At 47.3% G+C, this 60,948-nt stretch overlaps 1 protein-coding gene and 1 pseudogene across 1 annotated transcript; both read right to left on the bottom strand.

Annotated features, from left to right (window-relative positions):
- Nucleotides 1-293: 293 nt before the first annotated feature.
- Nucleotides 294-38,290, bottom strand: LOC137385102 (voltage-gated monoatomic cation channel TMEM109-like). The gene is made up of 3 exons (XM_068059867.1): nucleotides 38,082-38,290; nucleotides 29,856-29,958; nucleotides 294-2,658 (listed from the first exon to the last, which is right to left on the bottom strand). The coding sequence occupies exons 1-3, from the start codon at nucleotides 38,226-38,228 to the stop codon at nucleotides 2,267-2,269; spliced, it is 642 nt and encodes a 213-aa protein (XP_067915968.1). The 5' UTR covers nucleotides 38,229-38,290; the 3' UTR covers nucleotides 294-2,266.
- A 16,549-nt stretch (nucleotides 38,291-54,839) lies between these two features.
- The window catches only part of LOC137385223 (beta-1,3-galactosyltransferase 5-like), an 8,874-nt pseudogene continuing 2,765 nt past the window's right edge, over nucleotides 54,840-60,948 (bottom strand).

The raw sequence follows: 60,948 nt of genomic DNA, 5'->3' as shown, positions 1-60,948 counted from the left end.
GGAAAAAAAAAAAGTTCCTTCTGTTTCCCTTATGCTCAAACTGCTCCTGCAGTTTCTCACAAGTAAATAATGAAAAAAACAAACTGTTCAATTTTCTGGATGTTTTCCATAAACATTTATTTAACAACACAAATTCATTGGTCAGTTTTGAGTTTAAACTTAGTAATAACTCTGCTAAATAGGCAGTTCCACCCCAGGCAGGGAGAGGGCGAGATACACAAACTGGGTGTGAGAGGGTGAGAGAGAGATACGCCCCCTCTGTGCGAGCGAGAGAGACAGCGAGTGTGAGAGAGGGAGAGAGTGAGACACACAGCTGTGTAAGAGAGGTTGAAAAAACAGCGAGAGACAGTGAGTGAGAGAGAGAGGGAGTGAGACAAATGCTCAAGGTGTGAGTGTGAGTGAGAGAGAGAGAGAGAGACACAGACAGAGACAGAGGGAGACAGCCAGCCACTTCAAGAGAGAGTATAGACAGAAAACAGATATAAGGGAAAAAGGAACAAAATACAAGACAAACAGAGGGTGGGAGAGCGATAAACATAAGAGACAATACTGAAAGTGTTCCTCCATCTGTCCCACTATCCCTGTGAGTTACCACATTAAAGCAAAGTCAATGGTTGATGAGTGTTGTTGATGTTGGTCTGGCTGGCATCTGCTGGATGGGTAGGAAGGAGACTGGAGTCACCCTGTCGAACATGCGAATTCGGAGGAGGAGTAGGCAACTCGGCCCTTCGAGTCTGCTCCGCCATTCAGTAAGTTCATGGCTGAACTGATTACTCCACATTTCCACCTACCCCCGATAACCTTGCTCATCAAGAATCTATCTTCAGAACTATTGTTGGTATGTCTGAAGCACCGTGTTCTGCATCCAGCACGGCTGAATCTGTAATAAAGTGCCACCCAAGAGCCTTGTGAAGATTGGAGCCAACTGTGCTCGGTAAAGTGACGCCACAGACAGACGGATGAAGACGACGACGACGAAAGGAGAAATGCAAGGCAAAAGATTGCAGAGACCGGATTCTCAGAATGATGCGTGAGGACACGCTGAATAAATAGGAATCATACTGAAATCAACTAATGGTACAGATGTGGAAGGCTGGCAAAATGTGAGGGGAAAAGCCAGGTAGACGCAGGTAAGATAGTGGGAGCTGGGCAGATCGGTGGCAAAGGCAGTTCAGAGATGCATGTATAGTAGGTTTCGGGAATAAAGTACAGAATGGAGGCAGATTCTGAATGGTAACATTCCCTGAATGGAGTGGAGATAGAGAGTGACTGAGGGGGTGGGGGGGGGGTTGAAGAAATAGATAGAGGGAGAGGGGTAGAGAAAGATTGTGTGGGGAGAGAGAGAGAGAGAGAGCAATAGAGAGAAGACTCGGGCCCTTGTGACCAGTGCACCCAGGAGTCGGCTAATTGCTTTGCCTCTTGCTGACGAATGGCCCTTGTTGCCTTGGTGTGGTGCACTCAGCCTCCGGGCATTGAAGAACACAACAGCTGTTTGTTTGCCTTCCGCCACTTGCCGAAACTGGGCACGAGCAGCGAGTAGGCCGCAATGTTAGATGGTTCTTCTTTTCACCAGGGAGTGTGGTGGACTTCTGGAATAGGTTGTCGACTGGCGCTGTCTCCCTGTATGTCTTAGGAAGCTGGACTGGTTTCCCATTGCGGCGAAAATCGCATCATATAGAACGCAAGTGTCTTTGGTCTGTGCGGATCGTAGAGAACACCATATAGGTCAGTTTCTTTGGCCCGTGTGGATTGTAGATAGCTCTGTATAGATTGTCGGTAGCACCATATAGAAGGCTAGTGTCTTTATAGATAACATTCAGTCTGTGCAGATCACAGAAAGCACCATATAGGTCAGTTTCTTTGGCCCGTGTAGGTTGTAGATAGCACTGTGTCGGTCTGTGCTTCGACAGATAACCGTCCTTGTGGATTGTAGATAGCATCTTATAGAAGATCCATACCTATGGTTTTTGTGGATCACAGATAGTAGATCAGTTCATACAGAAAGTTAAGTGTTGTCTCAGATAATACACGATCCGTGTGAACTCCTGGATTGCAGGATGACGGCCTGAGAGCTGTTGCAGAGGGATTTTCCCAGAGTTTATTTGTCCCTTGTTGGCCCTGGGTTTTCCCTCCCAGAAGACTGCCGGGAGCGGCATGATGCTTAGGCCACCATGAGAGTGTGCTCGTGGAAGGGGGCGGGGGAGGGGAGCAGACTTCGATCGACCAGGGGGGCCTTTTCCGAGACACGCACATTTTCTTCCTCTTCCTAGTCGTAGTCGTACAGCTTCCTGTGATTAATCTTGTGCTCCACCTCAGCCAGCTGCTGCTCCAGGGCCTTGATCTTGCTCTCCAGGCGGTGTTGGTGCTGGTCAGCTCTGCCCCACCCGCCCAGGAGTGGGAGCTCCAGTCTGCCCAGGAGCAGGTAGAGGGCTGCCAGGCCCAGCAGCAGGGCGTTCCTCCTCTTCTCGTCCTCGCAGGTGGCCAGAACGTAGGCGCAGGCCAAGAAGAAGAGGCCCAGCTTGACCAGCCAGAGGAGGCGGCCAGCCAGAGTGGCCAGCAGGCGCAGGGCAGTGGAGAGAATCAGGTAGATCAGCAGGGCCGTCAGTGCCCAACTCATGGCCGTCCCCAGGGCCTCGCGGTCCATCCCCAGCTCTCCACCTGGTGGGGGGGGGGGGGGGGGGGGGGGGAGAAAGAGAAAGCAGCTCTGACACTCCAATCGGAACAAAACACATGAACTTGCATCATTCCACCGCGCCTATCATAACTTCAGGGCAACCCCAAATTGCTTCACAGCCACTGAAGCACTCTTCTATTGTAATGTGGGAAAATGCAGCACAGCAAGATCCCACCGATAGCGACATGACCGAGCGTACGGCACAGAAACAGACCATTTGGCCCATCTAGCCTGTGCCAGTGTTACCGTCCCACACGAGTCTCCGCCCATTCCATCTACCTCACCTCAGCCGCTCTGCATCTCTTTCTATCCACTTTTCTCTCACGTACTAATCTAGTTCGCTTCTGAAAGCACCTACACTATTCACCTTTACCACTCCCTCTGGCAACAAGTTCCACATTCTCACCACTGAGTAAATAGATTTCTCCTGATTTTCCTGTCGGCTTTATTCGTAACTATCTTGTTTTTCCGACCTCTAGTTTTGGATTCATCCACAAGTGGAAACATTCCCTCCACTTCAATCCTGTCCAACCCAGTCATAGTTATAAAGACCTCTATCAGGCCACCTCTCAGTCTTCTCTCACCAAAAGAAGATAAAAAGCCCCAAACTGTTCAATTTTTCCTGACAGGTCTAATTTCTCAGTTCTGCCACCAAACTTGTCAATCTTATTTGCACTTTCCCCACAGCTTCTATGTCCTTTTATAGCAATGGATTATGAATAGCAGCAGTCCCAGCACCAGACACGATAGAAGGTTTGTGTCTTTGGATTGTGTGGTTGGAGATCAGTATTTCCAAGAGGAGCACTGGTCCGAAAGCCAAAATTTAATCCCTCAATTGACATCATTAAAACAAATGAACTGGTCATTACCCACTTTAGGGCATGTGGAGGCAGGGAGCAAATAGCTAAAGGGATAGTAAGCTGGCAAACATTAGGCAGCAGAGTTTAGGAATACAGGGTCGTTATTCAGATTGAAGGAACGTAGAAAGTAGTGTTCCGCAAGGTTCAGAGCTGAGTCCGTTGCTATACATAACCCATTACTACACAAAAAAAAGACACAGAATCACTGGAGAAAGTACAAACAAGATTTATTAAAATCTTAGCACAACTGAGAGATTATCGCAATATTGCTGAAACAATGTTGAGCAGGTTGGGGTCTTCTATCTTGGAAAGGGGAAGACTGAGAGGAGAGACCTGATAGAGGTCTTTAAACTTAGCAATGATCTGGACAGGGCAGAGGTGGAAAGAATGCTTAGGAAGGGGTGTAGGGGCTGGAGGAGGTTAGAGAGATAGGGAGGGTTGTAGGGGCTGGAGGTGGTTACAGAGATAGGGAGGGTTGTAGGGGCTGGAGGAGGTTATAGAGATAAGGAGGTGTGTCGGGGCTGGAGGTGGTTACAGAGATAGGGAGGGTTGTAGGGGCTGGAGGAGGTTATAGAGATAAGGAGGTGTGTAGGGGCTGGAGGTGGTTACAGAGATAAGGAGGTGTGTAGGGGCTGGAGGTGGTTACAGAGATAGGGAGGGTTGTAGGGGCTGGAGGAGGTTATAGAGATAAGGAGGTGTGTAGGGGCTGGAGGTGGTTACAGAGATAGGGAGGGTTGTAGGGGCTGGAGGAGGTTAGAGAGATAAGGAGGAGTGTAGGGGCTGGAGGTGGTTACAGAGATAAGGAGGTGTGTAGGGGCTGGAGGTGGTTACAGAGATAGGGAGGGTTGTAGGGGCTGGAGGAGGTTACAGAAATAAGGAGGGGTGTGGGGGCTGGAGGTGGTTACAGAGATAAGGAGGGGTGTAGGGGCTAGAGGAGGTTACAGAGATAGGGAGGGTTGCAGGGGCTGGAGGAGGTTACAGAGATAAGGAGCGATGTAGGAGCTGGAGATGGTTAGAGATAGGGAGGGTTGTCAGAGTTTACCCAGATAGGGAGAGTTGTCAGAGTTTACCCAGATCGGGAGAGTTGTCAGAGTTTACCCAGATCGGGAGAGTTGTCAAGAGTTTACCCAGATAGGGAGAGTTGTCAAGAGTTTACCCAGATAGGGAGAGTTGTCAAGAGTTTACCCAGATAGGGAGAGTTGTCAAGAGTTTACCCAGATAGGGAGAGTTGTCAAGAGTTTACCCAGATAGGGAGAGTTGTCAAGAGTTTACCCAGATAGGGAGAGTTGTCAAGAGTTTACCCAGATAGGGAGAGTTGTCAGAGTTTACCCAGATCGGGAGAGTTGTCAAGAGTTTACCCAGATAGGGAGAGTTGTCAAGAGTTTACCCAGATAGGGAGAGTTGTCAGAGTTTACCCAGATAGGGAGAGTTGTAAGAGTTTACCCAGATAGGTAGAGTTGTAAGAGTTTACCCAGATAGGGAGAGTTGTAAGAGTTTACCCAGATAGGGAGAGTTGTAAGAGTTTACCCAGATAGGGAGAGTTGTAAGAGTTTACCCAGATAGGGAGAGCTGTCAGAGTTTACCCAGATAGGGAGAGTTGTAAGAGTTTACCCAGATAGGGAGAGTTGTAAGAGTTTACCCAGATAGGGAGAGTTGTAAGGGTTTACCCAGATAGGGAGAGTTGTAAGAGTTTACCCAGATAGGGAGAGTTGTAAGGGTTTACCCAGATAGGGAGAGTTGTAAGAGTTTACCCAGATGGGGAGAGTTGTAAGAGTTTACCCAGATAGGGAGAGTTGTAAGAGTTTACCCAGATAGGGAGAGTTGTAAGAGTTTACCCAGATAGGGAGAGTTGTAAGGGTTTACCCAGATAGGGAGAGTTGTAAGGGTTTACCCAGATAGGGAGAGTTGTAAGAGTTTACCCAGATGGGGAGAGTTGTAAGAGTTTACCCAGATAGGGAGAGTTGTAAGAGTTTACCCAGATAGGGAGAGTTGTAAGAGTTTACCCAGATAGGGAGGGTTTTAAAGAGTTCACTCAGATAGGGAGTTGTAAGGCTGTGAGGTGGTGCTGTAACAGAAGGATTTGAATATCAGGATGATAATTTTAATATGGAGGTGTTCCTTGACTGGGAGCCATTGCAGGTCAGTGAGCACAGCGGGTGATGGGTGAACAGGACTTGATGAAAGTTCAACTGCGAGGCAACAGAGTTTGAGATGAGCTGGAGTTTATGGAGGATGGGAAAAGGCGAGGTGGGTCAGGGGAAGTTTGCAATAAAAGAAAAGATATGGGGAATAGCTCAAAGGGAGAAATCGAGTAGTGTATTTGTAGGGGTCTGATTGGGAATGATCTATTCTGGTATATTTACCTGCGTCTATACTTTTATAATTGCTAGGTTTTTCTTAAGTCTAAAAAAAGAAAAGGTAAAATAATATTTGGGTTTTCAACAGACTAAACAGACCATCCTTTCCACAGCATTACCTCAGAAATCCTTCTCCACTTGCAGTCTGACTCAGTTTGCAGGTCCCAGGCTTCCCATCCCCAACTCACACCAAGTCCCATTCACCGATCACCCCTGTGTTCACTGACCTACACTCACACCCGGTTAAACAGCACCTCAATTTTAAAATTCTCATCTTCGCTTTCAAATCCCTCCGTGGACTCAACTCTTCCACTCTCCCTCACCTACTCCAGCCCCTATAACCTTCCCTATCTCTGTAACCTGCTCCAGCCCCTACTACCCTCCCTATCTCTGTAACCTCCTCCAGCCCCTACAACCCTCCCTATCTCTGTAACCTCCTCCAGCCCCTACTACACTCCCTATCTCTGTAACCTACTCCAGCCCCTATAACCTTCCCTATCTCTGTAACCTCCTCCAGCCCCTACTACACTCCCTATCTCTGTAACCTCTTCCAGCCCCTACAACCCTCCCTATCTCTGTAACCTCCTCCAGCCCCTGCAATCCTCCCTATCTCTGTAACCTCCTCCAGTCCCTACTACCCTCCCTATCTCTGTAACCTCCTCCAGTCCCTACTACCCTCCCTATCTCTGTAACCTCCTCCAAACCTCCCCATCTCTGTAACCTCCTCCAGACCCTACAACCCTCCCCATCTCTGTAACCTCCTCCAGCCCCTACAACCTTATGAAATCTCTGCACTTCTGTAATTCTGGCCTCTTGAGCATCCCTGATTTTTATCTCTCCACCATTTGCAGACATACCTTCTGCTGCTTGGTCCTAAAGCTCTGGAATGCGTTCCCTAAGCCTCCCTGCCCCTCTCTCCCCCTCCAAGATGCCCCTTAAAATCTACCACTTCCCCTGTGCCTTTGGTCATCTGAGATAATATCTCCTTTTGGAACTCGGTGTCTAACTTTGTCCGATTGACTCTCCTATGAAGCTGCTTCGGACCCTTAATTCATTAATGTTGCCTTCGAAAGTGTTGTTTGTGCGGAGTGTGTGTTGGCAGTGAGTTGGTGAACATCAGTTGTGGATGGTCTGTGTTGATCAGCACCCTTGCAGCATCACACGAGCGCAGCAGACGATACATGTTTCTGAGGATGGAGCTGGTATGTGTTAGACAGAGTAGAGTGAGCTTTATTTTGTGTCCAGCCTGTGGCTACAGCTGACCTGGCAATGCTTGATACAAATCCAGAGTTGCCTGAGGTTAACAGCCAAAGAAAGACTGATATTTACTTCTCAAAACCTCAAGGGTATCCCACAGATACTGTACAAGCAGTGACGGTACTTCTGAGATGTAGTCACTGTTCTAATTTAAATAATCGTGACAGCCCAATTTGCACACATCAAGCTCCCAAGAACAGCAGTAACCAGATAGATGCTGGCGAAGGGATAAATACTGGGCCCTGCACACCAGGGATAACCCCTCTACTCTTCTTCCAGGAGTGACCATGGGGTCCTTTACGCCAACACGAGAAGGCCTCTGTTTTATGTCTCATCAGGAAAGACAGTACCTCCAATGGTGTGGCGCTCCCACAACACTGGCCCTCCCACAGTGCGGCGCCCCCTCAACGCTGGCCCTCCCACAGTGCGGCGCCCCCTCAACGCTGGCCCTCCCACAGTGCGGCGCCCCCTCAACGCTGGCCCTCCCACAGTGCGGCGTCCCCTCAACGCTGGCCCTCCCACAGTGCGGCGTCCCCTCAACGCTGGCCCTCCCACAGTGCGGCGTCCCCTCAACGCTGGCCCTCCCACAGTGCGGCGCCCCCTCAACGCTGGCCCTCCCACAGTGCGGCGTCCCCTCAACGCTGGCCCTCCCACAGTGCGGCGTCCCCTCAACGCTGGCCCTCCCACAGTGCGGCGTCCCCTCAACGCTGGCCCTCCCACAGTGCGGCGTCCCCTCAACGCTGGCCCTCCCACAGTGCGGCGTCCCCTCAACGCTGGCCCTCCCACAGTGCGGCGTCCCCTCAACGCTGGCCCTCCCATAGAGCGGTATTCCCTCAACACTGGCCCTCCCACAGTGCGGCACTCCCTCAACACTGGCCCTCCCACAGTGCGGCACTCCCTCAACACTGGCCCTCCCACAGTGCGGCACTCCCTCAACACTGGCCCTCCCACAGTGCGGCACTCCCTCAACACTGGCCCTCCCACAGTGCGGCACTCCCTCAACACTGGCCCTCCCATAGAGCGGCACTCCCTCAACACTGGCCCTCCCACAGTGCGGCACTCCCTCAACACTGGCCCTCCCACAGTGCGGCACTCCCTCAACACTGGCCCTCCCACAGTGCGGCACTCCCTCAACACTGGCCCTCCCACAGTGCGGCACTCCCTCAACACTGGCCCTCCCACAGTGCGGCACTCCCTCAACACTGGCCCTCCCACATTGCGGCACTCCCTCAACACTGGCCCTCCCACAGTGCGGCACTCCCTCAACACTGGCCCTCCCACAGTGCGGCACTCCAAAAGTACTGAGGTTAATTTTAAAGAGCATCTTAAAAGGAGAAAGAGGCGGAGAGGTTTAGGGAGGAATTCTGGAGCTTTGGACCCAGGCAGCTGAAGGCTTGGCCGCCAATGGTGCAGCGAATAAAATAAGGGTTGCACAAGAGGCCAGAACTGGAGGAGCGCAGAGATCTCAGAGGGTTGTCGGGGTTGGAGGAGGTTACAGAGATAGGGAGGGTTGTAGAGGCTGGAGGAGGTTACAGAGATAGGGAGGGTAGTAGGGGCTGGAGGAGGTTACAGAGATAGGGAGGGTTGTAGAGGCTGGAGGAGGTTACAGAGATAGGGAGGGTTGTAGAGGCTGGAGGATGTTGCAGAGTTAGGGAGGGTTGTAGAGGCTGGAGGAGGTTACAGAGATAGGGAGGGTTGTAGAGGCTGGAGGATGTTGCAGAGTTAGGGAGGGTTGTAGAGGCTGGAGGAGGTTACAGAGATAGGGAGGGTTGTAGAGGCTGGAGGATGTTGCAGAGTTAGGGAGGGTTGTAGAGGCTGGAGGAGGTTACAGAGATAGGGAGGGTTGTAGAGGCTGGAGGATGTTGCAGAGTTAGGGAGGGTTGTAGAGGCTGGAGGAGGTTACAGAGATAGGGAGGGTTGTAGAGGCTGGAGGATGTTGCAGAGTTAGGGAGGGTTGTAGAGGCTGGAGGAGGTTACAGAGATAGGGAGGGTTGTAAGGGCTGGAGGAGGTTACAGAGATAGGGAGGGTTGTAGAGGCTGGAGGATGTTGCAGAGTTAGGGAGGGTTGTAGGGGCTGGAGGAGGTTACAGAAATAGGGAGGGTTGTAGAGGCTGGAGGATGTTAGAGATAGTGAGGGTTGTAGGGGCTGGAGCAGGTTACAGAGATAGTGAGGGTTGTAGGGGCTGGAGGAGGTTCCAGATATAGGGAGGGTTGTTGAGGCTGGAGGAGGTTACAGAAATAGGGAGGGTTGTAGAGGCTGGAGGATGTTACAGAGATAAGGGAGGGTTGTAGGGGCTGGAAGAGGTTACAGAGATAAGGGAGAGTTGTAGAGGCTGGAGGATGTTGCAAAGATAGGGAGGGTTGTAGGGGCTGGAGCAGGTTACAGAGATAGGGAGGGTAGTAGGGGCTGGAGGAGGTTACAGAGATAGGGAGGGTAGTAGGGGCTGGAGCAGGTTACAGAGATAGGGAAGGTTATAGGGGCTGGAGTAGGTGAGGGAGAGTGGAAGAGTTGAGTCCACGGAGGGATTTGAAAGCGAAGATGAGAATTTTAAAATTGAGGTGCTGTTTAACCGGGTGTGAGTGTAGGTCAGTGAACACAGGGGTGATCGGTGAATGGGACTTGGTGTGAGTTGGGGATGGGAAGCCTGGGACCTGCAAACTGAGTCAGACTGCAAGTGGAGAAGGATTTCTGAGGTAATGCTGTGGAAAGGATGGTCTGTTTAGTCTGTTGAAAACCCAAATATTATTTTACCTTTCCTTTTTTTAGACTTAAGAAAAACCTAGCAATTATAAAAGTATAGACGCAGGTAAATATACCAGAATAGATCATTCCCAATCAGACCCCTACAAATACACTACTCGATTTCTCCCTTTGAGCTATTCCCCATATCTTTTCTTTTAGTGCAAACTTCCCCTGACCCACCTCGCCTTTTCCCATCCTCCATAAACTCCAGCTCATCCCAAACTCTGTTGCCTCGCAGTTGAACTTTCATCAAGTCCTGTTCACCCATCACCCGCTGTGCTCACTGACCTGCAATGGCTCCCAGTCAAGGAACACCTCCATATTAAAATTATCATCCTGATATTCAAATCCTTCTGTTACAGCACCACCTCCCTATCTGGGTAAACTCTTACAACTCTCCCTATCTCGGTAAACTCTTAAAACCCTCCCTATTTCGGTCAACTCTTAAAACCCTCCCTATTTCGGTCAACTCTTAAAACCCTCCCTATTTCGGTCAACTCTTAAAACCCTCCCTATTTCGGTAACCATCTTCAGTCCCTACAACCTCTCCTTACCTTTGTAGCCTCCTCCAGCCCCTACAGCCATCCCTATCTCTGTAAACTCCTCCAGCCACTACATCCCTCCCCATAGAGACATAGAAAGAAACATAGCAAAATAGGAGGTGTAGGCCATTCGGCCCTTTGAGCCTGCTCCGCCATTCAATACGATCGTGGCTGATCACCCAAACTCACTAACCTGTTCCCGCTTTCTCCCCGTATCCCTTGATCCCATTAGCCCGAAGAACTTGGGCGGCGCAGTGGTTAGCACCGCAGCCTCACAGCTCCAGGGACCCGGGTTCAATTCTGGGTACTGCCTGTGTGGAGTTTGCAAGTTCTCCCTGTGTCTGCGTGGGTTTTCGCCGGGTGCTCCGGTTTCCTCCCACCATCAAAGACTTGCAGGTTGATAGCTAAATTGGCCATTATAAATTGCCCCTAGTATAGGTATGTGGTAGGGGAATTGAGGGACAGGTGGGGATGTGGTAGGAATATGGGATTAGTGTAGGATTAGCATAAATGGGTGGTTGATGGTCGGCACAAACCCGGTGGGCCGAAGGGCCTGTTTCAGTGCTGTATCGCTAAATAAAATAAACTATATCCACAGATCTATATCTATGTCTGTAAACTACTCCAGCCTCTACAACCCTTCCCATCTCTGTAACCTCTTACAGCCCCTACAACCCTCCCTATCTCTGTAACCTCCTCCAGCCCCTGCAACCCTCCCTATCTCTGTAACCTCCTCCAGCCCCTGCAACCCTCCCGATCTCTGTAACCTCCTCCAGCCCCTGCAACCCTCCCTATCTCTGTAACCTCCTCCAGCCCCTACAACCCTCACTATCTCTGTAACCTCCTCCAGCCCCTGCAAACCTCCCAATCTCTGTAACCTCCTCCAGCCCCTACAACCCTCCCTGTCTCTGTAACCTCCTCCAGCCCCTACAACCCTCCCCATCTCTGTAACCTCCTCCAGCCCCTACAACCCTCCCTGTCTCTGTAACCTCCTCCAGCCCCTACAACCCTCCCTATCTCTGTAACCTCCTCCAGCCCCTACAACCCTCCCTATCTCTGTAACCTCCTCCAGCCCCTACAACCCTCCCTATCTCTGTAACCTCCTCCAGCTGCTGCAGCCCTCGGAGATCTCTACGTTCCTCTAATTCAGGCCTCTCGCGCGTCTCCCGACTTTATTCGCTGCACCTTTGACGGCCGTGCCTTCAGCTGCCTGGGCCCTCAGCTCTGGAATTCCCTCCCAAAACCTCTCTAGCTCTGGCTCTGTCTCACTCTCTCTCTCTCCCCTCTCGTTTCAGATGCTTCTTAAAACCTGTCTGTTTGATCGAGCTTTTGGTCACCGGTCACAATATTTCCTAATGTGGCTTAGTGTCAGATTGTGTTTGATAATTGCTGCTCTGTCGCACCTTGGGATGTTTTACTAAATTAAATGCACTCTTTAAATGCAATCATGTAATGCCTGTCTTCTGGACTGAGAGCTGCTCCCGGTCATTCTTTAAGACTGGCCTGCATTTCCAGCAGGACAGGCAGGATTGGATTGAAGCCGAAAGGCACAACATACAGCAACGAAGCAAGACCTCCCAAAGGGCTTAACATTTTTACTGTGTTGGATGGCCTACATGAACGAAAGATGTTGCTTTGCCAATACAAGTGATGGAATGTCCCCTTACAGTAGACAGCCCACTGTCACTATAGGCAGACATCAGAGGCAACACAATCAGGGGCTGTTCTCTCCTGCACTTCCCTGTGGTGCTGTCGGATGGTGGAGCAACACTGTCACATGGTGGCGAGAAGTTGGACTGCAGCAGCTGGGATGAGTCAGGCAGGGCAGAAGAGGTATTAGAAAACCCCCTTAACTCCATACTGTCCTGAAGGCGTGGACGCTGGCTGGCGTGCACGAGGCAGTGAGGCCTCACAGGGATAAGCGACTGCAGAGGGCACTGCCATAACGTCCTCGGTGTTGACGTTTATACGGAGCGGCTGGAACAGAGTGACCCAGAACTGGACGGTCGACAGTCAGATCCATGCAGCGGGAGGACAGAGATACGGGGAGATCACCACAAGTGCTGGGGCAACATAGAAACAGAAGACCATTCAGCCCCTCGAGCCTGTTCCGTCATTCAGTGAGACCATGGCTGATTTGTGACCTAACTCCATATACCCACCTTTCCCCATATCCCTCATCACCTTTGGTTGGAAAAAATATATCAATCTCAGATTTAAAACTAACAATTGATCCGGCATCAATTACCATTTGCGGAACTGAATTCCAAACTTCTCCCACTCTTTGTTTGTCGAAACGTTTCCTAATTTCACTCCTGAAAGTTCTGGCTCTAACATTTAGACTTTGCCCCCTAGACCCCCCCCAACCAGCGGGCAACAGTTTCTCTCTATCTACCGTTTCCCTAAAGATCTCAACATTCAATCAAATCACCCCTCAACGTTATAAATTCCAGGGCATACAACCCTACTTTGTGCAATCTCACCTTGTAATTTAACCCTTTGGAGTTCAGGTATCATTCTGGTAAATCTACACTGCACTCCCTCCAAGGCCTTCCTTCCTTATGGCGTGATGCCCAGAACTGCTCACAGTAACTCCAGGTGTGGTCTAACTAGGGCTTTGTATAGTTAAAGCATGACTTCTACCCACTTGTATTCTAGTCTTCTAGATATAAAGGCCAGTATTCCACTAGCCTTTTTGATTAAAATGTCTGGACAGGTACAGAAAATAATGATCTGTGTATCTGGACCCACCTCCCGCATCTCCCCCCACCCCCTCAACAAGTCTCTTTGGGCCTCCGCTGTTTCTAGCTTTTCACTATTTAGAAAGTGTCCCCTTCTATCCTTTCATGGGTCTATTTTTTGGGGGGGATAAAAGAGGCTATTGATGTAAAATGGAAGGAGGTTTAAGGCAAGGAGCTCAAGTGTGTCGGCGCATGGAGGCTGAAGTCTAAAGCACCGGGAAAGACCGTTCAGCCCCTCGAGTCTGTGCTGCCCCTTTGTTGGATGCACACTGAAGCACTTCAAAAGTGCTACTGAAGTTAATCTGCCACCTAGGCTATCTAGTTCCAGTCAAGAATGGGACAATGAGCAGAACTGCCCCCGCTGCTGCCATTTCTATGACGATCCTTTTTTAAACCTGAATTGTATTTAATTTCTTCCTTTCATCCCCTCACTCTCTTTCTCCCCAGTTCCCGCTTCACATTCATTCTTTCCCACTCCACATCATTCATACGCCCCGTCAGCCCTTCACTTAATCATATTCCTCTTTCATAGACTAGTAGAGCACAGAAGGCCATTCTACCCATCAAGTCTGCACTAGCTCTTCCAAAGAGCAATCCTGCGAGACCCACTCCCACCCGCACCCCCCCATATTCCCTGCAATTTATTTCTCCTTCCAGTAATGATCCAATTTCCTTTGGAATATTACTATTGAATCTGTATCCACCGCCCTTTCAGGCGGTGCATTCCAGATCCGAACCACTCGTTGCGTGAAAAAGTTTTTTCCGAATCAGCTTAAAAATGTGTCCTTCTGGTTACCGACTCTCCTGCCACTGTAAACAGTTTCTCCTTATTCACTCTCTCAAAACCCTTCCTGATTTTAAACGCCTCAATTAACTCTCCCCTTAACCTTCTCTGCTGCAAGGAAAAATCATCCCTTTTTCGTTCCTAACTCACTCTTGCAGTTCCTACACCTTTGGGTCTCTCTCATTCCCATGTGTTCCCATCTCTCGAAGCTGCAGCTGAGCTCGTGATATTCACTCAGAGTTTAGAATGTGCTTCTGGTTTATTCTTTGGGCGGCACAGTGGTTAGCACCGCAGCCTCACAGCTCCAGCGACCCGAGTTCGATTCTGGGTACTGCCTGTGTGGAGTTTGCAAGTTCTCCCTGTGACCGTGTGGGTTTCCTCCGGCTGCTCCGGTTTCCTCCCACATGCCAAAGACTTGTGGGTTGATAGGTTAATTGGCCATTGTAAAAATTGTCCCTAGTGTAGGTAGATGGTAGGAGAATTGAGGGAAGGTGGGGATGTGAGAGGGGAAAAATGGGATTCATGCAGGATTAGTATAAATGGGCGGTTGATGGTCAGCGCAGACTCGGTGGGCCGAAGAGCCTGTTTCGGTGCTGTATCACTCTATGACTCTGCCTCTCTCACTCCTGAGCTTACGTAATATTTACAGCACAGGAACAGGCCGGTCGTCCCAACAGGCCCATACCAGTGGTGAAATTCTACATGAGCCTCCTCATCTCACCCCATCATAAAAGAGAACTGGATCATTGTCTGACGAGAAAGAATTTGCAGAGGTAAAGGTGGGGGAGTGGGACGAGGTGAGTTGCTCTTGCAGGGAGCCGGCATAGACACGACAGGCTGAATGGCCTCTTCCCGTTCCCGACCAATTCTATGATTTTACAACCTTCTCTTCCTTTCTCCCTCATGTGTTTCTCCAGCTTCCCCCCTTAAATCCATCGACACTATTCACCTCAACCACTCCCTGAGGAAAGAAGTTTCTCCTGAATTCCCCATTGGATTTATTAGTGACTGTCTTATATTGATGGTCCCCCCCCAGCCTGTTCAATCTTCCCCAATAGATCTAACCTCCCAGTTCCGTTTCTGCCCCTTCTCCAGTACCTCTATATCCTTTATGTAATAGGGGATCCAAAACTGTGCACAGTCACTGCAAGTTAATCCTAAGGTCTGTCAACACAAGTTTAGCATAGCTTCCCTGCTTTTCAATTCTGCCCTTCTAGAAATGATTTTTTTTGTGTTTTGTTTGCTTCTTTTTAATGGATTTATTAACTTGCATCACTACTTTTCCTGACTTGTGTCCCAGACCCCTCTGTTGCTCAACCCCATTCAGATTATTAACCAACACTTATTCTTCGAACCAAAATGCATTATCTTACACTGATCTCTATTGAAATTCATTTGCCATTTGCACGTTCGGGGAAGTTCAGTACAAGAACACAAGAAATAGGAGCAGGAGTAGGCCATTCAGCCCATCGAGCCCGCTCTGCTGTTCAATGAGATCATGGCTGATCTTCTATTTCAACACCATTTTCCTACACGATCCCCGTATCCCTTGAGGTTTTAAATATGTAGAAATCAATCGATCTCTGTCTTGAACGTACTCGATGACTGAACCTCTGCAGCCCTGTGGGGTAGAGAATTCTAAAGATTCACCATCCTCTGAGCGAAGAAATTCCTTCTCATCTCAGTCTTAAATGGCCTGCCCCTTACTCTGAGACTGTGTCCCCTGGTTCTAAACACCCCAGCCAGGGGAAATATCCTTCCTGCATCTACCCTGTCGAGCTCTGTAAGAATTTTGAATGTTTGAATGAGATCACCTCTCATTCTTCTGAACTCCATTTCTGAACATCATCAACCCTCTCTGGGTTCAGTTGTCATTTCTCAGTCACTGCCCTCCTCAGGACCTGCCAAGTCCTGGGACCCTCCACCGCTCGACTAAAAATCTCAATCTCCCACCCCGTCTGAGCCTTACACAGAAGCAGGCCATTCGGCCCGACTGGTCCATGCTGGTGTTTATTCTCCACTCGGTCATCCTCCCACCCCCTCTTCATCTCACCCCATCACCATCTCCTTCTATTCCTTTCTCCCTCATGAGTTTATCCAGCTTCCTCTTAAATACAATCGACACTATTCACCTCAACCACTCCCTGTGGTAGCAAGTTCCACATTCTCACCACTCATACGAACATATGAATTAGGAGCAGGAGTAGGCTACTCGACCCCTCGAGTCTGCTCCTCCATTCAATAAGTTCATGGCTGAACTGATTACTCCACATTTCCACCTACTCCTGATAACCGTCCATCCCTTTGCTTATCAAGAATCTATCTACCTCTGCCTTAAACATATTCAAAGACTCTGCTTCCACTGCCTTTTGAGGAAGAGAATTCCAAAGACTCACGAGCCTCTGAGAGAAAAAGTTTCTCCTCACCTCTGTCTTAAATGGGCGACCCCTTATTTTTAAACAGTGACCCCTAGTTCTAGATTCTCCCTTAAGGGGAAACATCCTTTCCACATCCACCCTGTCAAGACCCCTCAGGACATTACATGTTTCAAGTCGCCTCTTACTCTTCTATATTTCAGCAGATACAAGCCTAGCCTGTCCAATCTTTCCTCATAAGACAGCCCACCCATTCCAGCTATTCGTCCAGTAAACCTTCTCTGTACTGCCTCCAAAACATTTACATCCTGCCTTAAATAAGGAAACGAGTACTGTACACAGTACTCCAGATGTAGTCGCACCAACGCCCTGTATCGCTGAAGCATAACCTCCCTACCTTTGTATTCAATTCCTCTCACGATGAATGATAACATTCCATTAGCTTTCCTAATTACGTGCTGTACCTGCATACTAACCTTTTGCGATTCATGCACTAGGACACCCACGTCGTTCTGCATCTCAGAGCTCTGCAATCTCTCACCATTTAGATAATATGTTTCTTTTTTATTCATCCTGCCAAAGTGGACAATTTCCCACATTATACTCCATTTGCCAGGTCTTTGCCCACTCACTTAACCAATCCATATCCCTTTGTAGCCTCCTTATGTCCTCTTCACAAGTTACTTTCCGACCTATCTTTGTGTCATCAGCAAATTTAGCAACCATACCTTTGGTCCCTTCTTCTAAGTCATTTATATAAATTGTAAAAAGTTGAGAGCCTGGAACAGATCCCTGTGGCACACCACTCGTTACATCTTGCCAACCAGAAAATGACCCATTTATTTCTACTCTGTTTCCTGTTAGCTAACCAATCTTCTATCCATGCCAATATGTTACCCCCTACTCCATGAGCTTTTATTTTCTGCAATAACATTTGATGTGGCACCTCATCAAATGCCTTCTGGAAATCTAAGTACAATACATCCACCGATTCCCCTTTATCCACAGCACATGTAACTCCCTCAAAGAACTCCAATAAATTGGTTAAACATGATTTCCCTTTCATAAAACCTTGTTGACTCTTCCTGATTACCTTGAATTTTTCTAAATGCCCTGTTATAACATCTTTAATAATAGCTTCTAACATTTTCCCTCAGACAGATGTTAAGCTAACTGGCCTGTAGTTTCCTGCTTTCTGTCTCCCTCCCTTTTTGAATAAAGGAGTTACATTCGCTATTTTCCAATCTAAAGGAACCTTCTCCAAATCTAGAGAACTTTGGAAAATTAAAAATAATACATCAACTATCTCACTAGCCACTTCTTTTAACATCCTAGGATGAAGTCCATCAGGACCCGGGGACTTGTTAGCCCACAGCTCCAACAATTTGTTCAGTACCACTTCCCTGGTGATTGTAATTTTCTTGAGTTCCTTCCTCCCTGCCATTTCCTGACTTACAGCTAATACTGGGATGTTACTTGTATCTTCTCTAGAGAAAGAAGTTTCTCCTGAATTCCCCATTGGATTTCTTGGTGTCTGTCCTACATTTGATGGCCTCTAGTTTTGCTCTTCCCAACAAGTGGAAACACTCTCTCCATGTCTCTTCTATCAAAACCTTTCATGACATTAAAGACCTCTATTAGTTCTCCCCTCAGCCTTCTTTTATCTAGAGACAAGAGACCCAGCCTGTTCATCCTCTGCTGATAGATATACCCTGTCATTCCTGGTATCATCCTGGTAAATCTTTTCTGCACCCTTTCCAGGGTTGCTACATCTTTTTTTCAATAATACGGTGACCAGAATGGTACACAGTACTCCAGTTGTGGTCTAATCGATGTGCGATACAAGTTTAGCATGACATCCCCTCATTTCAATTCGATCCCTTGTTATGAACACTGGACTTTGCAGCAGGATTGTGTTTTAAAAACTGTGATTTTTTTTTTAAGCGTAGTTTAAAATGGAGCGAGAGAAGTCAACATGCTTAAAGACAATGCAGAAAGCTTGGTTATCAGGACAACAAAGAACCCAGATGAAAGACCCTTCTGAAAAGCAGAGAATACAAGGGTATAACACCTGATGGACAATGCGTTTCACCCTCGCAGACTTATCGTAAACAAGGAGTCAGCGGTTTGGAAAATGCAAATACCAATGGCCGCGAGAGGGGGAGCGAGCGCGAGAGGGAGAATGCCTGCTCTTAGACGTCTTGGTACAGCGATAGGCCGCAAAGAGTTGAACCTGCTTTAAAGTTGAGGTTTGCGGAGATGTAGAAGGCCAAAAGGTTCACCAGGAATTGCCTTATTAATGGAAGTCCAGGTCGAAAGTGCTCGGAAGAAGTGAATGGAGAGGACACTGACTTTGAGAAGGTCTGGGAAATCCAACCTATTGCAACTTGGAGGAGTTTATGACTTTTAACCGCAAAGTTTTTGCCATCAAGGAGGACTGTGTAACCTATCAGTGTGGTGTGAGGTTTTCAAGTGTTTTAATAAGTGAAGGGAAATGCCTTTCACTGTAATTTAGAGTATTAGCTACTTACAAAGCATTATTTAGTTAACAGTGATTTTGAGTTTAGTTATCATAAAAGTCTTAAAACGTGAAATCATGTGTAATTGGTTAAATTGATCGGCGGGGTTCATATCTCATGTTTTAATGTTAACGCTCTCACGTAGGTCTTAACGCCCTCTAGAAGTAAACTCTAGTGCTTAGTTTGCTTTTTCTGTGGCCTTAACATGTGTCGCTACTTTTAGTGATTTGGGTATTTGTATTCTCATATCCCAATGCTCCTCCATCCCATTTAGAGTTTTATTTTCTCAGTAATATGCAACCTCCTTATTTATCATGGCAAAATGTACCACCTCACATTTATCAATGTTAAAATTCATTTGCCAATGTTATGCCCATTCTGCAAGTTTGTTAATGTTGTCTTGTAATTTGTTGCAGTCCTCCACAGTATTGACTATCTCCCCCCCAATTTGGTCACCCGCAAATTTAGAAATTGTTTCTGATTAATGATTAACGTTAATGTAAATTGAGAACAGTACTCCTGGTGGAACGTCGCACCCCACCTCCTGCCACTCTCAATAGCTACACTTTACCACTACACTCTAATTTCTGTTGCGAGACCAGCTAGCAATCCATGCTGCTAATTGTCCGTTGACCCCACCTTCCCTGATCTTATTCTATTAGGAGGTACCTTAACAAAGACCTTTTGAAAGTCTAGATAAATTACATCTACTGCGTCACCCTTGTCTACTTTCCCTGTTCCGCTTCAAAAAATTCAACAAGGTTGGTTAAACAAAATCTTCCCTTTTGAAATCCATGCTGAGTATTCATTATTTTAATTTTGGTTTCTAGATGTTCTTCAAATCTCTTTCATTGGGATTCCACATTTTTCTACCACCGATTTTAAGCTGACTGGTCTATAATTCCCTGGGCATGTTCTGTCCCCCTTCTTAAATATAGGAATTACATTAGCTATTCAACAGTCCTCTGGCACTACACCTTTCTCTAACAAACTATTAAAAATGTGTAGTAACGCCTCTTTCTCTTCCCTAGATCCTTTTGCAACAACATGGAGGCAATCCATCTGGACTAGGGGTTTTATCTTCTTTAAGTTGGATTAGTTAATTTAGTATTTCAGCTGTTTTTATTTTAAAAGCAGTTACCTCATTTTTATCATCGAATGTTATATCCACTTGTCCTGTTTCCCTGTTGAAGTAATTAGGAGATAATCAATGACTTCAACGGGAAATTAGATGCCTACTTGAAGGAAATAGACTGGCAGGGCTATGGGGATCGAGTTGGGGAGTGGGACTGACGGAGTAGCTCTGTGGAGAGCCAGCACTGACAGGCCAAATGGCCTCCTTCTGTGCCGTAAATGATTCTGACTTAATTATCATTTTAAAAGCACGTAATACTATGGTCACTATTGCCTAGATGCTCCCCTATTTTACTTCCTTTATTTGCTCTGGCTCATTCCCCAATACTAGGTCCAATAGCAAATCCTCCCTTGTTGGGATTCTTCCATATTGGATTAGAACAGTGCACATCGTAGCAACTCCATTCCCTTACCCCTTTATCTACCTCTTCTGTCAAATTAATATCAGGATAGTTGAAATACCCCACGATTATCTTTTCTAAATATCCTGCAATGTTTAATTCTCAGTCCTGATTTTTTTCTGTAGCCACGTCTCCATTATTGCCTCCAGTTCCTGTTTTATTCCGGACATTGTGTGTTGTTATAGAGTTTAATTCATTTTTCATTTCAGTTTATTTTTAACCATCTTTCTACACTCCTGTTCCATAATTTTAGTTATCCCCTGCAGCTGAGTCGCTCATGTGCTCACTTCAGAGAGCCAGTTAAGAGGCAACCCACGTTGAGGCGTGGCACTGGAGTCACGTGTAGATCCAGACCAGGGTAACAATGGCAGGCTCCCTATCCCCCACCCAAGGACAGGCACAAACGTGTTGCAGCACAGACATTTGCCAAAATTAATGACTCAGTCATGGACATGGGGGGAATTAATCTGTATATAAAGTGTAGAGCCAATCTAACGCCATCAAAACAGAGACTGATTTAAACACGTCTCCCTATTTAGTGAGATACCTGCCGTTGTTTTTGCTTGCACAAGTAGTCACCTGCCCGCACACTTGATGTAGCGATGCACCCACAGTGCTGTGAGGAAGGGAGTTCCAGGATTTTGATCCAGCGACAGTGAAGGAATGACGATATAGTTCTAAGTTAGGATGGTGTCTGGCTTGGAGGGGAACTTGCAGGTGGTGGTGTTCCCATGCATCTGCTGCCGTTGTCCTTTTAGGTAGCAGAGGTCGCGGGTTTGGAAGGAGGCGTCGAAGGAGCCTTGGCGCATAGCTTCAGTACATCTTGTAGATGATACACACTGCCACCACTGGGCTTCGGTGGTGGAGGGAATGAATTTTTGTGAATGGGGTGCCAATCAAGCAGGCTGGATGGTGTCGATCTTCGAGTGTTGTTGGAGCTGCACTCATCCAGGCAAGTGGAGAGTATTCTATCGCACTCCTGACTTGTGCCTTGTAGATGGTGGACAGGCAATTGGGGAGTCAGTAGGTGAGTTACTCGCCTCAGAATTCCCAGTCTGTGACCTGCTCTTGTAGCCACGGTATTTATATGGTTACTCCAGTTCAGTTTCTGGTCAAAGTTAACCCCCAGGATGCCGATAGTGGGGGATTCAGCGATGGTAATGCCATTGAATGTCAAGGGGCGATGGTTAGCTTCTCTCTTCTTGGAGATGGTCATTGCCTGGCCCTTGTATGGCGTGAATGTTACTTGCACTTATCAGTCCAAGCCTGGATATTGTCCAGGTCTTGCTGCATTTCCAGATGGACTGCTTCAGTATGTGAGGAGTCACGAATGGTGCTGAACATTGTGCAATCATCAGCGAACATCCCCACTTCTGACCTTATGACTGAAGGAAGGTCATTGATGAAGCCGCTGAAGATGGTTGGGCCTAGGACACTACCCTGAGGAACTCCTGAAGTGATGTCCTGGAGCTGAGATAATTGACCTCCAACAACCACAACCATCTTCGTTTGCGTTAGGTATGACTCCAACCAGCAGAGAGTTTTCACCCCGATTTCCATTGACTCCAGTTTTGCTAGGGCTCCTTGATGCCATACTCGGTCAAATGTTGCCTTGATGTCAAGGGCAGTCACTCTCACCTCACCTCTTGAGTTGAGCTCTTTGGTCCATGTTTGGACCAAGGCTGTAATGAGGTCAGGATCTGAGTAGCCCTGGCAGAACCCAAACTGAGTGTCAGTGAGCAGGTTATTGCTGAGCAAGTTATTGCTGAGCAAGTGCCACTTGATGGCACTGCTGATGACACCTTCCATCACTTTACTGATGATTGAGAGTAGACTGATGGGGCGGTAATTGGCCTGGTTGGATTTGTCCTGCTTTTTGTGGACAGGACATACCTAACCAATTTTCCACATTGCCAGGTAGATGCCAGTGTTGTAGCTGTACTGGAACAGCTGGGTTAGAGGCACAACCAGTTCTGGAGCACAAGTCTTAAGTACTATTGCTGGAATATTGTCAGGGACCATAGCCTTGGCAGTATCCTGTGCCTTCAGTTGTTTCTTGACATCACTTGCAGTGAATCGGATTGGCAGAAAGCTGGCATCTGTGATGCTGGGGACCTCAGGAGCTAGACGTTCGTATATTTTAAAACACAAGTTTAAAGGCTTGGAGCAAGACATTTAAAGTACCACAGACCTCAAAATGTTTCCACAGACACTGGTGTCCATGTATGGGCACAATGCCGACCCCCACGCCCACCCCATCTCCTGGCCTCCCATCCACCATTCTCCGTTAACTTGAGCTCATCGAAAACTCTGCCTCACGGATCCAAACTTAAACCAAGTCCCATTCAAGCATCACCCCTTGTACTTGCTGACCTACACTGGCCTCGGGACCAGCAGCGCCTCCCTTTCAAAATTTGCATCTATGCTGACATATCGTTGCAAGGCCTCGCTCCTCCCCATCTCTGTAACCTCCTCCAAACCCTACAACCCTCCCTATCTCTGTAACCTCCTCCAAACCCTACAACCCTCCCTATCTCTGTAACCTCCTCCAAACCCTCCAAACCTCCTTATCTCTGTAACCTCCTCCAAACCCTACAACCCTCCCTATCTCTGTAATCTCCTCCAAACCCTACAACCCTCCCTATCTCTGTAACCTCCTCCAAACCCTACAAACCTCCCTATCTCTGTAACCTCCTCCAAACCCTGCAACCCTCCCTATCTCTGTAACCTCCTCCAAACCCTACAACCCTCCCTATCTCTGTAACCTCCTCCAAACCCTACAAACCTCCCTATCTCTGTAACCTCCTCCAGCCCCTACAACCCTCCCTATCTCTGTAACCTCCTCCATCCCCTACAACCATCCCGATCTCTGTAATTGCCTGCAGCCCCTACACCCTCCCTATCTCGGTTATTTCCTCCAGCCCCTACAACACTCAGAGCTCTTCATCCCATCAATTCTGATCTCTTTTTGGTTATCAAAAAGCTCTCCTGTATGCACTGCAGCCCTCACTATCTCTGTAGCCTCCTCCAGCCCCTACAACCCTCCCTATCTCTGTAACCTCCTCCAGCCCCTACAACCCTCCCTATCTCTGTAACCTCCTCCAAACCCTACAACCCTCCCTATCTCTGTAACCTCCTCCAAACCCTACAAACCTCCCTATCTCTGTAACCTCCTCCAAACCCTACAACCCTCCCTATCTCTGTAACCTCCTCCAAACCCTACAAACCTCCCTATCTCTGTAACCTCCTCCAAACCCTACAACCCTCCCTATCTCTGTAACCTCCTCCAAACCTCCCTATCTCTGTAACCTCCTCCAAACCCTACAACCCTCCCTATCTCTGTAACCTCCTCCAGCCCCTACAACCTGCCTCACCTCTGTACCTCCTCCAGTCCCACAACCCTCCCTATCTCTGTACCTCCTCCAGCTCCTACAACCCTTCCTATCTCTGTAACCTCCTCCAAACCCTACAACCCTCCCTATTTCTGTAACCTCCTCCAAACCTCCCTATCTCTGTAACCTCCTCCAAACCCTGCAACCCTCCCTATCTCTGTAACCTCCTCCAAACCCTGCAACCCTCCCTATCTCTGTAACCTCCTCCAAACCCTACAACCCTCCCTATCTCTGTAACCTCCTCCAAACCTCCCTATCTCTGTAACCTCCTCCAAACCCTGCAACCCTCCCTATCTCTGTAACCTCCTCCAAACCCTACAACCCTCCCTATCTCTGTAACCTCCTCCAAACCCTACAACCTGCCTCACCTCTGTACCTCCTCCAGTCCCTACAACCCTCCCTATCTCTGTACCTCCTCCAGCTCCTACAACCCTTCCCATCTCTGTAACCTCCTCCAGCTTCTAGAACCCTCCCTATCTCTGTAACCTCCTCCAGTCCCGACAACCCTCCCTATCTCTGTAACCTCCTCCAGCCTCTTGAACCCTCCCTATCTCTGTAACCTCCTCCAGTCCCTACAACCCTCCCTATCTCTGTAACCTCCTCCAGCCTCTAGAACCCTCCCTATCTCTGTAACCTCCTCCAGTCCCTACAACCCTTCCTATCTCTGTAACCTCCTCCAGTCCCACAACCCTCCCTACCTCTGTAACCTCCTCCAGCCTCTAGAACCCTCCCTATCTCGGTTATTTCCTGCAGCCCCTACAACACTCAGAGCTCTTCATCCCATCAATTCTGGTCTCTTAGTGCATACCAAAGACATGAAGGGATATGGGGCAAAGGCGTGTAAGCGGAATTAGGTCACTGATCAGCCATCATCTCACTGATTGGTGGAACACGCTCGAGGGGCTGAATGGTCTCCTCCTGTTCCTAGGTTCTCGAGCATTCCCCAATTTCTAATGCTTCAACTTTGGCGGCCGTGCCTCGAACTCTGGAATTCCATCCCTAAACCTCTCCGTTTGTGTCTGTCTCTTCCCCTTTAAGACCCTCTTTAAAACCTACCTCTTTGGCCAAGCTTTTGGTCCACAGCCCTAATAGCTCATTAACAAGTGCTAATTACTTTAGCAGAAGGCTGACTTAGCAGTCGTAACTGGGCTGTGAGTTATAAGCTTCCTAAAAACGTAGACAGTGTTTGTTGCCACACAGAGCGTGGAATACAGAGTGATCAGGAACAGAATGCTTTGTTAACAGAGTGCTGCAGCCAAGAATTTGCTGCGGGAGGGGAAAAGGAGGAGCTGCTTTTTATTCATTTTGTTTTACCTCCAGTAGCTGGTGAGTGTTCTTCTTCTTGTCTCCAAGTTGCAAAACTGTAACGTGCTATTGCTTTACTAAGTTAGTAACTAGTTAACTAATCATATTTATAAATAAGGCGAGACAGGCGCGGCAGGGCAGGTGGCTGTGTCATGACTGCAACACCTGGGAGCTTGTGGAGATCACTGCAAGCCTGAACAACAATATCTACAGTAAGTGTCCGCAGCTCGAGCTAAACGCGGCTCAGAGTTCCTGAGCTGGAGTCTGAGCTGCAGACATTGCAGGGCATCAGGGAGGGGGTTGAATTATCTGGACACTTTGTTCCACGCGACAGTCCCACCCCCTAGGGTTAACTAGAACTTTAGAGTTGGCCAGTAGTCAGGGACAGGAGGGTGTGACTGTGAGTCAGGTAAGTATGGGGATCCAGGATGTAATGATGGAGAAGCCTCAGCCCTTGACTTTAACCAACAGGTGCGAGGTACTTGCTACCCTTGTGGATGAGAGGAAGGACCGCAGGGTAGAGGAGCAAAGTGACCACAGCAGGATGCCATTCAAGTGGGGAAAGTGAAAAGGAATATGGTAGTGATAGGGGACAATACAGTCAGAAGGTAGATCCTGCATTCTGCAGCCATGACCAGGAGTCCCAAAGACTGTGCTGCCTGCCCAGTGCCAGGAGTAGAGACATCTCCTCGAGGCTGGAAATGAACTAGGAGTGGGAGGGGGAGGATCCAGTTGTCATAGTCCAGTAGAGCCAAACAACATCCTGCTGAGAGTGTTTGAGGAGTTAGGGTCCAAATTAAAACACAGAACCTCAGACGGCAATTAGGGATGGGCAACAAATGCTGGCATCCGATGAAAAAAAGGAATAAACTCTGGTATCCACTTGAGCCATATGCCAATTGGCATAGGGTCAAGTGCATTGAAGAATTAAATGCTTAGATCAAAAGTGTGGTGTGGGAAGAATGGGTTTACATTCGTGGGACACTGGCACCAGTACTGGGGAAAGAGGGAGCTGTTCCATTGGGATGGACTCCAATTAAACTGGACTAGGATCAATGTACTGGCAAATTGTATAACTAGGGCTGTGGATAGTGCTTTAAACTAAAAGACTGAGGGGAAAGGGTAAGGTGAAGGGAGATTTAGAAACCTAAAGAGAAAAGTCAAGGCAACACAACAGTGTAACGATTTGGATAATGACAAGCAGAATGGGAAAGGAAGGGGCAGAAAGTTTAACGGTAATAGTGCATCAGCGAATAAGGTCCATGCTAAGAATACTGACAACAGAAAATAAAACTGAAGGCTCTTTATCATGCACATAGCATTCATATTACGATAGATGAAACAGTGGCACAAATATAGATAAATGGTTAAGATCTAATCGCCATTACAGACGTGGATACAAGGTGACAAAGGTCGGGAAATAAATATTCCAGGGTACACAACATTTCGAAAGTGTCATGGTCCTTTAGTCTTTTTTTAAGGGAATATGCAGTTTGCCTTTAAGGCTTGCAAAGGATCAGTATTACTTTAACAAACAGCAAGCCTCAGGAGTTCTAGGAAGGTCTATGTTTGTTGCCTGAGAAACAGCCAATTGGAGACTGCGATTCAAAGGGTGCATTCTCGTTACCATAGATACAGCCACTGGGAGTGAGTATTAAGCGATACATTTGTTACAATTCAATTTTGAACTGGCTTTTTAGTTGAAGACAGTTTGTTCTAACAGAACACAGAGACACAGCTGATGTTGGCACCTGAAAGAAAGAGCTCTCATCCATTTAAACTGAAGGAATAGGATTTTTAGACTGTTTAATTATCTCTCAAAATTCTAAAAAAAGTCAAGCTAAAACAGAGATCTCTGGTAATTTAAACCGAAGGAAGGGAAGTTAGACTGTGACAATCTTTTATCCCTCAAACTCTAAAGTCAGACTGATTCTATTGAAAAAGTGTTTGCAAGTCGTTAATTGTTGAAATTCGCTGGAGAAGGAAAGCATCACCTATTGCTGGAGTTAGACTACGGACTGTTCTACTGTGGAAGAACCTTTTTTGCGCATCGGATGGCTGTGAGGACTTCAAGCAACATTCTGTGAGGACTTCAAGCAACATTGGACTGTAAATTTACAAGGACTCTAATTTTTTCTATTTTAAATGTTGGTTATATCTTCCTAGTGTTTAAGAATTCAGTTCTTCTCATTAAAAGAGTTAATTTGTTGATTTAAAGACACCTGGCTTGGTTAGCCTCATTCGGGGGTTAATAGATGGTACAATTTGGCTGGGTCTTTCTTTAATTTGTAAAGTTTTAAATGATATGTTCGGCAATCTGTGGAGCGACGGAATTGAATTAACTGTGCGTTTCTCCCACCACAATCAGAATCGTATATTTTAATTGGGGGCTTTGACTGGAGCGGTCAGTCCCAACAAAAAGACTGACAAAATAGCAAAGGAGAAGCAGCCCTGATAGTAAAGGATGACATAAGGACAGTAGTGAGAAAGGATATTAGCTCCAAAGATCAGGAAGTAGAATACTTATGGGTGCAGATTAGGAATAATAAGATGCTGGTGGGAGTAGTTTATAGACCCCCGACCAGCAGTTATACCGTTAGACAGACCTTTAAGCAAGTAATAACTGGAGCTTGTTACAAAGGAAATGTAATAATCGTGGAGGACTTTAACTTTCATATAGACTGGACCAATCAAATTGGCAAAAATAGACTGGAAGATGAGTTTGTAGAATGCTTTTGCAACAGTTTCCAGGTGGAACAAACTAGGGATAAAGCTATTTTAGATCAAGTATTGTGCAATGAGGCACGTTTAATTAGGAATCTCACAGTAAAAGATTCACTGGGAAATAGTGATCATAACACAATTGAATTCCATATTAAGTTTGGAAGGTACATATCCCAATCCCAACTAATGGAGGGCTGCAAGGCTCAGTGCTCGGGCCTCAGCTTTTTACAATGTATATTAATGACACAGATGAAGAGACAGACAGCAATGTATCTAAGCTTGCTGACGATACAAAGCTAGATGGGAATGTAAGCTGTGAGGAAGACACAGAGAGGCTGCAAAGACATATAAGCAGGTTAAGTGAATGGAGAACAAGGTGGCAGATGGAGTAAATTGTGGGGAAGTGTGAGATTATTCATTTTGGTAGTAAGAATAAAAAAGCAGAATATTTTTTAAAAGGCATGAAGTTTGCAAATGTTGATGTTCAGAGGGACTGGGGTGTAGTCATACAAGGAACACAAAGTTAGCATGCAGGTACAGCAATTAATTAAGAAGGCAAATGGCATATTGGCCTTTATGGCAAGGGGCTTGGAGTACAGGAATAAGGAAGGCTGGAACACTGGGTGCAGCTTTGGTCTCCAAATTTAAGGAAGGATATACTGTATTGGTGGTGGTATGGCAAAGGTTCACTAGATTGGTCCCTGGGATTAAAGCCTGGCTTGGGTATAAAATTAAAACCCGACCCGGGCCCAACCTGACAACAGCCAACCCAAACCCAGCCCGAGCCCAAGTCCTTTAATTTTTTTAAATGCCCGATCCAACCCATGTTTGGTCGGGTAGCCAGGCTTTAGGCCAGTGATCGAGTACAAGTGCCAGTTGTTGATGTACCCCTGTTAATTATCATAAAGCTTAAAAACTACAACAAACACTGATTTGAAACAGGCAAAGGCACCGCGACCCTAAGCACTCGCGGGAAAAAAAGTATCCACTCCAGGAAACCATGCAACGTAACAAGCTTCTGAACTGCATCAAGTTCCGATGTCATTAACAAAAAAAAATCTCTGCGGAGAACTCAGGTTGGGAAGTTTAATCTCCCTATTTCCAGATAATTTTAAAATCCTTGGGCCAAGTATAGATTAAAGCAAGAGCTCAGTTGATGTTTCTGTACTTACTGCAGTTACTGGTATCTTCCCCGGGCTTGTCAGCTTCTCCCGGACTTGATAGATTTCAGAGCGGAAGGGGCTGGGTTAATTTCGCTCGGGTGCTTTATGTCCCAACTTGTAGCTGTTTCTTTCCCCTCCTTCCCCCCACCCGCTCCTTTCACCTCAGATTTCTGTTTGTCTTGATCTCAGTCCACGTCCAGCCCGACCCGAGCCCGAATTTTGGACCCAGAAGAGAGACCCGACCCAAACCCAACAATGTTGTCGGGTCCCATCGGGTTCTGGTGGGATAGCCATGCTCGACCTGCCCTGTGATGAGAGGATGACTAGACTGGGCCTGCACTGTCTGGCGTTTAGAAGACTGAGAGGTGATCTCATTGAAACATATAAGATTCTGAAAATGCTTGACAGGGTAGACATTAAGAGGTCGTGTCCCCTGGCTGGGGAATCCAGAACACAGGGGCACTGTCTCAGGGTTAGGGACTGTAAATTTCAGACTGAGATGAGGAGAAATTTCTTCACTCAGAGGGGTGTGAATCTTTGGAATTCTCTACCCCAGAGGGCTGTGGAGGCTCAGTTGCTGAATATGTTCAGGACTGAGATAGGCAGATTTTTGGTCTCTCGGAATCACGGAATATGAGGATTGGGCAGGAAAGTGGAAGTGAGGCAGAGATCAGCCATGATCATATTGAAAAGCAGAGCAGGCCTAAGGGGCCGAATGAGCTACTCCTGCTGCTATTTCCTATGTTTTTATGTAGCTCTGAGTCAAATTCAATTGTGATGAAGGAGACACCGGCCCCAGCCCAGCCATACCTTCTTCCATCCCATGAACAATTATCCCCGTTCCCCACAACATTCCCACAAGTCAGTCCTCAAAAGCTGCTTACCTTTAATCCCCAAATAATCCAGTAGATCAGAGCACGATTCGGTGAACAGACTGGCGAGCGCCGAGGTGCCATCGATCACAACTTTCCAGTAGCGTAAAAGTGCCTACAGATAAAACGCAAATCGAGAGTCACATGGTGCAGTTACAGGGGTTCATTAGCAAAGACAAAAAAAAAAACCGCAGAAACTGAGACTCCGAGAGTGTAAGGCACAGCACAGTACAGGGTCGAGGAACGCTGGTTGAGAAATTCAGAGCAGAAAGATAAAGGACACATTACAGCCCCATCGACGGGAATGTACAAGGACACATTACAGCCCCATCGACAGGAATGTACAAGGACACATTACAGCCCCATCGACGGGAATGTACAAGGACACATTACAGCCCCATCGACAGGAGGGTAAAAGGACACATTACAGCCCCATCGACGGGAATGTAAAAGGACACATTACAGCCCCATCGACAGGAGGGTAAAAGGACACATTACAGCCCCATCGACGAGAATGTAAAAGGACACATTACAGCCCCATCGACAGGAGGGTAAAAGGACACATTACAGCCCCATCGACGGGAATGTAAAAGGACACATTACAGCCCCATCGACGGGAATGTAAAAGGACACATTACAGCCCCATCGACAGGAGGGTAAAAGGGCACATTACAGCCCCATCGACATTAGGGTAAAAGGGCACATTACAGCCCGATCGATAGGAGGGTAAAAGGGCACATTACAGCCCCATCGACGGGAATGTACAAGGACACATTACAGCCCCATCGACGGGAATGTACAAGGACACATTACAGCCCCATCGACAGGAGGGTAAAAGGACACATTACAGCCCCATCGACAGGAGGGTAAAAGGACACATTACAGCCCCATCGACAGGAGGGTAAAAGGACACATTACAGCCCCATCGACGGGAATGTACAAGGACACATTACAGCCCCATCGACGGGAATGTACAAGGACACATTACAGCCCCATCGACAGGAGGGTAAAAGGACACATTAAAGCCCCATCGAGGGGAATGTAAAAGGACAGATTACAGCCCCATCGACAGGAATGTAAAAGGACACATTACAGCCCCATCGACAGGAATGTGAAAGGACACATTACAGCCCCATCGACAGGTGGGTAAAAGGACACATTACAGCCCCATCGACAGGAATGTAAAAGGACACATTACAGCCCCATCGACAGGAGGGTAAAAGGACACATTACAGCCCCATCGACGGGAATGTAAAAGGACACATTACAGCCCCATCGACAGGAATGTAAAAGGACACATTACAGCCCCATCGACAGGAATGTAAAAGGACACATTACAGCCCCATCGACAGGAATGTAAAAGGACACATTACAGCCCCATCGACAGGAATGTAAAAGGACACATTACAGCCCCCATTGACAGGTGGGTAAAAGGACACATTACAGCCCCATCAACAGGAATGTAAAAGGACACATTACAGCCCCATCGACAGGAGGGTAAAAGGACACATTACAGCCCCATCGACGGGAATGTAAAAGGACACATTACAGCCCCATCGACAGGAATGTAAAAGGACACATTACAGCCCCATCGACAGGAATGTAAAAGGACACATTACAGCCCCATCGACAGGAATGTAAAAGGACACATTACAGCCCCCATCGACAGGAATGTAAAAGGACACATTACATTACAGCCCCATCGACAGGAATGTAAAAGGACACATTACAGCCCCATCGACAGGAATGTGAAAGGACACATTACAGCCCCATCGACAGGAATGTGAAAGGACACATTACAGCCCCATCGACAGGTGGGTAAAAGGACACATTACAGCCCCATCGACAGGAGGGTAAAAGGACACATTACAGCCCCATCGACAGGAATGTAAAAGGACACATTACAGCCCCATCGACAGGAATGTAAAAGGACACATTACAGCCCCATCGACGGGAATGTAAAAGGACACATTACAGCCCCATCGACAGGAATGTAAAAGGACACATTACAGCCCCATCGACGGGAATGTAAAAGGACACATTACAGCCCCATCGACAGGAATGTGAAAGGACACATTACAGCCCCCTTCGATAGGAATGTAAAAGGACACATTACAGCCCCATCGACAGGAATGTAAAAGGACACATTACAGCCCCATCGACAGGAGGGTAAAAGGACACATTACAGCCCCATCGACAGGAATGTAAAAGGACACATTACAGCCCCATCGACAGGAATGTAAAAGGACACATTACAGCCCCATCGACAGGAGGGTAAAAGGACACATTACAGCCCCATCGACAGGAATGTAGAAGGACACATTACAGCCCCATCGACAGGAATGTAAAAGGACACATTACAGCCTCATCGACAGGAGGGTAAAAGGACACATTACAGCCCCATCGACAGGAGGGTAAAAGGGCACATTACAGCCCCATCGACATTAGGGTAAAAGGGCACATTACAGCCCGATCGATAGGAGGGTAAAAGGGCACATTACAGCCCCATCGACGGGAATGTACAAGGACACATTACAGCCCCATCGACGGGAATGTACAAGGACACATTACAGCCCCATCGACAGGAGGGTAAAAGGACACATTACAGCCCCATCGACAGGAGGGTAAAAGGACACATTACAGCCCCATCGACAGGAGGGTAAAAGGACACATTACAGCCCCATCGACGGGAATGTACAAGGACACATTACAGCCCCATCGACAGGAATGTACAAGGACACATTACAGCCCCATCGACAGGAGGGTAAAAGGACACATTAAAGCCCCATCGAGGGGAATGTAAAAGGACAGATTACAGCCCCATCGACAGGAATGTAAAAGGACACATTACAGCCCCATCGACAGGAATGTGAAAGGACACATTACAGCCCCATCGACAGGTGGGTAAAAGGACACATTACAGCCCCATCGACAGGAATGTAAAAGGACACATTACAGCCCCATCGACAGGAGGGTAAAAGGACACATTACAGCCCCATCGACGGGAATGTAAAAGGACACATTACAGCCCCATCGACAGGAATGTAAAAGGACACATTACAGCCCCATCGACAGGAATGTAAAAGGACACATTACAGCCCCATCGACAGGAATGTAAAAGGACACATTACAGCCCCCATTGACAGGTGGGTAAAAGGACACATTACAGCCCCATCAACAGGAATGTAAAAGGACACATTACAGCCCCATCGACAGGAGGGTAAAAGGACACATTACAGCCCCATCGACGGGAATGTAAAAGGACACATTACAGCCCCATCGACAGGAATGTAAAAGGACACATTACAGCCCCATCGACAGGAATGTAAAAGGACACATTACAGCCCCATCGACAGGAATGTAAAAGGACACATTACAGCCCCCATCGACAGGAATGTAAAAGGACACATTACATTACAGCCCCATCGACAGGAATGTAAAAGGACACATTACAGCCCCATCGACAGGAATGTGAAAGGACACATTACAGCCCCATCGACAGGAATGTGAAAGGACACATTACAGCCCCATCGACAGGTGGGTAAAAGGACACATTACAGCCCCATCGACAGGAGGGTAAAAGGACACATTACAGCCCCATCGACAGGAATGTAAAAGGACACATTACAGCCCCATCGACAGGAATGTAAAAGGACACATTACAGCCCCATCGACGGGAATGTAAAAGGACACATTACAGCCCCATCGACAGGAATGTAAAAGGACACATTACAGCCCCATCGACGGGAATGTAAAAGGACACATTACAGCCCCATCGACAGGAATGTGAAAGGACACATTACAGCCCCCTTCGACAGGAATGTAAAAGGACACATTACAGCCCCATCGACAGGAATGTAAAAGGACACATTACAGCCCCATCGACAGGAGGGTAAAAGGACACATTACAGCCCCATCGACAGGAGGGTAAAAGGACACATTACAGCCCCATCGACAGGAATGTAAAAGGACACATTACAGCCCCATCGACAGGAATGTAAAAGGACACATTACAGCCCCATCGACAGGAATGTAGAAGGACACATTACAGCCCCCTCGACAGGAATGTAAAAGGACACATTACAGCCTCATCGACAGGAGGGTAAAAGGACACATTACAGCCCCATCGACGGGAATGTAAAAGGACACATTACAGCCCCATCGACAGGAATGTAAAAGGACACATTACAGCCCCATCGACAGGAATGTAGAAGGACACATTACAGCCCCATCGACAGGAATGTAAAAGGACACATTACAGCCTCATCGACAGGAGGGTAAAAGGACACATTACAGCCCCATCGACAGGAGGGTAAAAGGACACATTACAGCCCCATCGACAGGAATGTAAAAGGACACATTACAGCCCCATCGACGGGAGGGTAAAAGGACACATTACAGCCCCATCGACGGGAGGGTAAAAGGACACATTACAGCCCCATCGACGGGAGGGCAAAAGGACACATTACAGCCCCATCGACAGGAATGTAAAAGGACACATTACAGCCCCATCGACAGGAGGGTAAAAGGACACATTACAGCCCCATCGACAGGAATGTAGAAGGACACATTACAGCCCCCTCGACAGGAATGTAAAAGGACACATTACAGCCCCATCGACAGGAGGGTAAAAGGACACATTACAGCCCCATCGACAGGAATGTAAAAGGACACATTACAGCCCCATCGACAGGAGGGTAAAAGGGCACATTACAGCCCCATCGACAGGAGGGTAAAAGGGCACATTACAGCCCCATCGACAGGAGGGTAAAAGGGCACATTACAGCCCCATCGACAGGTGGGTAAAAGGACACATTACAGCCCCATCGACAGGAATGTAAAAGGACACATTACAGCCCCATCGACAGGAATGTAAAAGGACACATTACAGCCCCATCGACAGGAATGTAAAAGGACACATTACAGCCCCATCGACAGGAATGTAAAAGGACACATTACAGCCCCATCGACAGGAATGTAAAAGGACACATTACAGCCCCATCGACAGGAGGGTAAAAGGACACATTACAGCCCCATCGACGGGAATGTAAAAGGACACATTACAGCCCCATCGACAGGAATGTAAAAGGACACATTACAGCCCCATCGACAGGAGGGTAAAAGGACACATTACAGCCCCATCGACGGGAATGTAAAAGGACACATTACAGCCCCATCGACAGGAATGTAAAAGGACACATTACAGCCCCCTTCGACAGGAATGTAAAAGGACACATTACAGCCTCATCGACGGGAGGGTAAAAGGACACATTACAGCCCCATCGACAGGAATGTAAAAGGACACATTACAGCCCCATCGACGGGAGGGCAAAAGGACACATTACAGCCCCATCGACAGGAATGTAAAAGGACACATTACAGCCCCCTTCGACAGGAATGTAAAAGGACACATTACAGCCCCCTTCGACAGGAATGTAAAAGGACACATTACAGCCCCCTTCGACAGGAATGTAAAAGGACACATTACAGCCCCATCGACAGGAATGTGAAAGGACACATTACAGCCCCATCGACAGGAATGTAAAAGGACACATTACAGCCCCATCGACAGGAATGTGAAAGGACACATTACAGCCCCATCGACAGGAATGTAAAATACACATTACAGCCCCATCGACAGGAATGTAAAAGGACACATTACAGCCCCATCGACAGGAATGTAAAAGGACACATTACAGCCCCATTGACAGGAATGTGAAAGGACACATTACAGCCCCATCGACAGGTGGGTAAAAGGACACATTGCAGCCCCATCGACAGGAATGTAAAAGGACACATTACAGCCCCATCGACAGGAATGTGAAAGGACACATTACAGCCCCATCGACAGGTGGGTAAAAGGACACATTACAGCCCCATCGACAGGAATGTAAAAGGACACATTACAGCCCCATCGACAGGAATGTAAAAGGACACATTACAGCCCCATCGACAGGAATGTAAAAGGACACATTACAGCCTCATCGACAGGAGGGTAAAAGGACACATTACAGCCCCATCGACAGGTGGGTAAAAGGACACATTACAGCCCCATCGACAGGAATGTAAAAGGACACATTACAGCCCCATCGACGGGAGGGTAAAAGGACACATTACAGCCCCATCGACGGGAGGGTAAAAGGACACATTACAGCCCCATCGACGGGAGGGCAAAAGGACACATTACAGCCCCATCGACAGGAATGTAAAAGGACACATTACAGCCCCATCGACAGGAGGGTAAAAGGACACATTACAGCCCCATCGACAGGAATGTAGAAGGACACATTACAGCCCCCTCGACAGGAATGTAAAAGGACACATTACAGCCCCATCGACAGGAGGGTAAAAGGACACATTACAGCCCCATCGACAGGAATGTAAAAGGACACATTACAGCCCCATCGACAGGAGGGTAAAAGGGCACATTACAGCCCCATCGACAGGAGGGTAAAAGGGCACATTACAGCCCCATCGACAGGAGGGTAAAAGGGCACATTACAGCCCCATCGACAGGTGGGTAAAAGGACACATTACAGCCCCATCGACAGGAATGTAAAAGGACACATTACAGCCCCATCGACAGGAATGTAAAAGGACACATTACAGCCCCATCGACAGGAATGTAAAAGGACACATTACAGCCCCATCGACAGGAATGTAAAAGGACACATTACAGCCCCATCGACAGGAATGTAAAAGGACACATTACAGCCCCATCGACAGGAGGGTAAAAGGACACATTACAGCCCCATCGACGGGAATGTAAAAGGACACATTACAGCCCCATCGACAGGAATGTAAAAGGACACATTACAGCCCCATCGACAGGAGGGTAAAAGGACACATTACAGCCCCATCGACGGGAATGTAAAAGGACACATTACAGCCCCATCGACAGGAATGTAAAAGGACACATTACAGCCCCCTTCGACAGGAATGTAAAAGGACACATTACAGCCTCATCGACGGGAGGGCAAAAGGACACATTACAGCCCCATCGACAGGAATGTAAAAGGACACATTACAGCCCCATCGACAGGTGGGTAAAAGGACACATTACAGCCCCATCGACAGGAATGTAAAAGGACACATTACAGCCCCATCGACGGGAGGGCAAAAGGACACATTACAGCCCCATCGACAGGAATGTAAAAGGACACATTACAGCCCCATCGACAGGAATGTAAAAGGACACATTACAGCCCCATCGACAGGAATGTAAAAGGACACATTACAGCCCCATCGACAGGAGGGTAAAAGGACACATTACAGCCCCATCGACGGGAGGGTAAAAGGACACATTACAGCCCCATCGACAGGAATGTAAAAGGACACATTACAGCCCCATCGACAGGAATGTAAAAGGACACATTACAGCCCCATCGACAGGAATGTAAAAGGACACATTACAGCCCCATCGACAGGAGGGTAAAAGGACACATTACAGCCCCCTTCGACTGGAATGTAAAAGGACACATTACAGCCCCATCGACAGGAATGTAAAAGGACACATTACAGCCCCATCGACAGGAATGTAAAAGGACACATTACAGCCCCATCGACAGGAATGTAAAAGGACACATTACAGCCCCATCGACAGGAATGTAAAAGGACACATTACAGCCCCATCGACAGGAATGTAAAAGGACACATTACAGCCCCATCGACAGGAATGTAAAAGGACACATTACAGCCCCATCGACAGGAATGTAAAAGGACACATTACAGCCCCATCGACGGGAGGGTAAAAGGACACATTACAGCCCCATCGACGGGAATGTAAAAGGACACATTACAGCCCCATCGACAGGTGGGTAAAAGGACACATTACAGCCCCATCGACAGGAATGTAAAAGGACACATTACAGCCCCATCGACAGGAATGTAAAAGGACACATTACAGCCCCATCGACAGGAGGGTAAAAGGACACATTACAGCCCCATCGACAGGAATGTAAAAGGACACATTACAGCCCCATCGACAGGAATGTAAAAGGACACATTACAGCCCCATCGACAGGAATGTGAAAGGACACATTACAGCCCCATCGACAGGAATGTAAAAGGACACATTACAGCCCCATCGACAGGAATGTGAAAGGACACATTACAGCCCCATCGACAGGTGGGTAAAAGGACACATTTAGAGAACCCCCGCGACCCTCCATGGGTCCTTGGGCCTAACTCCCTCCCTGAAGCCTGGGCCTTTCCTGCTCCGCTCTGCACGGGATTCACCTCCCTCGCTCCGGCCGGCAGCAGCTCCTCGGCCGCCGTCCGGATGACGTTGGGCCGTCTCTCCTGCCTTTCCCTGCCGCTCTCCTTCGCGGCCTCCATGAGCAGCGGAGACGCGGAGAACAGGAGCCACAACCTGAGCGCCGCCATATCCCGCTGCTCTCAGCCCACTCCGGGCGCCACAAGACACACGCCCCTCATCCCGTGACACTGAGACTTTGCAACGATAAGTCAGTCTCCTGGGCAACTTAATACGCATGCGCAATTAGTGGCGCAGCGGACAAGTCGCTCGTCTGTGTTGCTGCTGGAAGTTCATATTGAGGAACTGGTTTCGATCCCCGGCACCGCCACTGACCTTAACCTCAGTCTTCTTTCAACCTTCCCCAATCCAGTTGTATAAAACCAAAATACTGCAGATGCTGGGTCGGTTTCTTCCAGTTCTACCTGTTACCTTCTGACTGTGCAGCACTCCCTCAGTACTGACCCTCTGACAATACACTGCTCCCTCTCTACTGACCTTCCGATAGTGCAGTGCTCCCATAGTAATGACCCTCTGACAGTGCAGCACTCCCTCAGTGCTGACCCTCTGAAGGTGCTGTGCCCTCTCTGCACTGCCTTGATTTTTGTGCTCCAGGCGTGGGACTCAAACCTCGAGTCTTGTAACTCAGAAGCACGGGTTTTCCCTCATGAGCTCTCGCTGACACAACTACCAAGCGTCTTCTACCAATGATGAGCGAGAGCTCTTGAGCTTCCAAACTGCATCTCCCCAACCCCCGCTCAGATCTGCAATTTGCACAACGTCATGGTCCTGTAATTTTTTTTTCCGGGAATATGCGGTTTGCCTTTCAGGTTTGCAAAAGATCAGTGTTGCTTTAAGAACAGGTAAGCCTCAGGAGTTACAGAAAAGTGCATTTTCGGTTGCCGTTAGAAACAGCCATTTGGAGACTGTGATTCCAAGGGTGCATTCTTGTTACCATAGAGACAGCCACTGGGAGTGAGTAGCAAGCGATACATTTGTTACAATTCAATTTTGAACAGGCATTTGGACAGTTTGTTCTAACAGAACACACAGACAGAGGACGTAGCGGTGGTGTCAGCACGTGGAAAAAAGAGCTCTCAGCTGTTTAAACTGAAGGAATAGGATTTTAGTCTGTTTAATTATTATCTCTCAATATTCTAAAACATCAAGCCAAAACAGACATCACTGGTAATTTAAACTGAAGGAAGGGAAGTTAGGCTGTGACAATCTTTTATCACTCAGAAACTCTAAAGTCAGATTGATTCTATTGAAAGTGTTTGCATGTCGTTAATTGGTGAAATTTGCTAGAGAAGGAAAGTAACATTCTGTGAGGACTTCAAAGCAACATTCTGTGAGGACTTCAAGCAACATTTGACAGTAAATTTGCAATGACTCTAATTTTTTTCTATTTTCAATGCTGTTTATATCTTCATAGTGTTTAAGAATTTAGTTCTTCTAATTAAACAGTTAATTTGTTGATTGAAAGACACCTGGTTTGGTTAGCCTCATTCGGGGGTTAATAGATGGTGCAATTTGGCTGGGTCTTTCTTTAATTTGTAAAGTTTTAAATGATATGTCAGGCGATCTATGGAGCGACGGGATTGAATTAACAGTGCGTTGGTCCCATCACAATCAGAATCGTATATTTTGATTGGGGGCTTTGACTGGAGTGGTTGGTCGTAACAACAAGCACATCCACTTTCCCATGGAATGGGCCAGCACACGTTCAAAATCATTCGCGTCCAACACATCCAGGCCAGTTTTTATTCCCAAAGTATTCGCTTCAGATCCAGCCCTTGGCAAAGCCTATCTCGGCCTCTGGTGGTTAGTCATCGCGCTGGATTAAAATGTGACCTGGTGTTTCAGGTCATTGGATCATAACTGTGTCCAGTCAGGGTGCCCGAATCACCTCAGCAAAGTAAAGGAAGGTGTCTTCACATGTTGGTTCTTTTAAGGGTTTAGAATCGAATTACACTGTTGTTCACTGTGTCACGCTGCTTGGTGTCGTTCTATTGCAGTTAATTTTAAAAACACAATCTGCACACAAACAGCACAAAAGCATGATACACACACACACACACATACACACACACAAACCATGAATGATAACCATGAAAGTATTGGACTATCATTTAAATCCCATCTGGTTCCCTAATGTCCTTTAGGGAAGTAAATCTGCCGTCCGTACCCGATCTGGCCTACACGTGACTCCAGACCCAACAGAAATGTGGTCGACTCGTAACTGCCCCCTGAAATGGCTGTGCAAGACATCCAGATGTATTCAAGAAGGCAACTCACCACCACCTTCTCAAGGACAATTTAAGATGGGTAATAGATGCTGACCTTGTCAATGATGCATGAATAAAAAAACAATTATACACACCCATCAATGTTTTGGGTTAAGAACAGAAGAAATAGGAGCAGGAGTAGGCCATTCGGCCCCTCAAGTCTGCTCCGCCATTCAATAAGATCTTGGCTGATCTTCTACCTCAACTCCATCTTCCCGCACTATCCCCATATTCCTTAATTCCCTCAGTGTCCAAAAATCTCTCGAACTCAGTCTTTAATACACTCAACAACTGAGCATCCACAACTCTCTGGAGTAGAGAACTCTAAAGATTCACAACCCTCAGAGTAAAGAGATTTCTCCTGATCTCAGTCCAAAATGACCGACCCCTTATCCTGGGACTGCATTCCAATGTTCTGGACTCTCCAGCTGGGGGAAATTTTCTATATTTACATATTTGCAAGTGTTAAGCGTGCTTCCATTTTTTTTGTTAAATTTTGAGAATTTGTGTTTTAAAACTGAAATGGATTCTATAGATGCTGGAACTTTGGGTGTCTTAAAGGACGTCATCAGAAGGTTTAGACTGAATTTGAACTGTAAACAGTTACTGGAAGGCACCTGTTTTCAAATAACCCAGCAGGGGTTGTTTTCGACTTGGAGAGGTGTTTACAAAGAAGTGACAAGCCAAGATTTATGGTTGGCAGGAGGCTTGCTTTCTGAAAAGTTTTAGTTTCAATTTGAACTGTTCAAAAGGACAGTTGTTGCTTCTCGCCTGCCAGAGAAGACAGCTCATCTCTCTTTCTCTCTCTCGAAAAGAAATCCTGTATTTCTGGTGTGTCAGATTCCTATTTCCTCCTGTATTGAAGAAACCCTGCCTGTTTGAAGAATCTTTTGCATCGAATGTGTGGGAATGGAAAATTTGTTGCTGCCTTCCTGCTGTAAGACCTATTTTTGGAGCCTCTGTAGCTGCGTTTCTTGGAAAGCCTATGCAAACTGATCATCAACATGGCCTGGAAAGAACTGTTCTAGGAAGATCAGCCATCGACATGCATTTGGGAAAAATAAGAGTCTTTGGTTGACCGTATCGGTAAGTGGGAAAATTTAAATGTATGATGTGACCTGTGGAGAAGTGGGACTGAATTAACAGTGCACTCTCCCGCCTCGGGCATAACACAAGTCTTCATTTTCAATCTCTGCTCACGGGGCAACCCTCTCATCCCAGGGCTTCGGAACTGTCAGAGAATCCTCCCCACTATTCACGCTGTTCTTTAAGAGAAGAAACCGAAGGTAGAAAAACAACAAGCATTCCACCCTATCTGACATTGAATTAGCCTGCGAACCCTCCCACTATGACACATCAATCTCCAACGGAAAATCTGCGAATACAAAACCAACTAACTTTTGGACATAAAGCAGCGACACTTTGGTGTAGAGAGTACAATACTGAAGTGCATGTACAATTCAAAGCTTGGGAACGTGGTAAATCGTGAGCAGGTCAGCAGCAGACTTCAGGGGAATATGGATAGACTAGTGAAATGGGCAGACAGGAGGCAGATGCAGTTTAATGTGGTTAAGGGTGAAGTGATGCACTTTGGGAGAATGACATAAAGAAGCATTAGAATCGAAATGTACGATTTTGAAGTGGGTAAAAAACAGAGGGACCTGGTCGGTGGGGGGTGGTGGATGGCACATTTACAAATCTTTGGCAGTGGCAACGCATGTTGATAACATGGATAAGAAAGTGCATGAGATATGTGGCTGTGTAAGTAGCGGCATTGAAAAGAATAACAAGGAGGTCCCGCTACACATTCACAAATAGATCTTGGCTGCAGCATTGTGTTCAGTTCTGGGGATGAGGTAGTTCAGTTAATGTGGAGAGACTAGAGAAGCCGGGATGGTTCTCCTCAGAGCAGAGAAGGTTAAGAAGAGATATATGAGAGCGTTGAAATCAATGAGGGGATTCGATGAGAACAACAACACCGCGCCTTTAAAATAAGAAGGATATCAGCAGGTGGTCTGTTCAAATCCCATTCCAAGACTTCAGTACAAACATCAAGCGTGGCAATTCCAGTGCAGTACTGAGGGAGTGCTGCACTGTCGGAGGGTCAGTACTGAGGGAGTGCTGCACCGGCGGAGGGTCAGTGCTGATGGAGTGCTGCACGGTCGGAGGGTCAGTACTGAGGGAGTGCTGCACTGTCGGAGGGTCAGTGCTGATGGAGTGCTGCACGGTCGGAGGGTCAGTACTGAGGGAGTGCTGCACGGTCGGAGGGTCAGTAATGAGGGAGCGTTGCACTATTGGAGGGTCAGTACTGAGGGAGTTCAGCACCGGCGGAGGGTCAGCACTGAGGGAGCGCTGCACTGTCGGAGGGTCAGTGCTGAGGGAGTGCTGCACTGTCGGAGGGTCAGTATTGAGGAGGAGCTGAACTGTCGGAGGGTCAGTACTGAGGGAGTGCTGCACTGTCGGAGGGTCAGTACTGAGGGAGTTCAGCACCGGCGGAGGGTCAGCACTGAGGGAGCGCTGCACTGTCGGAGGGTCAGTGCTGAGGGAGTGCTGCACTGTCGGAGGGTCAGTATTGAGGAGGAGCTGAACTGTCGGAGGGTCAGTACTGAGGGAGTGCTGCACTGTCGGAGGGTCAGTACTGAGGGAGTTCTGCACCAGCGGAGGGTCAGTACTGAGGGAGTGCTGAACTGTCGGAGGGTCAGTACTGAGGGAGTGCTGAGCTGTCGGAGGGTCAGTACTGAGGGAGTGCTGCACTGTTGGATGATCAGTACTGAGGTCGTGCTGCACTGTCGGTGGGTCAGTACTGAGGGAGTGCTGCACTGTTGCAGGGTCAGTACTGAGGGAGTGCTGAACTGTCGGAGGGTCAGTAATGAGGGAGTGCTGCACTGTTGGATGATCAGTACTGAGGTAGTGCTGCACTGTCGGGGGGTCAGTACTGAGGAAGTGCTGCGCTGTCGGAGGGTCAGTACTGAGGCAGCGTTGCACTGTTGGATGGTCAGTACTGATGGAATGCTGCACGGTTGGAGGGTCAGTACTGAGGGAGCGTTGCATTGTCGGAGGGTCAGTACTGAGGGAGTTTTGCACCGGCGGAGGGTCAGTACTGAGGGAGCGCTGCACTGTCGGAGGATCAGTATTGATGAAGTGCTGAACTGTCTGAGGGTCAGTACTGAGGGAGTTCTGCTCCGGCGGAGGGTCAGTACTGAGGGAGTGCTGCACTGTTGCAGGGTCAGTACTGAGGGAGTGCTGAACTGTCGGAGGGTCAGTACTGAGGGAGTGCTGCACTGTTGGATGATCAGTACTGAGGTAGTGCTGCACTGTTGGAGGGTCAGTACTGAGGTAGAGCTGCACTGTCGGGGGGTCAGTACTGAGGGAGTGCTGCACTGTTGGATGATCAGTACTGAGGGAGTGTTGCACTGTGTCAGGCAAAACCCCCACCTGCAAAGACTGAGGCACTAATGATTTCGCCACATGAAGATTAAAGCTTAAAATTGCAGGTCCCTGACTGTATTGACATATGCAGAGTAACCGACAGTGTTGGAACAATGGGGACCCAGTCGTTGCTTCCCCAATACACAGAAAAAGTGGTCAAACCAGTTTTGGTCACATGACTGACTGACTGTTAGAGGTTTTGAATCTGAACTTCCAACAGAGAATTTGATCTCAGAAATCTGTGTGCTCCTGGTTGGAACGGAACCTCCTCTCCAGTCCTGCCTGCCTCCACCTCTTTCCCACGGAACTGAATCTTGTGAAAACACATGAATCTCAAAGAGTGAAAAGTCTCTCAGTGAACAAGGTTTAAGAAGAACACTGGGTCTGGATGAACAGCAAGACTACCTGCAATAAAGTGAGCTCGAAGCACAGTTATCAAGAAACTCCTCTGATGTTGCCTCAAACCCCTCCCTATTATATTTTCCTCTCTTTCCTGTCCCCATTTGCATGTGTTTATCGCATTTGCATGCGAGCATGAGTGCGTCGTAGATCCGCAGGTGTTAACCATATTACAGGTTAAGTTTAAGTTTTCATAAAATTTCATCTTTCTTCTTTAAAGTACTGAAAACCTGTGTGAATTGGAGTGACATATAGGCCAGACCAGGTAAGGACGTCAGATTTCCTTCCCTAAAGGACATTAGTGAACCAGATGGGTTTTTATAACAATTGATGATAGGTTCATGGCACAATTACTGAGACTAGCTTTTAATTCTGGACTTTTTTTGTTAATTAATTGAATTTAAATTCCAGCAGCTGTCAAGGTGGGATTTGAACTTCTGCTCCAGAGCTTTGTCTTGGGCCTTGAAGATTATTAGCACAGTGACATTACCACTACACCACTATCAGATTATGTCTTTTTCATTTGTTGGTGGTCTCCACGGGGATCACAACACCAACCTTCCCATAAATCACTGCCTTAGCCAAATATCCCCACTAACCCCTAATCCCCAGCAATCTCAACATCATAAATTGCAACTGTACGCACTGTTCTCCAATAAACACTAATCCCTGACCTTATCACCCTAACTGCTAGCCCGTCATAACTCCAACCCTAATCGCTACTCTGTAATATAAAATCATAAGAAATATGAAACAAGAGTAGGCCATACAGACTCTTGATCTGGCTGCACCATTCAATGAGGTCTTTTACTTCAACTCCACTTTCCCACCGAATCCCTTGATTCCCTTCGTAACCAAAAATTTAGCAAATTCTTGTCTTGAAGGTCCTCAATGGCTGAGCATCCATAACCCTCTTGGTAGAGAATTCTAAAGATTCATGACGCCTTTGAGTGAAGAAATATCTTCTCATTTCAGTCCAAAATGGCCGACCCCTTATCCTGAGATTGTGACCCCTAGTTCTAGGCACTCCATCCAGAGGAAACACACTCCCAGAATCTACCCTGTCACGCTCCTTAAGAATTTTAAGTTTCAATGAGATCATCTCTCATTCTTCCAAATTTTAGGGAATATAGGCCTAATCTACTCAAGCACTCCTCATGGGACTATTCTCTTACCTCAGGAATTAGTATAGTAAACCAATGTTGGACTTCATCTATGGCAAGTATATTCTTCCTTATGTAAGGAGACCAAAACTGTACACAGTACTCCTGATGCACTCACCAGTGGCCTGTGGAATTGCAGTAAAACTTGTTTACTCTTTATAATCCAATCCCTTTTGAATAATTTGCCTTCCTAATTGCTTGTTAACTTTCTGCGATTTGTGTACATGGACACCCTCGGAATGCCAACATTTCCCAAGCTCCCTCAACATTTAAAAAAAACACTTTGCTTTTCTATTCTTCATACCAAAATGGAAAACGTCCCATTTCTCCACATTATAGTCCATCTGCCACGTTCCTGCCCACTCACTTAAGCTGTCTATATTGTATTGGAGCCTCTTTGCATCCTCCTCACAGCCTACCTAACTTGGTATCGCCAGCAAACATAGACACTCAGTTCCTTTATCTAAATCATAAATAGCTGAGGCCCCAGCACTGATCCTCGTGGTACTTCACCAGTTACAGCCTGCCAACCTGAAAATGACCCATTTAATCTAACTGTGTTTTCTTTTTGTCTATTATCCAATCCTCAGTCAGTCTGTGCTAATATATTAGCCCCAATCCCATGAGCCCTAATTTGGTGTAATAACCTCCTGTGTGGACCCTTATCAAATACTTTTAAAGAATTTAAGTAACTATATTCACTGGTTTCCCCTTATCCACCCAACTAGTTACATCCTCAAAAAACACGAATAGATTTGCAACACCATTTCCCTTTCATAAATACGAACATACAAACACACAGCTGATCTGATTGTAACGAACCCCACATTCCCGCCTACCCCCGATAACCTTTCACCCCCTTAACAAGAATCTATCTACCTCTGCCTTAAAAACTATTCAAAGACTCTGCTTCCACTGCCTTTTCAGGAAGAGAATTCCAAAGACTCACGACCCTCTGAGAGAAAAAGTTTCTCCTCATCTCTGTCTTAAATGGGCGACCCCTTATTTTTAAACAGTGACCCCTAGTTCTAGATTCTCCCACAAGGGGAAACATTCTTTCCACATCCAACCTGTCAAGACCTCTCAGGATCTTATATGTTTCAGTCAAGTCGCCTCTTATTCTTCTAAACTCCAGCGGATGCAAGCCTAGCCTGTCCAACCTTTCCTCATAAGACAATCTACCAATTCCAGATATTAGTCTAGTAAACCTTCTCTGAACTGCTTCCAACACATTTACATCCTTTCTTAAATAAGGAGACCACAGTACTCCAGATGTGGTCTCACCAATGCCATGTAGAACTGAAGCATAATCTCTCTACTTTTGTATTCAATTCCCCTCGCAATGCACGATAATATTCTATTAGCTTTCCTAATTACGTGCTGTACCTGCACACTAACCTTTTGCAATTCATGCACTCGGAAACCCAGATCCCTCTGCATCTCAGAGCTCTGCAATCTATCACTACATCGATAATATGCTTCATTTTTTATTCTTCCTGCCATAATGGGCAATTTCACATTTTTCCCACGTTTTACTCCATTTGCCAGATCTTTGCCCACTCACTTCACCTATTTATATCCCTTTGTAGCCTCCTTATGTCTGCAGTAAGTGTCTGCACCCTCCATGTAGACTCTACTCAATCATAATAGCATTGTTACTACATCCAACAAATAGATTCTAGCATTTTACCCACGACTGATGTCAGGCTAACTGGCCTATAGTTCCCTGTTTTCTCAAATAAGGGACCGTTATAGAATCTATCACTTTATTAATAATAATGTCCTTAAAGTCCCTCATTTTCACTAGCCTCTTGATTCCCCGCTACTTCCGAAACATGTTTTTGTGTCTTCTGCTGTGAAGGCAGATATAAAAGATAATTAATTTAATGTCTCTGCCATTTCCGTATTCCCATTATAATTTCTCCTGTCTCTGCCTCTAATGGAGACATGTTCACTCACGCTAATCTCTCCTATTTACCATACCTATGGAAGCTTTGTCAATCTGTTTTTATGTCACTTGCGAGCCTACCCTCTCATCTCAGCAAGCAGTTAGGAAGGCGAATGGTATGTTGGCCTTCATTGCAAGAGGACTTGGGTACAGGGGCAAGGATGTCTTAACTGCAGTTATACAGGGCCTTGGTGTGACCACACCTGGACTATTGTGTGCAGTTTTGGTCTCCTTATCTGAGGAAGGATGTTCTTGTTATGGAGGAATTGCAAAGAAGATTTACTAGGCTGATTGCTGGGATGGCAGGATTGATGAATGAGGAGAGATTGGGTCGACTAGGCCAATATTCACGAGAGTTAAGAAGAATGAGAGGGGATCTCATAGAAGCCTATAAAATTCGAACAGAACTAGGCAGGCTAGATGCAGGGAGGATGCTCCCGATGGCTGGGGAGTCCAGAACCAGGGGTCACAGTCTCAGGATACGGGGTATGCCATTTAGAACTGAAATGAGGAGAAACTTCTTCACTCAGAGGATGGTGAACCTGTGGAATTCTCTACCGCAGAAGGCAGGGGAGGCTAAATTATTAAATATATTCAAGAAGGAGATAGATATATTTCTTAATGCCAAAGGGATCAAGGGATATGGGGAGAAAGCGGGAAAAGGGTACTGAATCAGACGATCAGCCATGATTCTTTTTGAATGGCGGAGCAGGCCCGTAGGGCCGAATGGCCTACTCCTGCTCCTATTTTCTATGTTTTTTTCTATGTTTAATTTGTTTTCATGTTATTTGCTAGTCTACCCTCTTATCCTATTTTCTCGCTCTTTATCAATTTCTGCTGAATTCTAAAACCTTCCCAATCCTCGGGCATTTTGGCAACATTATAAGCCTCTCCCCGTGACCTAATCCCATCTTTAACTAGTCTTGTTAGCCACAGTTGGACCGCATTTTCTGTGGGGATTTTTATTCTTTAAGGGAACGCACAATTGTTGTGAGTTATAGATTATTTCTTTAAATGTTTGGCATATTTACAACTTTAATATTGAGAACTTTATTTTCAAGAATAGAAATTTCAGTTACTGAAGAAAATGGCAAATAATTTTTCTTTTCAGCAGGTACTTTGATTAATCTGATTTGTTCATGAAGAAACTCAGTCCTGTGACAGCTCTTTGAAACAGCTTTCTAGTTGGTCCCATGGCCCTGCTCCTTCCCCAGAACCCTGAAAATTTCTCCCCTTCAAATATTTCTCCAATTCCCCTTTTGAAAGTTCCTATTGAATCTGCTTCCACCGTCCTTTCAGGCAGCACATTCCAGATCACAACAACTCACTGTGTAAAAACATTTCTCCTCATCTCCCCCTCTGGTTCCACTGCCGATTATCTTAAATCTGTGTCCCTCTGGTTACCGACCCTCCTGTCACTGGAAACAGTTTCTCCTTATTTACTCCATCAAAACCCTTCCTGATTTTGAACGCCTCGATTAAATCGCCCCTTAACCTTCTCTGCTCTAAGGAGAACAATCCCAGCTTCTCCAGTCTCTCCACATTAACTGAAGGAGTTTGATTGAGTAAATAAGGAGAAACTGTTTTCAGTGGCTGATTTCCCCTCTCTCTCTAACCCAATGGAAACCCAACATGATCCTTCTAGGTTTAATTAGGACAGGTTTGGAGGTAAGCAGGAAACCCACAGGAACTGGTGGTTCAGTCATTTAAATCATTAAAAAAATCAACGGAGCCTTTAACCCTGAATTCTTGCTCTAACAGCCAGCGCATGGGGTCTCCAAGCAGCCTGGGACTCGCCAGGGTCAAGAAGGCGAGAGCACAGCGTGGACTCATTGATCAATGAAACTGACAGGCTTGAAATCCTGTAAACAGTGAAACTGCACAGCTGCTACCCTGCCTAGATGAAAGGCTTGTGCTCTCAGTATTTGTTCGGAGAGTGCGCTTTTGCTGCACGACTGGTGATTTCCAAATTTTTGGGCAGTCATTTCACTGGCCCTTGGACTTTACTCACCCTGGTCTGCACTTCCTTGCTGTCAGCCTTCACTGCAGAATGGGACCAGTCTATGCAGCTCTACCTTGGACCTCTGACGAGGAACAAAAGGAGAACGCATCAGCAACACCAGCGGCACTAGGAATGACAGGAGCAACACCACCAGCAGCAGCACCAGCAGCACTAGGAATGACAGGAGCAACACCACCAGCAGCAATACCAGCAGCACTAGGAATGACAGGAGCAACACCACCAGCAGCAATACCAGCAGCAGTAGGAATGACAGGAGCAACACCACCAGCAGCAGCAGCAGCAGCACTAGGAATGACATAAGCAACACCACCAGCAGCAACACCAGCAGCACTAGGAATGACAGGAGCAACACCACCAGCAGCAGCACCAGCAGCACTAGGAATGACAGGAGCAACACCACCAGCAGCAGCACCAGCAGCACTAGGAATGACAGGAGCAACACCACCAGCAGCAATACCAGCAGCACTAGGAATGACAGGAGCAACACCACCAGCAGCAATACCAGCAGCAGTAGGAATGACAGGAGCAACACCACCAGCAGCAGCAGCAGCAGCACTAGGAATGACAGGAGCAACACCACCAGCAGCAGCACCAGCTGCAGTAGGAATGACAGGAGCAACACCACCAGCAGCAACACCAGCAGCACTAGGAATGACTGGAGCAACACCACCAGCAGCAGCACCAGCAGCACTAGGAATGACAGGAGCAACACCACCAGCAGCACTAGGAATGACAGGAGCAACACCACCAGCAGCAGCACCAGCAGCACTAGGAATGACAGGAGCAACACCACCAGCAGCAATACCAGCAGCAGTAGGAATGACAGGAGCAACACCACCAGCAGCAATACCAGCAGCAGTAGGAATGACAGGAGCAACACCACCAGCAGCAGCAGCTGCCTTTTCCTCAGCCACATGCCCCTTCACAGGGCAGAGGGGATGGATGTCAAGATCCAGCTCGAAGGAGACGAGACCGCCGGACTCAGGTTCTATAGGCAGAGGATCAGCTCTCTCGACATGTCTGAGCACCAGTGCCTCAGGAGGCTCGGGGTTTCATGGGAGGCCTTTGCTGACAGCTGCAGCCTCCTGGAGGAAACCTCCTGCTCAATGGACCGGGTGGGCTTTGCCAGTGGCGGTCACTGGAGGACCGCCCCCTGGTTTTCTGCCTCTCCCTTGGCGTTTGCGCTCTCTTCTGCGAGGGGAGAAAGCAGAGAGTTATGGAGTGACCACACTCCTGCCCTCACTTCCTCAGCCGCTTCCAACTTGCTTTGAGAGGCTGGCGTCTTCCTCCTATCTGCGAGAGGCAACACCTCACTGCAGCCTCTCAGATCCTGCAGCAGGACCTCCAGGTAAGAAGGAGAGACCGGGGGAGCAGCTTCCCCAGGCCTCCTCTCCATTCCTGTTGAAGGACAACCTCCTTGTCTGAGACTCTGCTGAAGTTACAGGTTTCAATGGAAACAGACAGTCACATAGCCCAGTCGAGAATTAAGGGTTGCAATAAGCATATGTATCGTTTAACCGCAATAGAGGAAGGGATTAAGGCCTGATGACCTTGAGAATCGGACAATGGAAGGAGATGGGCTCAAGTACTGTGTAGATCTAAGGATTGAAGAAGTGTGAAAGACTGGCCTTCCTGAAATCGACGATCAGCAGGAAATTGTGTCTTTCGCAGTAGACCTTTCTTTAAAAAAAAAAGCAATATCAAGAATGAGGACGTAAGTTTCCAATGAGAACTACAGGTTTGGAGCATTGCCAAACTTGGAGACGAGATGGACCGGTCAGCAGCAAGACATGTATAAATGAGGAGATGGGGGTATGATACTGTCCCTGCAGGCAGTCGAGGAAGACGGTAAAGTTTGGTCAACTTCACTGCGGGGCCGACAAACACCATGGGCAGACCAACTGAGGGCTGATTGTAAGTATTAAGTTAGCAAATTAAGTTAGGAATGGTTGGGGAGGAGGTGCGGGTTTAGCCTCTAACAGGACGGGGTCCTGGGTCACGTAACTGTTGTTGCGACTGTAACTTGTGATTGCTGAGTGTAACCCCTCTCTAAGTATTGCGGATAATTCAATAAAGCGAGTTATCAGAAGAAACTTGTCTCGCTGGTTATTCTGGTTCAAGTCAGACATTTGTAATTCTCATGTCATGAACTCGGGTGTGGCTGGGGGGTGTGGGGGAGGGTCTTTGAGTGAGGAAGAGAACGCCCTACACTGTGGTTGCTGCAGCCTCAGGAACCAATGTACCATTATGTCCCTTCCTCTCTCCCACTCCCAACCCCTTTAGCTGGACAGAGTGTGGGTCACCATCACACCCAGCCTCTGTGACTGGTCGGGAAACCTGGAAACGGGATGCTAATGCCGCAACTGAGTTAGAGAGCCTCGGGAGTCCTGCTCCGTGAACAAGCTGCCAGCCCCCCATATCCCCGCTGCGGGCGGATATGTTTCAGTTAAATTCCGCCTGTTCACTCTCATTCCCTCTCCATGGATGCTGCCAGACGTGCTGAGTATTTCTGGAATTTTCCATTTTTATTTGTAATTATGGCATGGATGGTGAATACGGGACGTTTCCATAATAAACTAGCAGAGACCCGCCAAATATTTGCGCTGAAATTTGTATCTTGATTGCAACAGGACCTCTTTAAGTCCCCATCCCTTTCCATCCCTCTCATGCCATCCCTCTCATTCCATCCCTCTCATGCCATCCCTCTCATTCCATCCCCATCCCATTCCACCCCTTCTTCCTATGTCATCCCCATCTCCGAGTCCATCCCTCCCATCACATCCCATCCCCATACAATACCTCCCCATGCATTCCCCGCTCCCATGCCAGCACTTGTCTTGAATGCCACCGCCCTCCACATTGCCATTGCAACCCCCGCCCCCCCCCACCCCGATCCCTCCAGCCAGGATAACTTCGTTGTTGGGCTCCCCTGACCTTCCAGCAGCCCCTACACCCACCCACTGCCAATAGCTATTGTCAGCCGCACGTGCCTCGGTTGAGAGCATGTCAGAGCAGCTAGGCCTCAGAGCAGCAAGCATTAAGTAAAGCTCACGGAAAGGTAAGGTTCCTTTTTTGAGCTTCAAGCCCCACTCCTCGCATTTTCCGACCTCTCGGCCTACATTCATCACCCATCTGCAAGGTAGGAGACGGAGCAGGGAGAGGGGTAAATCCGACGAGGGAGTCCCATCAGGTGGGCACTGGCCTTTCATGTCCACAGGGGCTTCGGTAGTGCCAGGGGAGCCAGGTTTGAGTGTTCAGCCAGCCAGAAAAAGAGGCCATGAAAATATTCAAAACAAATAAAAACATGACAACCGGGCTGCTTTGCAAGGTCTGAATTGAGCTGTTCTCTCTGACCCCCAAATTAATACAATGCATGCCAAATGGGCTGCAGCTACCTCCGTGCCCCCGCTTGCTGAGGTTTTTGCGACCAACTTCAAACAGAAGTACCGAGTTGATGATCCATCTCGGCCTCCTCCTGACGTCCCCAGCATCACAGATGCCAGTCTTCAGCCAATCCAATTCACTCCACGTGATATCAAGAAAGGACTGATGGCACTGGAGACTGCAAAGGCTATGTGCCCTGACAATATTCCGGCAATAGTCCTGAAGACCTGTGCTCCAGAACTTGCCGCGTCCCTAGCCGAGCTGTTCCAGTACAGCTACAACACTGGCATCTACTGGGCAATGTGGAAAATTGCCCATGTATGTCCTGTCCACAAAAAGCTGGACAATCTAACCCGGTCAATTACAACTCCATCAGTCTACTCTCGATCATCAATAAAGTGATGGAAGGTGTCATCGAAAGTACTATCAAGTGGCACTTGCTTAGCAATAACCTGCTCAGTGACGCTCAGTTTGGGTTCCACCAGGGCCACTCAGCTCCTGACCTCATTACAGCGTTGGTTCAAACATGGACAAAAGAGCTGAACTCAAGAGGTGAGGTGAGAGTGACTGCCCTTGACATCAAGGCAACATTTCACCGAGTATGGCAAGTTTGCAAGTTCTCCCTGTGTCTGCGTGGGTTTCCACCGGGTGCTCCAGTTTCCTCCCACATGCCAAAGACTTGCAGGTTAATAGGTAAATTGGACATTATAAATTGCCCCTAGTATAGGTAGGTGGTAGGGAAATATAGGGACAGGTGGGGATGTGGTAGGAATATGGAATTAGTGTAGGATTAGTATAAATGGGTGGTTGATGGTCGGCACAGACTCGGTGGGCCGAAGGGCCTGTTTCAGTGCTGTATCTCTAAATAAAAAAAAAATAATAATAAATAAGGAGCCCCAGCAAAACTGGAGTCAATGCGAATCAGGGGGAAAACTCTCTGCTGGTTGGATTCTAAGATGGTTATGGTTGTTGGAGGTCAATCATCTGAGCTCCAGGACATCACTGCAGGAGTTCCTCAGGGTAGTGTCCATGTAGAAATGCAGCAAGACCTGGACAATATCCGGGCTTGGGCTGATAAGTGGCAAGTAACATTCTCGCCACACAAATGCCAGGCAATGACCATCTCCAACAAGATTACAATTGCTGAATCCCCCACCATTAGCATCCTGGGAGTTACCATTGACCAGAAACTTAACTGGACCAGCCACATAAATAATGTTGTTACGAGAGCAAGTCAGAGGCTGGGAATTCTGCAGCAAGTAACTCACCTCCTGACTCCCCAAAGCCTGTCCACCATCTACAAAGCATAAGTCAGGAGTGTGATGGAATACTCTCCACTTGCCTGGATGGGTGCAGTTCCAACAACACTCAAGAAACTCGACACCATCCAGGACAAAGCAGCCCGCTTGATTGGCACTCCATCCACAAACATTCACTCCCTCCACCACCGATGCACAGTGGCAGCAGTGTGTACCATCTACAAGATCCACTGCAGCAACTCACCAAGGCTCCTTCAACAGCACCTTCCAAACCCGCGACCTCTACCAACTAGAAGGACAAGGGCAGCAAATACATGGGAACACCACCACCTGCAAGTTCCCCTCCAAGTCACACACCATCCTGACTTGTGAACTATATCGCCATTGCTTCACTGTCGCTGGGTCAAAATCCTGAAACTCCCTTCCTAACAGCACTGTGGGTGTACCTACCCCACATGAACTGCAGTGGTTCAAGAAGGCAGCTCACCACCACCTTCTCAAGGGCAATTAGGGATGGGCAATAAATGCTGGCCTAACAAGCAACGCCCACATTCCATGAACAAATAACAAAAAGGCTCCACCCACCGACTCAACCCACTGACAAATCAGAAAACTGCATATTATTATTATTACTGATGTGAACAGAAAGGAGGAAATGAGTGCAGTTATAAACTTTTCAGTAGAGCAGAGATAAACCAAACACCTCGTCACATCTCGGAGAGACATCTCAAAGCACTTGTCACTGATTATTTTGAAGGTGCGGTGAGTATTATGCCCACACAGCAGCCATGTCAGAGATGGGATCTTACAAGGGTGTAATGATGCTGAATAATAAAGGGTTTGGGGCAATTGCATTGTGAAGGGTAAGTGACAGACCTCTTCAAGGTGGCCTGCTTCACGCACTTCAAGGGCAGTCTTCAGCAATGGCATCTTCTAGTGCTTTCCAGTAGAGCAGCAGCTCGTAGGGTTTCACCCCGTGAGAGGTCACGAGTTTCCGAAAGGCACAAACAGAAAACCCGACCTTTGATTTGTGGAACGTCGCGAGTGAGTGGATGTTTACCGGCTCGATCTTCAACTCCGCCAGGCACAGCCCGATATAAACATCCTCCAGTTTGAATTGGGGGATGCTCCGGGAAACATTCCAGACTCCGCGAGAAACATCGGCTGAGAGCACGTACCCTGTACCGGAGCAGAATGGCGGATACGTTTCCAGGGGGTATTCTTGTTCACTGGCATATCATTTACTGGCTTTGTTCCTGATGGGCCTTGCATGCCTAAAGATGAAGCCGGTGAAGATGTTCCTGTGACTGGTTGGCAACAAGAGCTCCGTCAGATAATCAGCATTGACAAACATGTCGGAGTCAGTTTTCATCACAAAGGAGGCGGACGGACAGAATCGATTCTGCCATTCCAGGCCCATCAGCACCTTGGTGGTCAGGTTGTAATAAGTGTCGATGAAGCTTTTCTGGATGATGTCCTTGTACAGCGAACCTTCCTGTAGCAGCTGCTCCTGATGGTCCCGGCTGTACCCGAGCAGGAAGTAGGTCACCACTCTCTTGCCATGTGTTATCCGCTCTCTCCCCCAGGTCTGGCGAATGGCCGAGCGAGTTTCCAACTGGTTCAGGGAACTGGTGACAAGAAGGACCAGGAATGGGGGACTGGTGTCACACCTGCTATCAGGCACCATTAGGAAGGAGGTGTCACTGAACTTTGGAGGATGCCAAAGATCAACATTGCGGTAGTCTAAATATCCATATATAATAAATATCAGCAAAGGGGCACAAATACAAATGAATGTTTCTTTTTTAGAAATGATTTGAAACGACAGTGTTCCTGAGGTGCGATCTTCATTCTGCGAACTGCCTGCAAAATAAAATAAACAAACTGATTTTGATGGAGTCCAGATTCTCACAACACAATATAATTTTACGTTTTTTATGAAAGGGAGAAGTGTGGGTCTAACATTCGTGTTTTATACCTAAATAGCAAGGTAATTACAAGGGTATGAAGGCAGAGTGAACTGGGAAATGAGGTAAAAAGGTAGGACCGTAGAGATGCAGTGGCAGACTTTTAAGGAGAAATTCAATAATTCTCAGCAAAGATTTATCCCGGTGAGAAAGAGATTCCTTGAGACGGATGCATCATCCGTGGCTAAATAAGGAAGTTAAGGATATAGTCTCAAATTGAAAGAAACACTGTACAAATCTGCAAAGATTAGTGATGGGTCAGAAGATTGGACAGATTTTAAGAACCAGCAAAGAATGATGAAAAAAAATAATCAAGAGGGAGAAATTAGAGTATGAGAGAAAACTAGCTAATAATACAATAACAGATAGAAAGGGTTTCTACAAGTATTTAAATAGGAAAAGAGTAACTAAAGCTAGTGTTGGTCCTCCAGAGAGTGAGTCTGGGGAATTGATAATGGAAAATGAGGAAATGGCGGTGGCATTGAACAGGTATTTTGTGTCTGTTTTCACTGTAGAAGACTTAGAAAACCTGCCAAAGATATTTGAAAACCAAGAGGTGTAAGAGAGGGAGGAACTGAAAACGCTCACCATCACCAGGGAAAAGGTGCTGGGAAACCAATTAGGCCTAAAGGCTGACAAGTCTCCAGGACCAGTTGACCTGCACCCTGGGGGGTCTTAAAGGAAGTGGCTGCAGAGATAGTGGAGGCTTTGGTTATAATTTTCCAAAATCCCTAGATTCTGGAGGGGTCCCAGCAGATTGGAAAATAGCAAATGTAACACCTTTATTCAAGAAAGGAGGGATAAAGAAAGCAGGAAACTATAGGCCAGTTAGCCTAACATTTGTCACAGGGAAATTACTCGAATCCATTATCAAGGAGGTTATAGCAGGATACTTCGAAATCATATTGGAAACAGACAGAGTCAACATGGTTTTGTGAAAGGGAAATCGTGTTTTACAAATTTATTAGAGTTCTTCGAGGAAGTAACAAGCAATGTGGATAAAAGGGAACCTGTAGATGTGGTGCACTTGGCTTTGCAATAGGCATTTGATAAGTTGCAACATCAAAGGTTACTACACAAGATAAGAGGACATGGTGTAGGGGGCAAAATATTAGCGTGGATAAAGGACTGGTTAGCTACAGGAATCAGAGAGTAGGGATAAATAGGTCTTTTTTGGGTTAGCAAGCTGTAACTCATGGAGTGCCACAGATATCAGTGCTGGAGCCTCAATTATTTACAATCATATCAATGAATTAGATGAAGGACCCGAATGTATGGTAACTAAATTTGTCGATGACACCAAGATAGGGAGGAAATTAAGTTGTCAAGAGGAGGTAAAGAGTCGACAAAAGCATATAGATAGGTTAAGTGAGTGAGCAAAAATTTTACAGATGGAGTATAATGTGGGAAAATGTGATCTTGTCCACTTTGACAGGAAGAATAGAAAAGCTGTATATTATTTAAATGGAGAGTGATTGCAGAACTCGGTGATACAGAGGGATCTGGGTGTTCTGGTACATGAATCACAAAAGGTTAGTCTGCAGGTACAGCAAGTGATTAGGAAGGCAAATGGAATGTTGGTGTTTATTGCAAGGGGAATTGACTTTAAAAATAGGGTGGTTTTACTGCAGCTGCACAGGACCTTGGTGAGAGCACATCTGGAGTACTGTGTACAGTTTTGGTTCCCTATTTGAAAAAGGATATAATTGCATTAGAATCAGTTCAGAGAAGGTTCACTCGACTAAGTCCAGGGATGAAGGGTTTATCTTATGAGGAAAGGTTGAACAGGTTGGGCCGATACCCACTGGAGTTTAGAAGAATGAGAGGTGATCTGAGTGAAACATATAAGATCATGAGGGGCCTTGATCGAGTGGATACAGGGGGGATGTTTCCTCCTATGGGGGAGACTAGAACTAAGGGGCAATGTTTAAGAATAAGAGGTCTCTTATTTAAGATGGAGATGAGGGGAATTTTTTTTCCCTCAGAGGTTCGTTATTCTGTGGAATTCTCTTCCCCCAGACAGCAGCAGAGGTTGGGTCATTGAGTATATTCCATGCTGAGTTAGATTGATTTTTAAGAGGCAAGGGAGTCAAAGGGTCATGAGGGACAGGCAGGAAAGTCAAATTAAGGCCACCAGCAGATCAGCCATGGTCTAATCGAATGGCAGAGCAGTCTCAGGGTGCCAAATGGCCTAGGCCTGCTCCTAAGTCTATGTTCCTATGTAATACAAAGGCTTGACAAGCAACACAGGAACAGGAGGAGGTCATTCAGCCCCTCGAGCCTGCTACACAGGAACAGGAGGAGGCCCATTTAGCCCCTCGAGCCTGCTACACAGGAACAGGAGGAGGCCCATTCAGCACCTTGAGCCTGCTACACAGGAACAGGAGGAGGCCATTCAGCCCCTTCTTCAGCCTGTTACACAGGAACAGGAGGAGGCCATTCAGCCCCCTCGAGCCTGTTACACTGGACCAGGAGGAGGCCATTCAGCCCCTTGTGCCTACTCCATCATTCAGTTAGATCATGACTGACCTCATGGATAAGCCTTGGTTCCATAACTCTTAAGACACTTGCCCAACAAAAAAATCTACCAATCTCAAGCTCAAAGCCTTTAATTGACCCCCAGTCCCGACAAATGTTTGGAGGAGAGAGTTCCAGATTACTATTCCCCTTTGTGTGAAGACATTCTTCCTGACATAATGACTGAACTGCCTGGTTCTGAGAGATGAAGTGATGGAGACACTGAGAGATGAAAGGATGGAGACACTGAGAGTTGAAAGGATGGAGACACTGAGAGGTGAAAGGATGGAGACACTGAGAGATGAAGGGATGGAGACACTGAGAATGAAAGGATGGAGACACTGAGAGATGAAAGGATGGAGACACTGGGAGATGAAGGGATGGGAACACTGAGAGATGAAAGGATGGAGATACTGAGAGATGAAGAAATGGAGACACTGAGAGATGTAGGGGTGGAAACACTGAGAGGTGAAAGGAGGGGACACTGAGAGATGAAGGGACGGGAACACTGAGAAATGAAAGGATGGGGACAGTGAGAGCTGAAGGTATTGGGGCACAGAGATGAAGGGATGGAGACACTGAGATGAAAAGATGGAGACACTGAGAGATCAAGGGATGGAGATATTGAGGGATGACGGGATGGGAACACTGAGAGATGAAAGGATGGAGACACTGAGAGATGTAGGGGTGGAAACACTGAGAGATGAAAGGAGGGGATACTGAGTGATGAAGGGATGGGAACACTGAGAAATGAAGGGATGGGGACACTGAGAGCTGAAGGTATGGGGGCAGAGAGAGATGAAGGGATGGAGATCCTGAGAGATGAAGGGATGGAGACACTATGAGATGAAAGGATGGAGACACTGAGAGATGAAGGGATGGAGATACTGACGGATGAAGGGAGGGTGACACTGAGGGATGAAGGAATGGAGATACTGAGGGTTGAAGGGATGGGAGCACTAAGAGATGAAAGAATGGAGACACTGAGTGATGTAGGGGTAGAGACACTGAGAGATGAAAGGATGGAGACATTGAGAGATGAAGGGATGGAGATACTGACGGATGAAGGAAGGGTGACACTGAGGGATGAAGGAATGGAGACACTGAGAGATGAAAGGATGGAGACATTGATAGATGAAGGGATGGAGACACTGAGAGATGCAGGGGTGGAAACACTGAGAGATGAAAGGATAGAGACATTGAGAGCTGAAGGGATGGAGATACTGACGGATGAAGGGAGGGTGACACTGAGGGATGAAGGAATGGAGACACTGAGAGATGAAAGGATGGAGACATTGATAGATGAAGGGATGGAGACACTGAGAGATGCAGGGGTGGAAACACTGAGAGATGAAAGGAGGGGTCACTGAGAGATGAAGGGATGGGAACACTGAGAAATGAATGGATGGGGACACTGAGAGCTGAAGGTATGGGGGCACAGAGAGATGAAGGGATGGGAACACTGATGGATGAAGGGATGGAGATATTGAGAGATGAAGGGATGGAGACACTATGAGATGAAAGGATGGAGACACTGAGAGATGAAGGGATGGAGATACTGACAGATGAAGGGATGGGAACACTGAGAGATGAAAGGATGGAGACATTGAGAAATGAAGGGATGGAGATACTGAGGGATGAAGGAATGGAGATACTGAGGGATGAAGGGATGGGAGCACTAAGAGATGAAAGGATGGAGACACTGAGAGATGTAGGGGTAGGGACACTGAGAGATGAAGGGTTGGGAACACTGAGAGATGAAAGGATAGAGACACTGAGAGCTGAAGGGATGGAGATACTGATAGATGTAGGGGTGGAGACACTGAGAGATGAAGGGATGGGAACACTGAGTGATGAAAGGATGGAGACACTGAGAGCTGAAGGGATGGGAACACTGAGAAATGAAAGGATGGAGACACTGAGAGATGAAAGGATCGATACACTGAGAGCTGAAGGGATGGGAACACTGAGAGGTGTAGGGGTGGAGACACTGAGAGATGAAAGGATGGAGACACTGAGAGATGAAGGAATGGAAATACTGAGGGATGAAGGGATGGAGACACTGAGGGATGAATAGAATGGAGATACTGAGGAATGAAGGGATGGAGATACTGAGGGATGAAGGGAGGGAGACACTGAGGGATGAAGGGATGGGTACATTGAGAGATGAAAGGATGGGGACACTGGGAGATGAAGGGATGGAGACACTGAGAGATGTAGGGATGGGAACACTGAGAGATGAAAGGATAGAGACACTGAGAGCTGAAGGGATGGAGATACTGAGAGGTGAAGGGATGGGAACACTGAGAGATGAAAGGATGGAGACACTGAGAGATGAAAGGATGGAGACACTGAGAGCTGAAGGGATGGGAACACTGAGAGATGAAAGGATGGAGACACTGAGAGATGAAAGGATGGAGACACTGAGAGCTGAAGGGATGGGAACACTGAGAGATGAAAGGATGGAGACACTG

Source organism: Heterodontus francisci, chromosome 28 (genome assembly GCF_036365525.1).
Source record: "Heterodontus francisci isolate sHetFra1 chromosome 28, sHetFra1.hap1, whole genome shotgun sequence".
Taxonomy (NCBI): Eukaryota; Metazoa; Chordata; class Chondrichthyes; order Heterodontiformes; family Heterodontidae; genus Heterodontus; species Heterodontus francisci.
This window is presented reverse-complemented; position numbering and strand designations above follow the sequence as displayed.

Coding starts and splice junctions, on each gene's coding strand:
- LOC137385102 (XM_068059867.1), bottom strand. CDS start 38,228: ATGGCGGCGCTCAGGTTGTGGCTCCTGTTCTCCGCGTCTCCGCTGCTC. Junction 29,959..38,081: donor TGCCGGCCGGAGCGAGGGAG/GTGAATCCCGTG, acceptor TTTTATCTGTAG/GCACTTTTACGCTACTGGAA. Junction 2,659..29,855: donor GGATTATTTGGGGATTAAAG/GTAAGCAGCTTT, acceptor CCCCCCCACCAG/GTGGAGAGCTGGGGATGGAC.